General features: G+C 41.8%; 1 protein-coding gene and 2 pseudogenes across 1 annotated transcript; 2 read left to right on the top strand and 1 right to left on the bottom strand.

Moving 5' to 3' along the window:
• Positions 1-14,276: 14,276 nt before the first annotated feature.
• On the top strand, positions 14,277-14,583 carry LOC132541482 (small ubiquitin-related modifier 2-A-like; annotated as a pseudogene).
• Positions 14,584-44,411: 29,828 nt separating this feature from the next.
• On the top strand, positions 44,412-47,614 carry LOC132541481 (PRAME family member 7-like). Its single transcript, XM_060202386.1, has 3 exons — positions 44,412-44,704; positions 45,401-45,973; positions 47,017-47,614. Exons 1-3 carry the CDS (start codon positions 44,412-44,414, stop codon positions 47,612-47,614), a joined length of 1,464 nt encoding a protein of 487 aa, XP_060058369.1.
• A 12,101-nt stretch (positions 47,615-59,715) lies between these two features.
• LOC132541480 (ATP-dependent RNA helicase DDX39A-like) lies at positions 59,716-60,079 on the bottom strand (annotated as a pseudogene).
• Positions 60,080-72,089: the final 12,010 nt, after the last annotated feature.

Here is a 72,089-nt window from a genome sequence, read left to right as displayed (position 1 = left end):
TAATATCATAATACTTTCAACATCAGATGTCTGAATTCCACTCTCATCCAGCAGAAATTATAATAATTTTTACAAGGTCACAGGTAGCGTTTGACTACATACATAAATCTATCTATCTATGATCTATCACTCTTTGTTTCTATCATCTATATTTTATTTTCCCAATTTAATTCACTCCTATAGCCCTTTCTTCACGTATTTCCAAGTCACAATTACAACTATTAATACTTCTAAGCATCCTTTCCTTTTCTCTTCCCTCTCCGATAAGTGAAATAGTGCTTGATGTCCACTGATATTTTCTTGATTTTATTTTCTCTTTCAGTAATGGTAGAAAAATGAAGAGGTCCTGAATCCTCACAGCACTACTATTCACCATAGCATATACACAGGCTTCCCATGCAGTATCAAAATGGGCAGGTCACTTTAGGTCCACTCCAGGACCTCTGTCTATTCTCATTTGGTCCATCCAAAGATAGCCAGATTTCTATCAAATTGACTGGAGTAATAAAGATATCTTCAGTAAAGGAAAAACTGAGAGTATCATTACAATCAAACTAAAGATACAGGAACTTCTAAGGAATCTCATCTAAAAGCAAATGCACGCTTATAGTCCAGCATAAAGCAATGGGACTGACATATCTCAAATTTTCAATTTCACTAAACATTCCTGATCTAAACTCACCCAAGAAAAGGCTTAGATTAGAAATGTGGATCAAGATCACACACCAAGCATGTGCTGTCTGCAGCAGACCTACTTGGTCCAACAAGACCAGAATAGGCTCCAAGGGAAGAGAAAATGAGAGGGAAGAGAAAATGGAAGGACAATTAAAAGCGTTAATATTTGTAATTGTAATATGGAAATAAGTGAAGGAAAGGCTGTAAAAGTGAATATAAATGGGAAAATAAATTATAGATAATAGATAGATAGAATGATAGCGTGATAGATGATAGAAAGATTGATTTTTGTATGTAGTCAAACCCTATCTGGGACCTTGTGAAAACCAACCCAGTTTCTGTTGGAAGAGAGTGGAATTCAGAGATCTGGTGTTGAAAATAGTGTGATATTGTACTCCTATTATCTTATAATTTTGTAAAGCACTATTATATAAATATTTTTAAAGGTAGGAAAGTCATCTCTGTATGAGGTTAGGTCAAAGTCCTGAAGAGTTGTGCAATTGGAAAGTAAGGAGAATGGAGACACCGCTGTGGAGAGCAGTCTGGAGAACTCTCAGGAGGCTAAGAGTAGCCCTACCCTATGAGCCTGCAATTCATCTCCTGGGTATATATCCTTATAAGATATAGTTAACTTATTTATTACTGAGGAAGATAGTGATAAAGAAATAAAGTAAGAGAGAGAGAGAGAGAGGGAGATCTGCTCCATGTGTTGTCAGGGATTGAACTCAGGAAACTATGCTTGGAGAGTCCAGTGCATTATACACTATGCCATCTCCTGGACAACCTAAGGATATTTCCTAATGAGCTAAATACACCCATCCAAAAAGCTATGTATATGTGTATGTGTTTATAGCAGCACGATTTGTAATAGCCAAACCCGGATGCAAGCAACAATAGACGAGTGGCTGAGTAAATTGTGGTCAATATACACAATGGGTTAGTATTAGGGGTAGTAATGGGTGTGTGTGTGGGGGGTGGGATGGGACACAGTCTTTTGGTGGTGGGAATGGTGTTTATGTATACTCCTATTAATTTGTATTCATATAAATCACTATTTAATTAATATGAGAGGGGGAAAATTGATTGTATCAATTTTATGTCAAATTTTATGTATCAAATTGTATGTCTCAAACTTTTTTAAAGCACAGACTGAATCTTTTTAATACATAGGCTGAGTCTTTGATATGTTGACTCTCTCTCAAAAATCCTAGTCCAGATAGAACAGAAGAAAATGGTAGCACAGCTATATACAAGATGTTGGGTATTATACAGCAAACCCTAACAAAGTGACTTTTCAACGTTAACCCAATTACCAAATATGATGATAACAATAAGTATCCATTGTCTTGGACCGTAAGACAGTAGGAACCTCATATTTCCACTATAGAGCCTATAATTACCCCAGTCATGGAACCTTAGGGTGGGGAACACTTTCCTGCATGGTTCTCTCAATTCATATCAAATAACATTGCATCTGCCAATCACAGCTTAATCAATGCAATAAGTGCCACCTCAACATGGTTAAGCTCATACTGTGTCCAGAGAATTCAGGTGTGGAATGACAACCCTTCAGCTTCATTACTCAGGTAAGACCTTTCCTTTCATAGTATTCTCTAATTCCAGTACAGGTGGTTCACTTCCTAACAAAGTAGCAAAACCTAGACATACACCAGGCCCTGTTAGATAGAATGTTCACATGTATCCATAAACTAGGGAAAAATATATACCTCAAAGCAAAAGTATACAATAGTCTGTAGTGAGTACCATCAACACTTCATCTGCACTATTCCAGTCTTTAGGTCCATAATTGTTCAACAATTTGTTATGGGATCTAAGCAGATATACTATTTCCTCAAGGGAACTCTTCCTTCCACGCATTTGGTGGAGTAGGGTGTAGCCTAAATAGGATATAAAAGTGTAGGTCCCTAAATAGGAAAGCAGAGACTTCCAGCCCTTCAATCTGCCTGTGGGTTCCACAGAGACGTGAGTTCTGAGCCCACAGCCAACTTCATCACAGCTGGTAAGTTACCTTCCTGTGCTAAGGACCCATCTTTTCAGCTGTGGTCAAGCAACTAAAATACACAAGGGTTACATTTGTGGGTTTATTTTTCGTATGTTTTATTTTTGAGAGAGATGCAGAGCAAGAGACACACAGAGAGAAACACCAGAGCTCTGCTCATCTCTGCCTTATGGTGGTGTATGGGACTGAACCTGGGTCTTTTGAACCTCTGGTATAAGAGTCTGTTTGTGTAAACATTACCCTATCCCCCTGCCTGGTTACTTTTGTTTTTCCATATTTTTCTTTCTTTCTCTTTTATAAATAATAATAATAAGCCTGTATTTGTGAATGAGGCAGAGATCAGAACATAACCTGCATACTAGCGGTTGTTCCCTGGACAAAAACTCCCTTTTTAGTTATTTTTACATGAAAACATTTCAGGGTTTGGTATTGACTCTACATAGACTCATTTTTAATCCAAAATGTGATGGTTTGTGATGTGTTCATTCATTTTCAACCTTTTTAAATGAGAAATAATTCTAGACATTTTCTTCCCTGATGTCTCCAGTATTTATTTACCTGTTATCATTTTTTCCTTCATGTTTAATTGCATGTACATGATTTACAATACAGGTGCTGTCAGATGGTTTCAGTTTCTCATTTTATCAACAGAGATGTCTGTAAAGCACTCTCACCCCCAAGTCAGGCCTATCATCTGGAACCAGGACTGAGAACTCAGGAGTGGATCCATGCCTCTCCAAGTCTTCCTTCCCCTGAGACCAATTGGTGCAATTCCCAAAACCAGCCCTAATTTTACTTCATGTTCCACTTTTTATCTTTTTGGTTCTTTGCTTAGAGTAACATTATTTGTTTTCTTTTTTCTTATAAGAGCTTTTGCTGGGTCTAAGTTCCTGCACAGACACCCCTAGCACTTGGTCACAATTTTTGTGGAATTGGAGTATTGCACCAAAGTAAAAGACTCTGGGATGGGTGGGTGGGGAGAATACAGATCCATGAAGGATGATAAATGACATAGTGGGGGTTGTATTGTTAAATGGGGAACTGGGGAATGTTATGCATGTACAAACTATTGTATTTACTGTTGAATGTAAAACATTAATTCCCCAATAAAGAAATAATTAAAAAGACATATAACATTATATGACACAGTGAGGTCAAATAGAATATGAGAAATTCCCACATGGTATTTTAAAAGTAAACCAAACTTTCAACATTTGATGATAATAAAAATGAATTATTGCTGTCTGAAAATCTTTTTGAGATTACAAGAAACGCTTCACAGTCTCTTAAGATCCATATCAAACTCAGTCCTGAAGCCCTGGAACTTTGCTCTACTGTTGATCCCTTACAATGTTAAACTGCCTCTGCTGACCTCAATTAAAGAACAGAACAAGTGCCACCATGCCCCATTATAGGGCCACTGACTTATGCCTTTGGGTTATAGCCAGAGACGCCAAGCCTGAGATTTCAACCTTTCAACTGCAACAGTTTGGTGAGACTTTCCCTAACACAAGGAACTACCTAGTTCCATGTCATATGGTGCACTCTCTAACCACACTGCAGACTCTAGATATAGGCTAGCACCTAGGGGGCACATGTATACACGTGTCCATAAGGTAGGGACACATACATACCTCAGAGGAAAAGTGCTTAGTAGTCCTCTGTGATTAGACTGAGTTCTAAATAGCTTGGCATTGTAGCAGAAAGGCCTATGAGTGCTCCACAGACTGTGTACTCCAGAATTCACTGCTTAGGCCTAGACACACCCATACAGCCTACTTCACTCCCCTCAGTCACTCTATCTCCTCAACTAGCTCAACAAAGAAAGTAACATATATGTCTTAATATCTTTGACAGCATCAACATTATTGTCACTCCTGGATAATCACTGTCTACAATTATCCAAGAGATACACAGTCAAATTATATGTATCAACTAAGGTACGCTTGTTTTCTCTATGCCAGTTTTTATTAGAATCATCAAACAAGTTAATGCAGTAAAAATCAAGGTTACCTTCAAGCCCATTGTAATCCTAGGTCTATTTCCTCCCTAACTTAAGTCCAGACTCCATAAACTTAATACAAGCTTGGATACAGTAAATTACACTCAACACATTAATTGCTGGGAGAAAGCCTGAGCTTTTCAGATGCAGAGGGGACTACAAAGCTTGGTCAGAGCAAGACACTGGCTCACTCAATGATGACATCTTTTTACTACACCATCCCCAGGGGCCCTAATCTGGGAATCCTTAGACAATGGACTTAGACCTCTAAGAGACACCTTGGTCCACCATCATTGGTCATTTAATACAGGAAGGAATTTTTAGCCTTCCATGGGCTTCTTCAAGACCTTGTCCTCAATATGAACTAGCAATGCTAGGGACTGCCACACTAACTGAATGGAAGCTGGGTTATCCTATCTGCCACTCATGGAAATCTTGACCTGAAATAAGTGCAGCCTAGAATGTTCCCAGCTGTGACCATGAATTGTGAGTTTAGGCTGAGAGAGACTCAGAGGTTATACAAGCCCCTGTGCTATAAATGGATATATATATGGGCCCTGGTCTGGTGGACATGGTAGATGGTTCATTGTGTTTATATATATATATTTTTACATTTGGGAGCTAATGTCTGCCCTGGTCTAACTTTCTACTCCTGTTCTCAACTCTGACACCATCATATCAATCAACATTTTTATTCTGCTTCCATGTTAGCCATCAAGCTCACGCAAAAAGTGTTAATGTCATGTACCCATAGGGGCAGACCTAAATGAGACCTTCTAGCTTCTTTCTACTCCCAAATCCCTATTCTCATCTGTTCTTTCCTACTATTTGTTTCCTGTTTATCCAATATTTTGTTTTGCTTTGGTGCCTTTCACCACCAAGTTGCAGATGCTAGTGTGACTCCATCTTGAACTCCCTTGACAGATGACTTTATCAATGTGTCTATAACCTCTCCTCTCCAGAGCCCTCCTTCCTCCAAGGCAAAGAGAAATAGGCTGGGGCTAGGGATCGACCTGCCAATGCCCATGTGCAGGAGAGCAGCGATGACAGAAGCCAGACCTTCCACTCTCTGGACTCCATAAGGCATTTTGATCCATAGTCCCAGAGAGGGAGACATGTTAGTGGTAGATGACCAGAGAGCTCTGAAATCCAATACCATCATATCCTGGAGATAGAATAAAATAAAAAAGGAAGTAAAAATCTGAATGAATAATAGGTTTATCTGTGACTTAGAATGGAAGATAAAGCAGGGCGATAGAGAAAAATTGGAATATGTATATAAATATAGCTAGTTGTAGAAATAATTGTCAACCTTTATCTGAGACCTTCAGAGATATACTGCATTTTTCAAAGGAGGGAATGCTTACAGGGAACGCTGGTGGTAGGAATGGTGTGGAATTATATACCTGTTATACACACCATGTCATTATGCAAACAGACTCTCATCCCTGAGGCTTAGAAGTCCCAGGTTCATTCCTTCAACCACTATAAGATAGACATGAGCAGTGATCTGGATAAAATAAAATAAATAATTTGTATTGTCCAATATTTTATTTATTGGATAGAGACAGCCAGAAGTTGAGAGGAAGAGGTGATAGAGGTGGAGAGAGAAAGAAAAATACCTGCAACACAACCTCACCAGTTGTGAAGCTTTCCTCCTACAGGTAGGGACCAGAGGTTTGAATCAAGGTCTTTTCACATTGTCACATGTGCACTCAACTAGGTGCTCCAATACCTGGCCATATATTCATGGGATTTTGCTGAGCAGGCTCATAGGGGCTGAGTGTATATTTACTATCAACTATGGACCAGGATCACGTCCCTGGTTCCACATGCACGGGAGAACTTCCATAATTAGTGAGGAGTGCTTTGTTCTTCCTCTTCCTCTTCTTCTTCTCTCTGTATATTTCTCTTGTCTCTCTTATCTCTCCCCCTTTTCTCTATGTGTTATTGTCTCTCCTTCCACTCTCAATTTCTAAGGCCCTTTCAAATAAAAACAAATTCAATAAAATATATATTAAAAAAGAAGTTCAGAGACTCATGGGAGTACTACTTTGGAAATTAAAAGTATGATATTTTAACACGGGACAAAGTGGATGAAGTTGAAGGTGATATGCTCAGTGAAGTAAGTATGGGGGTGACAGACAACTAACACACAGTTTTTGTTTTTTTTCGTATATGGAATGGAGTATTGAATTACATGAATGACTCCTCATCCCTGCAAAAACAGGCAACAAACGTATGTGCCATTCTGAACACTGTGGTGGTTAACTTGGGCACAGGTAGGCACAGACATGTGCTGTTGGGTGGGGTGTTTATATGTCTGATCTTTAAACATTATTCTATTATGCTCACTGCTATCATATTCATTTGACAGGAGTTGGTCATTTATAGTACAGTTGAAAGCGCATGTATAAATGTTTTCATTCCATGAAGACAGGTGTCTGCAAAGCAGTCTAACCCCCGTCTCAGACCCTTTCCAGCACCATGTAGCAGCACACAGAGGACCCCCCTCTTATCCCTCACTGCCATTCTTCCTCTCTTTTCCCTTCAATAAATTGACAAATTTGACTAAATTTTTGGCTGCTTTTTTTTTCATTCTAGTCGGCTGCCTTTTTAAAATTTATTTTATTTATTTATTCCCTTTTGTTGCCCTTGTTGTTTTATTATTGTTGTTGTCGTTGTTGCATAGGACAGAGAGAAATGGAGAGAGGAGGGGAAGACAGAGAGGAAGAAAGAAAGATATACACCTGCACACCTGCTTCACCGCCTGTGAAGCGATTCCCCTGCAGGTGGGGAGCCAGAGTTAGAACCAGGATCCTTATGCCGGTCCTTGTGCTTTGCTTTGCACCACCTGCGCTTAACCCGCTGCACTACAGCCCGACTCCCAGTCAGCTGCCTTTTAAGGGGATGGTAGTGGGGAACCTGTCAGTAAACTGATATATGAACCAACAATCATTGAGGCAGGAGACATGTGGGTATAGCTCCCCAAATTTACAGCATCTGAATTAAGCCTCATGCTGGTGAGGGCTCTGGGCACAATGGTGTGTCAGGGCAGGTTCTTGAGATGTAGAAACATCTACTCAGGTGGGGATGCTTGTCATGGAGGCAGCTTTGTTTGTATTCTCATCACTGGAACTAAATCAGAAAACTGTGCATCCTCAGCTCAATCATTGCATCACCTAAATGTGGCCTGAAAACTAAAAGGGTTTTATTTCATGATTTAGGTCTCTAGTGTGTGGTATTTTGGGGATATCAGCTCCCTGCCAGCTCAGCATTTCACAGATGATAAGCTGACTTAACATAGACAACTGTCACTATTACTGCTCCAGAGTATATACTTATAGGTCTTTTGGAAGGAAATCTCTCTACTTCAAAAAGCCATTTTAATGTTTTCATTAGTGATATAGTAGTAGTTTTTATAATTACAAGTATATGTGGAGGGCTGGAGAGATAGGGACATAGTTATGCAAAACCATTTTGATGCCTGAGAAAGCACATGTCCCAAGTTCAATACCAGCAGCACCAAAAGCCAAAGCTGCATATTACTGTGATAACATAAAATAAGAATAGAATAGGTGAAATAATATTTGGGGGCATATTCCATAACACCCCCACTGTCAATATTCTGTGGCCCCATCCTTAGAAATAACTGTCATAATTCTTAGAAAACTAGCTCCGTTCCTGTGACTTGTGGGAGAGGGAGTCTGTGTACTTCAATACTCGACTGCTTACATGGGAAAAACTACCGAGTACTAGTCTGTCACCTCCTTATTCACTTCACTGAACACAATTACCCTCAGCTTCATTGGTCCTAAAGGAACCAGTATCGCCCTTTCAAATGGAAGGGTATTACTAACTTGAGTCCCCAATTTCTTCATCAAATCTTGTGTAGTTGGGTATGGAAAACAGTGCAAAATGCACTCTGCTTATGCCTTAGAATAAGGACTCAGACACGGAGAGTCATGAGCAAAGCAAAAGTCTTACATATATATGTAAGCCAGCAATCACACCAAAAGCAATCTTCAGAGCTTTTTTGTATGTGACTGGATATGGGAACAACCTGTACTCTTCCCCTCTTTTGAGAGAGAATTGGGTCTCAATCTAACCATGATCAGGAAAAGGTGATGGGAGCAGATATTAGGAGGGAGTCTGGGATCTGCTGTAATGGAAAAGGGAGTGCAAGGAAGGGGATTTTGGCCAGGACAATGTGGCTATCATGGAAAGGAAGAGTGAGGAGGGTCCTGGGAAGTCTAAACTAACTGTGAAGGAAAAAAAAAAGGCATAGTTGTCATCATAGACAGGTAAATCTCAGGGCATTGTAGTCAGACTGGATTGGTAGACAACAATGAAATGGCTACAACCAACTGGGCCATTTCATACAATGAGCATTTCAGCTACCTCCACAGCTGGAGGGTGAGGATGGCAGCTGTGAACATAGGGGTCCAACTGTCCCCTTGAATCTAAGAAAAAGTAATGCTCATGCTTCTCTTCAGATGATATGCAAAACCAGTGTCAACATTTATAGAATATGTGCATGAATTCTGTGAGTAAACTTCCTTGTTAAGATTTTGCAATTCCATATTTACATACTTTTCAACACGAATATTTGATTTCGTCTTGCATAGACACCAGATTTTTTCAGAAATACTGAAAAAAAAGTCTTTTTTAAGTTCCCACATTTTATTGCTCTGTGCATTTTATTTTTATGTGCAACTCAGGCATCCAAGTTCGACATCCTCGAGGAAACACTCACGAAAGACATGTCTCTGATATCTGATTAGTGTAAAAAATGGCGACTAATCCCCAGCACTGCAAAAACAGTATCATCTGTTTTCCATCTACACCATGCATTGGCCTCGCATGAGCTTAACGTTCAACTTGACGACACAAGAATCTGGTATGAAGCCCAGCCAGTCTATCTCAGCATTACTCTCGATCGCACTCGGTCATTTCATGAACATCTCATAAAAACTGCAGCAAAGGTGGGCACAAGTAACAACATCATTGCAAGACTGGCCAGCTCCTCATGGGGCGCGAGTGCTTCCACACTACGATCATCATCTCTGGCATTATGCTATTCCACTGCAGAATACTGTGCCCAGTATGGTTCCGTAGCCCCCATGTCCACTTGGTCGATTCCAAATTATATTCCTCCATGAGGATAATTTCTGGTATCATCCATTCCACCCCGGTTCCATGGCTGCAAGTTCTTAGCAACATCGCCCCGCCAGATATTCGTCGGGATGTGGCATCATCTAAGTTCATTTCATACGTCTACGCTCGACCAGACCTGCCAATATACGCAGATATCTTCGCCCACCCTGTCCAGCGCTTGATGTCTCATCATCCAATCTGGTCTCCTATGCCTACACTGAACTTCTCTGTTCCAGACTCTTGAAAACAGAGTTGGCAGTCAGCTGAGGTCAAGAACAAACACCTCATCACAGACCCCTGCAAGCGTCAACCTGGCTTTGACCTAGCACGTTATGATTGGGCCCTCCTCAATCACTATTGAACAGGCCATGGCCGGTGCGCCGCTATGTTCCATTGCTGGGGAGCCAGAGACGACCCGAACTGCCCCTGCGGCTACAGACAGACTATGAGCCACATAGTCAACGACTGCCACCTCTCCAGATTCAAAGAAGGTCTCGAAACTTTACATCAGGCTCAACCTGATGCTGTTAACTGGCTACGGAAGAAGGGCAAACGCTAGTAGTAGTAGTAGTGGTAGTAGTATTGCTCTGAACTGCCAGTAGATGGCAGTTAAAAACTGCAGACTGGGAGTTTTCCTCAATGACTGAAGATGGTCCCTCCTTCCTGCCTCCTCTCTTTATCCCAAGGCTGTTAAATGAGGAGAATCATGAGTTAATGATAGCATGTGGACAAGCTGATATCCCTGGCTCCTTTGCCTAACTACCCTGAATACTGGTGCAATTGCAGGGTCAACATGCAGACTTCTCACAGATTTGTCATAGATTTTTAACTGTCATAGATTTTTAACTGTCTAACTCTATTGTTCCCTATTTTTCTCTATGGTCCTGCTTTCTCTTCCATTGTAAGTCACACGTGAACCTATTACTACCTCTGAATTTATTTTTAAAGACAAACCTTTAGCCAGACTCACAAAACAAAAAGGGAGAAGACCCAAATAAATGGGATCATAAATGAAAGAGAAGAGTAAACTTCCTTGTTAATATCTCTCAATTCCAATATTTATAAACTTTTCAACATGAATATTTGCTTTCTTCTTGCATAGATACCGATTTCTCTTCTTGAGAAATACCGAAAAAGTCTTTTTTATATCCCCCATATTGTATTGCTCTGAACTACCAATAGGTGGCAGTAAAATACTGCAGACTAGGCGTTTTCCTCATTGTCTGAGGATGGTCCATCCTTCCTGCCTCCTCTCTCTACTTCTTCTTCTAGCATTTGCCCTTCTTCCATAGCCAGTCAACAGCATCAGGTTGAGCCTGATGTAAAGTTTCGAGACCAACTTTGAATCTGGAGAGGTGGCAGCCGTTGACTATGTGGGTCATAGTCTGTCTGGAGCCACAGGGGCAGTTCGGGTCGTCTCTGGCTCCCCAGCGATGGAACATAGCGGCACACTGGCCATGGCCTGTTCAATAGCGATTGAGGAGGGCCCAATCATAACGTGCTAGGTCAAAGCCAGGTTGACGCTTGCAGGGGTCTGTGATGAGGTGTTTGTTCTTTACCTCAGCTGACTGCCAACTCTATTTCCAAGAGTCTGGAACAGATAAGTTCAGTGTAGGCAAAGGAGACCAGATTGGGTGACGAGATGTCAAGCGTTGGACAGGGTGGGCGAAGATATCCGCGTATATTGGCAGCTCCGGTCGAGCGTAGACGTGTGAAATGAACTTAGATGATTCCACATCCTGACGAATATCTGGCAGGGCGATGTTGCTAAGAACTGGCAGCCATGGAACCGGGGTGGAACGGATGGTTCCAGAAATTATCCTCATGGAGGAATATAATTTGGAATCGACCAAGTGGACATGGGGGCTACGGAACCATACTGGGCACAGTATTCTGCAGTGGAATAGCATAATGCCAGAGATGATGATCGTAGTGTGGAAGCGCTCACGCCCCATGAGGAGCTGGCCAGTCTTGCAATGATGTGATTCCTCGCGCCCACCTTTGCAGCAGTTTTTATGAGATGTTTGTGAAATGACAGGGTGCGATCGAGAGTAACGCCAAGATAGACTGGTTGGGCGCATGCCGGATTCTCGTATCGCCAAACATCACATTAAGCTCACGCGAGGCTGAGGCATGGTGTAGATGGAAAACAGTTGATACCGTTTTTGCAGTACTAGGGATTAGTCACCATTTTTTACAGTAATCAAATATCAGAGACATGTCTTTCGTGAGTGTTTCCTCGAGGTTGTCGAACTTGGATGCCTGAGTTGCACAGCACATGTCATCGGAGTAGATGAACTTCCTTGAAGAAGTTTCTGGGAGGTCATTGATGTAAATATTAAATAGTGTAGGGGCCAGAACAGAGCCCTGGGGGAGGCCACTTGTGACAAGTCTCCATCTGCTAGCAAGATGGTTATGCAAAAGAACTCTCATGCCTGAGGCTCCAAGGCCCTGCTTTTAATCCACAGCATCACCATGAGTCAGAACTGAGCAGTGCTCTGATCTTTCTTTCTAAAGAGAAAATTGTAAAATAAATTTAAATACTAAAAAAAGAAAACACTTTATAAAATGTTCAAGTAAAATTAAATGAAACTTCATATGGTGGTGTTTCCATTTGTTTTTTTTAATCCATACCATCTCTGACTGAGAAAGTGTGGGAAATAACTGGAGACCATGCCAAGATTCTCAATTTGCTGCCACACTTGCGTCCTGTGTGTTTAGGTGGTAGTGACATTGGAAAGTGGCTTATGGCTTACCTTGAGAAACATGTCCTCTTCTTTGACTATTCCCACAGGTTTGCTGCCTGAGGAGATAAAAAGGAGCAACTTTAAACCATCCAGTCTCCTATGACAGGGCAATTAGAGCCTGCTGAGGGATGACTTGGCCATCTCTTCCTTAAGGGACCTGCCTGTAGAACTCTTCCCTAATCTGTTTGAAAGCACACACACTCAGACACTGGGAGACCCTGAAGGCTCTAGTGCAGACGCGGCCCTTTGAAAAACCTCTCTGAAGTCCTGGTTGAAGACCGGTTTCCTGAGAATCCAAGTTTCAAAGCTGTGATGGATGGAATTGATGTCCTGCTCAAACAGGAAGTTCCCCCCAGGTAAGGAGGATCCATAGTCAGGGACAGTCTGTGTGTCCTGGAGGACAGCTGGGTCAGGGAGAGTGGAGACCCATGGGGAGTCCCCGAGGCTTCTAATGTCATAGTGACAGCTCATTGCTCATTGGGGATTTCTTCTCAAGAGTACATCTCTGACAATTGGTAAAGCACACAATTTGCTTTCCATGATTATCTAAGTTCTAGCCCCTAAGATACCTTAAAAAGTATTAGAGCTCAAAGCGCAAGGACTGTGTAAAGATCCAGGTTGGAGCCGCCAGCTCCCCACCTGCAGGGGAGTTGCTTCACAGGTGGGCAGTGAAGCAGGTCTGCAGCTGTCTATCTTTCTCTCCCCCTCTCTGTCTTTCTCTACTCTCTCCATTTCTCTCTGACCTATCCAACAATGATGACATCAATAACAACAATAATAACTACACCAATGCCAACAAAAGGGAATAAATAGATAATTAAAAAATATCAGAGGTTTTTTTTTTGTTTTATGTATTCATTTATTCATTCATCCATTCCTTCCTTCCTTCATTCATTCATCCATTCCTTCCTTCCTTCCTTCCTTCCTTCCTTCCTTCCTTCCTTCATTCATTCATTCATTTGCATAGCAGAGCCTTACTCTGGCTGACTGTGGTGTAGGGCACTGAACCCGGACCTTTAATTCTTAAGAATCAGAGTTTTGGGGAGTTGGGCAGTAGCACAGCGGGTTAAGCGCACGTGGTGCAAAACTCAAGGACTGCCTTAAGGATCCTGATTTGAGCCCCTGGCTCCCCACCTACAGAAGAGTCAGTTCACAGGCTGCAAAGCAGGTCTGTAGGTGTCTATCTTTCTCTTCCCCTCTCTGTCTTCCTCTCCTCTCTCAATTTTCTCTCTGCCCTATCCAACAAGTACTACATCAACAACAACAATAACTACAGCAATAAAACAAGGGTGACAAAAAGGAATAAGTAAATAAATATAAAAAATCAGATTCTTGTTGTATCCCCATTATGCTCTCTCTCCATACCTCCTCCCTCCCTTCCCCCTCCCCTCTCCATGTCTTACTGTTTGAGAATCCCCAAACTGGGTAGCAGGAAAGAGTCCACCAGGAGTGATGGTCTGGAATTCACTGTGCCTGATGATACAATTAGTGGGAGACAGATAGGATACAGAGAGATAGAGAAATAAATGTATTCTGGCACATCCTCTCCCTCCTCCACCACTGCTGACTCCCTCTTCTGCCACTTCTGGTGCTGCTTGTGTGCTGGTTTGGTGTGGACCTGGTTCCTCTTTTGTGAAGAGTCAAGTGAGGAGACCCTGGAGTTCACCATACCTGACGAAAACCCAAGGAAGGAGTCAAGACTGAGAACAAGGACCACATTAATCTGAAGGTGGTGAGTCAGGATGGTTCGGTGGTAATGTTTAAGATTAAGAGGCAGACACCACTTAGTAAGCTAATGAAAGCCTCTTGTGAATGACAGTGATTGTCAATGAGGCAGATCAGATTCCAATTTGACGGGCAGCCAATCAATGAAACAGATACACTTGCACAGTTGGAAATGGAGGGTGTAGATATAATGTATGTGTTCCAGCCCCAGGCAGGAGGTGTCTGCTAAAAAGGGACCCTGCTACTTTACTCCAGAGCTCTGTTCCTTCAGACCAAGAAGACATTCTCAATTAGAAAACCACAATTTGGTTCCACCACATCCTGAAAAAGGAGAGCAGGAAGGGATCAGAGGAGGGTCCTTTGGATGCTCCTACATGGTGCTAGAAAGCGCCTGAGGTGGTGGTGAGACTGCTTTGTAGTCAGTCACCTGTCTTCATGTAATGAAAACATTTACACATGTGCCCACAGCTAAACTGTAAATCATCAATGCCTGTCAAATGAAGATGATAGCAGTGAACATAATAGAATAATGTTTAAAGATGAGACATATACTACACTTCGCCCAACACCAAATGTCTGTGCCTACCTGTGCTCAAATTAAATGCCAAAGTAATCAGAAAGCTACAGCAGTTAGTTGCCTTCCTCCTTCCTTCCTTTGTTTCTTTTGATATGGGCTGATAATTCATGGGTGTAAATACTCTATGCCATATGTTGCAGTGGGCCACCACAGCAGATGAGCAGCAAGAGAGTCAGGGGTCTGGGAAGGTGACCTCCCCAGTGGGTCAGGAATCAGTGCAAGGGAGAACAGAAAACACCACACTTATATGGGGGGTAAATCTGGACTCATTTTAATAGTGAAACTGCATTACTTTTATACTTTTTCAGGTTACATAAACATCCAGCTCATAAGGAAGTAGCAATAAACTTCATAGTCTTGTGACTTTGGCTGGGTACATGTCACTACCCCTTTTTACTGTAAAGAATGGTATAATACTTAGTATATCCCTGTTCTCAGGGGAGGTCATACTTAGAATTGTTTTTGACTTTTGCTGAGGGCTCTTTCTATCATTAATCTACTATGCAGAGCATACAGATCTTTGCCTAGTCCTGGGCCACTGCTCATCTAGATCTGGTACAGTTTAACTATTAATCTTTCTTTGTTTCGATATGTCAACTTGTACCTGGGAGGCCTCAATCTCTGCATTCTTTCTTTGAGGGGCAGGTCATAACATGACTTTTTTTGTCTGTCTATGCTGACCCACCTTCCCCACTTTCATAATGTAACTTTCAAATATGCCCCTGTGTAAGGGACAGGGGGTGCTTCTGACTCTCCATTCCCACCAGGCACTGCCAAAGCACTATTAATCAATTGTGACGGTATAATTATTTGTAACAATAATGGGGGGGAGAATGCATTGTCCCATTCTCGTCCTTCGTGCCCAGCTTCCTTGAAGTCTGAATGCAGGTCCAGAGGAGATGACCATGTCAGGATCCCTGGCATTCTTGATGGGGCGCCACAATATATGAAAAAAAAAAAAAAAAAAACAACTATCCAGTAGTTCTTGTTCACCTCCTAACATTCTTTTAAAAAAAATTATTATATTTTTTCAAAAAAACTTTTTTTTACAGAATTACATGTCAACATGGGTTTGAATCCACACCATTCCCACTACCAGAGTTCTGAATCTAAGGTCTCCCCATGGCAATCCACCAAAATTCCCCTAAGGTTATAGACATGGGCCAACCATCATCTCTACAACAGTCTGTCCACATTTATACATATTTGCTGCCTTTTATTCTAAATCAATCCTCTCTTCCACTCCAAGCCACTCATGGCATCATAATTACATCATACATTCCTCTTCTTTTCCTTCTCTCTTTCTCTCTCTCTCTCTCTCTCTCTCTCTCTCTGGGTGCTAATGAATTTGGAGTTCAAAGACCCCTTCATCATATCTTCCTGCTGGGAGTATGGATGAAAGTTGTTTTTGTGGAGCAGAAGGTATACGCTCAGACTTCTGTAATTGCTTCTCTGCTGAACATGGGTGTTGACAGGTCAATCCATGCCCCCAGCTTGTTTCTATCTTTCCCTAGTGGACCAGAGCTCTGGAAATATGAGGGTCTAGGACACAGTGGTGAAGTTGTATTCCAAGAGAAGTTGAGATGGAGTCATGGTAGCATCTGTAACTTGTATCTGGAAGGTTGCATGACCTAAGTTGAGGCAAAATGGTTAAGGACAAAAATTAAAAAAAGTAGGATTAGAATGGATGGCATTAAGGACTTTAGGGTAGAATAATACTAGAAAATCCATTTTAGGCATGTTCCTTGGTCACACAACTATGGTAGTTTTACTTGAGTTTTTTGTAGCTAGCTTGTAATTGCCCATGAAGAGAGCCTCCTTCCTCCACTTAATAAATTGTGCTACTTTATCAAATATTAGCTATGTGGGAGTTTAGTTCTGGGCTTTCACTTCTGTTCCACTGGTCTGTGTGCCTATTTTTGTTCCAGTACCAGGCTATTTTGATGACGGTGGCCTTATAATGTACTTTGAGATCTGGGAGTGTGATGCCTCCATTTCTGTTACTTTTCCTCAAGATGATTTTGGCAATTCTAGGTGTTTTCTTTTTCCAGATAAATGCTTGTAGTTTTAGTTCTATTCTCTTATAGAAACTTGGTGGAACTTTGATGGGTATCACATTAAATTTGTAGATGGTTCTGGAGAGAATATTAATTTTGATTATATTAATTCCTCCAATCCATGAGCATTGGATATCTTTCCATTTCTTGGTATCATTTTCTATTTCTTTGAATAGCAACTCATAGTTTTCAGTATAAAAGTTTTTCACTTCTTTGATCAGGTTTATTTCTAGATATTTTATTGATATTGCTGCAACATTGAATGGGAGTGGATTCTGGAAATCCTCTGCTTTGGACTTAGTATTTGTATATAGAAATGCCACTGATTTGTGTACACTGATTTTGTAGCCTGACACCTTGATATATTGCCTAATAACTTCCAATAGCTTTCTGTTGGATTCTTTAGGCTTTTCTATGTATACTATCATATCATCTGCACATAGTGAGAGCTTGACTTCTTCCTTTCCAATCTGTATACTTTAACTTTTTTCTCTTGCCTGATTGCTATGGAGAGAACTGCCAATACTATGTTGAAGTGTAATAGTGATAATGGACAACCCTGTCTCGTCCCCAGCCTGAGTTGGAATGCGTTCAGCTTCTGTCCATTGAGTATTATGTTGGCTGTAGGTTTGCTGAATATGGGATTCACTATCTGGAGGAATTTCCTATCTATTCCCATTTTTGTAGTGTTTTGAGCATGAATGGGTGTTGGGTTTTGTCAAAGGCTTTCTCTGCATCTATTGATATTGACATGTGGTTTTGGGTTTTACTTTTGTTGATGTGGTGAATGACACTGATTGACTTACATATATTGAACCAGCCTTGCATTCCTGGGATAAATCTCACTTGGTTGTGATGAACAATATTTTGGTTATACTGCTGTATCTGGTTGGATAGGATCTTGTTTAACATTTTGTCATCTATGTTCATTAGAGATATTGGTCTGTAGTTTCCCTTTTTTGTTGTGTCCCTATCTGCTTTTGATATAAGGGTGATGTTGGCTTCACAGAAGTTAGAAGAGTGTTTCCCATTTCTTCATCTTTTGGAAGAGCTTTAGAAGTATCAGTATTAACTGTTTAGAAGCATAGGTATTAACTGGGTGGTTGGTGAGAGTAAATATTCAGCTTCACACAGTCCTTTGGAGGATGGGGTGGTGTTGATGTGCACTCCTTTTAAACTTTACTCTCATAAATCACTATTTAGTTAATATGAAAGGGGAAAACCTGATTGAATATCTCAAACTTTTTTTTTTTTTTTTATTTAAATTTTTAATTTAAGAAAGGATTAGTGAACAAAAGCATAAGGTAGGAGGGGTACAACTCCACACAATTCCCACCACCCAATCCCCATAACCCACCCTCTCCCATGATAGCCTTCCCATTCTCTAGCCCTCTGGGAGCATGGACCCAGGGTCGTTGAGGGTTGCAGAAGGTAGAGGGTCTGGCTTCTGTAATTGCTTCCCCGCTGAACATGGGCGTTGACTGGTCGGTCCATACTCCCAGTCTGCCTCTCTCTTTCCCTAGTAAGGTGTGTCTCTGGGGAAGCTGAGCTCCAGGACACATTGGTGGGGTCTTCAATCCAGGGAAGCCTAGTGGCATCTGGAATCCAGGGAAGCCTGGTGGCATCTGGAACCTGGTGATTGAAAAGAGAGTTAACATACAAAGCCAAACAATTTGTTGAGCAAACATGGATCCCAAGATTGGAATAGTGGAGAGGAAGTGTTGGGGAGGTACTCACTGCAAACTCTAGTGTAATCCTGCTTTCAGGTATATATTTTGCAGTAGTTTATGGATACGTGTGCGCATACGCTCTCTCTCACAGAAACTGGTGTATGTCTAGGTTATGGGACTTTGTTAGAAAGTGAACTACCTGAGATGAAATTAGAGTGTACTATAAAAGGAAAGGTCTCACCCGAGTAATGAAGCTGAAGGGTTGTCATTCCACACGTGAAGTCTCTGGATACACTCTGAGGTGAAGCATGTTGAGATGGCAATCGTTGCTTTGGTTAGGTTGTGATCGGCGGATGCAATATTATTTGGTATGGATTGGGAGAAGCATACGGGAAAGTGAGCCCTATCCATGGGTGCCAGGACTGGGGGAAGTAGGGGCTCTATAGTGAAGATGTGAGGTTCCTGCTGTCTTAGGGTTCAAAAAGACAATCAATAGTTAATATTATCATCACATTATTTGTTAATTGGGTTAACTTTGAAAAGTCCCTTTGTTATGGTTTGCTGTACAGTACCCAGTATCTTGTATATAGCTGTGCTATTGGAAGCCTCCAATCTACTTGGTCTAGGCTTTTGAGAGAGTCCGCATATCAAATACGTAGCCTATCTATTAAAAAGATTCAGTTTGTCTCCTGAGAACCTTTGAGACATACAATTGATTTCCCCCTCTCATATTAATTAACTACTGATTTATATGTCTACATTTTGCTAGGAGTGTACATAAACACCATTCCCATCACCAAAGGACCGTGACCCATCCCTCCCGCCCATTCCCACCCCCCACTGGCCCAGAAAGCTACATGTCTACCCCTCACCACTGGGTTTTTTCTTTGGTGCCCTACTTACAATTTGATCAGGTCCTGCTTTTAGTTTCCCTTTCAGATCTTCTAAGTCAGCTTCTGTTGATGAGTGGGATCATCCCATACTCATCTTTAACTTTCTGACTCAGTTCACTTAACATCATTCCTTCTAGCTCTGTCCAAGATGGGTCAGAGAAGGTGGGTTCATTGTTCTTGATAGCTGCATAGTATTCCATTGTGTATATATACCACAGCTTTCTCAGCCATTCATCTGTTGTTGGGCACCTGGGTTGCTTCCAGGTTTTAGCTATTATGAATTGTGCTGCTATGAACATAGGAGTACACACCTCTTTTTGGTTGGGTGTTATGGAGTCCTTGGGGTATAACCCCAGGAGAGGAATTATTGGGTCATATGGAAGGTCCATGTCTAGCCTTCTGAGGGTTTTCCAGACTGCTCTCCACAGAGGCTGTACCAATTTACATTCCCACCAGCAATGTAAAAGGGTTCCTCTGTCCCCACATCCTCTCCAGCATTTGTTGCTGCTGTCCTTTTTGATGTATGCCATTCTTACAGGAGTGAGGTGGTATCTTAGTGTTGTCTTAATTTGCATTTCTCTGACAATCAGTGACCTAGAGCAGTTTTTCATATGTTTGTTAGCCTTTTGGATCTCCTCTGTGGTGAGTGTTTTGTTCATTTCCTCTGCCCATTTTTGGATGGGGTCATTTGCTTTTTTGCGGCTAAGTTTGCTGAGCTCTTTATATATTTTGGTGATTAGTTTCTTGTCTGATGTCTGGCATGTGAAGATCTTCTCCCATTCTGTGAGGGGTCTCTCTGTTTGTTTAATTGTTTCTTTGGATGTGCAGAAGCTTTTCAATTTGATGTAGTCCCATTGGTTTGTTTCTACTTTGGTCTTCCTTGCAATTGGGTTTGATTCATCAAAGATATCCTTGAGGTGTAGATGGGAAAGTGTTTTACCAATGTTTTCCTCTAAGTATTTGATTGTTTCTGGTCTGACATCTAGGTCTTTGATCCATTTGGAGTTGATTTTTGTTTCTGGTGAGATAAAGTGGTTCAATTTCATTCTTCTGCATGTTTCAACCCAGTTTTCCCAGCACCATTTATTGAAGAGAGCCTCCTTCTTCCATTTAATCCTTTGGGCCCCCTTATCAAAGATTAGATGTCCATAGGTGTTGGGATTTACTTCTGGGCTTTCAATTCTGTTCCACTGGTCTGTGTGCCTATTTTTGTTCCAGTACCATGCTGTTTTGATGATGATGGCTTTATAATATAGTTTAAGGTCTGGGAGTGTGATGCCTCCATTTCTGTTTCTTTTCCTCAAGATGGTTTTGGCAATTCTAGGTGTTTTCAGGTTCCAGATAAATGATTGTAGTGTTTGTTCTATTCTCTTAAAGAAGCTTGGTGGAACTTTGATGGGTATTGCATTAAATTTGTATATGGCTCTGGGGAGAATGTTCATTTTGATGATATTTATTCTTCCAATCCATGAGCATGGGATATCTTTCCATTTCTTGGTATCAGTTTCTATCTCCTTGAGTAGCGACTCATAGTTTTCAGCATACAAGTCTTTCACTTCTTTGGTCAACTTTATTCCTAGGTATTTGATTGATTTTGCTGAAACAGTGAATGGGAGTGATTTCTGGATGTCTTCTTCTTCAGATTTAGTGTTTGCATAAAGAAATGCCACTGATTTTTGTACATTGATTTTGTAGCCTGATACCTTGCTATATTGCCTAACAACTTCCAGTAATTTTCTACTGGATTCTTTAGGTCTTTCTATGTATACTATCATATCATCTGCAAATAGTGAGAGCTTGACTTCTTCCCTTCCAATCTATATCCCTTTGATTTCTTTCTCTTGCCTGATTGCTATGGCAAGAACTTCCAATACTATGTTGAAGAGTAACGGTGACAGTGGGCAGCCCTGTCTAGTCCCTGATCTGAGGGGGAATGCTTTCATCTTCTCTCCATTGAGTATGATGTTGGCTGTAGGTTTGCTATATATAGACTCCACTATCTTGAGGAATTTCCCATCTATTCCCATTTTTTGTAGAGTTTTGAGCATGAATGGGTGTTGGATTTTGTCAAAGGCTTTCTCTGCATCTATTGAGATAATCATGTGGTTTTTGGCTTTGCTTTTATTGATGTGATGAATGACATTGATTGATTTACGGATGTTGAACCAGCCTTGCATTCCTGGGATGAATCCCACTTGGTCATGATGAACAATCTTTTTGATGTGTTGCTGTATCCGGTTGGCCAAGATCTTGTTTAATATTTTGGCATCTATGTTCATCAGAGATATTGGTCTGTAGTTTTCCTTTTTTGTTCTGTCCCTATCAGCTTTTGGTATCAGGGTGATGTTGGCTTCATAAAAGGTGGAAGGGAGTATTCCTGTTTCTTCAATCTTATGGAATAGCTTAAGAAGTATGGGTATTAACTGTTTCCTGAAAGTTTTGTAGAATTCGTTTGTGAAGCCATCTGGTCCAGGACTTTTGTTGTTGGGGAGATTCTTAATAACGGTTTCAATTTCTTTGTCTGTGATTGGTGCATTTAGATTTTGTAGTTCTTCTTGGTTCAGTTTTGGATGTGCATAGGTTTCTAGGAATTGTTCCATTTCTTCCAGATTCTCTAGCTTGGTGGCATATAGTTCTTTATAGAAGTTTCGCAGAATTCTCTGGATTTCTGTGGTGTCAGTTGTGATATCTCCTGTATCGTTGACAATTCTATTAATTTGAGTCTTCTCTCTTTTTTGTTTGGTGAGTCTGGCTAGGGGTTTGTCAATTTTGTTTAATCTTTCAAAGAACCAACATTTGGCTTCATTGATCTTTTGTATGGTTCTTTTATTTTCGATGTTGTTTATTTCTGCTCTAACTTTAGTGATTTCTGTCCTTCTGGTTGCTTTAGGGTTCCTTTGTTCCTCTTCCTCTAAGTCCTTGAGGTGTGTAGTAAGTTCGTTCATTTGGGCTTCTTCTTGGTGTTTAATATGTGATTGTATAGCTATAAGTTTCCCTCTCAGTACTGCTTTAGCTGTGTCCCAAATATTTTGATAGGTTGTGTCTTCATTTTCATTAGTTTCCAGGAACATTTGAATTTCCTGTTTGAGTGAGTGTCTGACCCAGTGGTTCTTAAGGAGCATGTTGTTTAGTTTCCAAATTCTATGTCTTTTAATAATTTTCTGTTTGTTGTTAAAAGTTAGTTTTACTCCACTGTGGTCTGAGAAGATACTTGGGATGATTTCAATGCTCTTGAATTTATTGATGCTGTCTTTGTGACCTAACATGTGGTCTATCCTTGAGTATGTGTTGTGTGGATTTGAAAAGAAGGTGTATTCCAGTTTTTTGGGGTGGAGGAGTCTGAAAATGTCCAAGAGGTCTAGTCTGTCAATCTCTTCATTCAATTCTCTTATATCTTTATTGGTTCTCTTCTTTGTTGATCTGTCTAAGTGTGAGAGTGGGGTATTGAAGTCTCCCACTATTATTGTATTACTATTGATGTATTTTTGAAATTCTTTCAATAGGTGTTTAATGTATTTAGATGGTCCCTCGTTGGGTGCATAGATGTTAATAATTGTTAAGTCTTCTTGGCTGATTGATCCTCTTATCATTATGTAATGTCCTTGCCTATCTTTTATTACTTTATTTAATTTAAAATCTATCGTGTCTGAGATGAGAATGGCTGTTCCTGCCCTTTTTTGTGGACCGTTAGCCTGTATGATAGTTTTCCATCCTTTCACGTTAAGTCTGTGTTTATCTTGTTGTGACAGATGGGATTCTTGCAAGCAGCATATGGTTGGGTTATGTTTTCTGATCCATCCCCCCACCCTGTGCCTTTTGATGGGTGAGTTTAAGCCATTGACATTTATTGATATTATGGATTTAATGTATTGTAGTGCCATTGTTCTAAAAAACAATTTGTTTGCTCTGATATATTACAAGTATTATAGTGATGTTCTTGTTTATAAGAGGTCTTTTAATACCTCTTTCAGGGCCGGCTTGGTGATAGTTGCCTCCTTTAACTGTTGTTTGTCTAAGAAGGTTTTGATCCCTCCATCTAGCTTGAATGAAAGTCTAGCAGGATATATAATCCTTGGTTGAAACCCTTTTTCATTCAGGGCTCGATAGATATCTTGCCACTCCCTTCTGGCTTTTAGAGTTTGAGTTGAAAAATCTGCAGAAAGTCTTATGGGTTTTCCCCTGTATGTGACTTTTTGTTTCTCTCTTGCAGCCTTTAGGATCCTTTCTTTATCCTTACTTCTTCTCATTGTGACTATGATGTGTCTTGGTGTTTTCAGGTCTGGGTTGATTCTGTTTGGTACTCTCTGGGCCTCTTGCACCTTGATATCCTTTCTGTTATTCAGGTCTGGGAAATTTTCTTGTATTATTTCCTCTAGGATGTTTGCTTCCCCTTCCTCTCTTTCTTCCTCTGGCAGGCCAATTATACGAATGTTACTTCTTTTGAGATCATCCCATATGTCTCTGTTGTTGTTTTCAGTGTCTCTCAATCTCTTTTTAAGCTCTTTCACCTCTTTCTTAGTTTTCTCTAACTCATCCTCTGTCTGACTAATTCTGTTTTCTGCTTCTGTTAGTCTGCTTTCCCTTGCCTCAGCTTCTTTCTTCATTACAGCTATTTCAGCTTTCAGTTCTCTAATTGTCTCAAGATAATCAGTATTTTCCTTGGGGGTCTCAACTGTTGTTTCCCTAATACTGTCATTTCTTTCCTCCAATGTTGTTTTCATTTCTGTGATTAATAAGTTTATTATTGCTTGCATACTTTTCTTATCTATGGTTACTTCTGACTGATTTGTGGTTTCTTCTGGGCTCTTGTCTTCATTCATTGGGGTAGCAGTTTTATTTGTTTTTAATCTACCCATTTTTTTTTAATTTATGTGTTTCTCTCTCTTTTTTTTTTTTAATGTTCTGTTGTTCCTCAGTTGTTGTGTTTTGAGCACAAGTAACACTGTACTAAATACCTTTATGACAATTGCACTCACCAACCTCCGGAATAACCGTAGCAACTGAAGTAAGTATTGAAGGAGTTTAATCGTTACCAGTTAGCCAAACAATTTCTCCAGTCCGTGAAAAAATAGTAACCAAATCCCAGTGAAGAAAGAGAAAAGGAAGAGAGGATAGCAAGAATAGACAGTTATGCAAATTTACTATCCAGTGTATATTCTAAGGGTAACAAGAGTGTAAAGGGAACTAGAGCAGAGATACACACATAGAGAGTCCACTCTGGGTCAGATTTCTTCCCCAAAGTAATTCACAAATTCAGAAAGGCAAAGAAGAAAGAAGTGTATGACAAGATTAAAAAAAAAAAAAAAAGAGAGAGAGATTGAGAGAGATAAGAGAGAGAAAAGGGAGAAGATAGGAAGAAGAGTTGTAATTAAAGAGCAGTGCGAGGAACTTCCCAAATGTGTATCAGTGAATTAACAAAAAAAAAAAAAAAAAAAAAAACCCTGTTTGGTGGTATGGGGTATCCTGCTAGTAGCTGGTCCCAGGCACTGCTTATGGGGGGAGGGGGGGGCGGCGGGAAGGATGTATGCTTGAAAATTAAAAGGAAGAAAAAAGAATTTTTTCCCCCTACTCTAATTCTTAACCCAAATTAAGTTATAGAAACATCCTTGGTATGACCGTTATGGCCCCTTATTGGATGGCCTGCTAAAGGCAGAAAATCCTATTGTTTACACGAGATGTGTCCGGAGCTCAAAGGCTGGCCGCTTCTGCTTCTCCGGGCGCCATTTTCCGGGAAACCCCGCCCTCCAGACTTTTTTAAAGGATTTCTCAAAAATGAAAACTAGCTCCAAGTCCTTTGATCCAATGAGAGCTATACTCAAGAAGTCTTTGGATCCACCCTCAGGGTCGCGGTGGACCCTGGCAACTCCCAAGAGGCAGCCCCCGAGCTAAAGTGCTCTCTCCGGGTCCTCTGCCCGCCGCGCTCTGCAACCGGCGGAGGAGCCGCCTTCCCGGGCGGGCGGAGGACAATGCCCGGCGCACTCGCCTTGCCTGGCGCCGCCTGGGAATTCTGGCGCCCCGCTAGTCCGTGTCACCTTTGCTCTAATTGTTAACCCAAATTAAACTGTAATAACTTCTTTGGTGCCCCCCCCCTTATTGACTGGCCTGCTAAAGGCAGAAAATCCTACCTTTGCCGACGATGCTATCAGAGCACTCGCTGTTAGCGACTTCTCAGGCCGTCGCCATATTACCTCCCTCCTGTATCTCAAACTTTTTAATGAACAGACCTTAGGCTGAGTATATGTTCCTTCAGTCTAAGCTATTAAGACTTTAAATGTGTAATAAGACTAAATTTTAACAGTGGTCTCAAATTCTTAATACATTTTAGTAATGATTGTTCTTTGAAATGTTGACTCTCACAAAAGCTTAGACCAGGGAAAACAGAAGCAACTACTGGCGTTACTCTATAAGACATAGCTAAATATAAATAACATCAAAGGACATAAGTATGGTGATGTTGTGTATGATACAGCAAATCCTAACAATGGGATTTTCAAAGTTAACCAAATTTCCAAATAATTTGATTATAGCAATAACTATCTATCGCCTTCTTAAACCCTAAGACAGAAGAAACTTCCCACTTCCTTTGTAAAGCCCGTAGTTACCCCAGTCCTGGAGAGTGGCGATCACTTCCTGCATGCTTCTCTCAATTCATACTGCATCTGCTGATGCCATCCTCATCACTACAATAAGTACCATCGTGCATGCTTCACTTTGGACTGCATCCAGAGATGTCAGGCATGGAATGAATATTAACCCTTCAACCTCATTACTTGGGTGAGACCTTTCCTTTATCATAGGACACCTTAATTCCATTCAAGGTGGTTGACTTACTAACAAAGCCTCAAAACCTAGCTATAGACCAGGTCCCATGAGATAGGGCATCATGCACATGTACTCATAAATTATGGCAAAATGTATACCTGAAAGAAAAAAGTGCACAATAGTCTTCAGTGAGTCAACAAATGAAGTAAGTAGGTAAAAGGCCTAAAATGACACCTTAAAGTACCTAATGAAATACTTTCTACTTAGATCTAGATACGCTACTCACCTCCTTCCCTTGTACTTCCCTCAGGCACTCCAAAACAAACCTTATCAAATTAAGGACTACAAAAGCCAAGTAAGGGAAAGAGACTAGCATACTTTAATGATGACTCTTTAGTCACTAACAGGCCACCCCTCATCTGGGGCCCTAGCTGGGGATTCCCGGGATTATCATACAGATATGATGAGACTAGACCTCAAATAGATCCTCCCTCCATTATCACTGGTCATGTTCATCAGGAACAACACAATGAGCCCCTCTATAGGACCCCATAGGAAATTGTCCTCAATGTGGATCAACAATGGTAGAAAATATTCCATCTTCCAAACAGAGGCTGGATAACATACTCTATCTACCACCTGAGGAAGATGTGTCCTGAAATTGGTGCAACCTGGAACGTCCCTACTCATGACCACAGAATGAGAGCTTTGACCTACAGGGATGCAGAAGTTACAAAGGCTCCTAAGCTGAATATGGACTCCCTCTTTGGGAGTATGGACCAAAATTATCTATGGGGTATAGAAAAACAAAGTTTTGGTTCTGTATTAGTCTCTGCTGCACATGAGTATTGACAGGCTTGTCCATACCCCCAGCCTTTTTCTATCTTTCTCTAGTGGCGAGTCTAGGGAGAAGTAAAGTTCTGGGATACACTGGTGAGATCATCTGCCCAGGGAGTTCAGGATGGAGTCATACTAGCATCTGCAACTTGGTGGTGAAAAGGTACTAAAGCAAAAAAAAAAAAAAAAGTGTTTAATCAATAGTAAGAATAGATAATATCAGAATAGGGATTTTAGGGTAAAAATAATCTGTGACATCTGCTTTATATCTGATCCTGGGGCACATGACTTTGTCATTTTTTGCTTGAGCCTGATGGCTAACATGGAGGCAGAATAAAAAATATTGTCTGGGAAGATGGTGTCACACCTGAGAATAGTACTAAGGAGCTGGACCAGGGCAGAGAGTAGCTCCCAAATGTAAAGAAAATATATAAATACAATGAACTATCTATCATGTCCATCTGACCATGGCCTGTATATATTCACATTTATAGCACAGGAACCTGTATAACCTCTGAGTCCTGGTTAGACTGAGCTCACAATCCAAGGTCATGACTGGGAACATTCTAGGCTGCTCTCATTTCAGGGCCAGTTTTCCTTGAATGGAAGATAGGCTGACCTAACCTACCTTCAGAGAGTGTGGCAGTCCCTAACATGCTAGTTCATAGTGAGGCCAAGGTCCTGAAGAAACCCACAGAAGACTTATGATTCTTTCCTGATGAAAATCACCACTGATGGTGGACCAAAGTGTGTCTTATAGGTCTAGGTCCATTGTATCTATGGGGGAATCCAAGGATCCCCAGATTAGGATCCCAGGGGATGGGATGGCCTAAATTGACAAAGGTCATCATGCTTGCTCTTACCCAGCTTTGTAGTCCCTTCTACACCTGACAAGGTCAGGCTTTCTTCCAGCAGTTAAAGCCATGAGTGCCATTTGTTGTATCCAAACCTTTATTGAGTTTATGGAGCCTGGCTTCACGTTAGGGAGGAAATAGACCTAGGATTTCAATGAGGCCTATCTAACCTTGAGTTTTACTGCATTTACTTCTGTGATGATTCTAATTCTTCTTCTTCTAGTGTTTGCCCTTCTTCCGTAGCCAGTCAACAGCGTCAGGTTGAGCCTGATGTAAAGATTCGAGACCTCCTTTTAATCTGGAGAGGTGGCATTCGTTGACTAATCACCAGTTGACCAATAAGAACGCGTTTGGCAAAGGACAGCCCCTCAGAATTAAGTTGGAGGACTCGAAGAGCAGGACCAATAACTTGAAACCTGTCAGGAGCTGCTTGTTGCTGGCTTTGAAAGTGACTGGGATCCATGTGGATTCAGTCGGCTAGGGAGGATCTTCAGTTTCCCCAATGAATGGGTACTCACGATTCTAATAAAGGCTGACATACAGACAACAATTATCCTTTATTTGATATATACTTTTTTGATAGTATATCTCTTGGTTTATCGTAGACATTTTTTTAATATTAGGGGTGACAATAATGTTGATGCTGTCAAAGATAGTAAGACATATATATTACTTTCTTTTGTGTAGTGAGTTGAGTAGATAGAGTGATTGAGGGGAGTGAAATAGAGTGTATGAATGTGCCTAGGCCTAAGCAGTGAATCCTTGAGTAGACAATCTATGGATCCTTCTTAGGCCTTTCTGTTACAATGCCAACCTTATTAGGTCTAAATCTAATCACAGAGGTCGACTAAGCACTTTTCCTCAGAGGTATATATGTTTCCCTATCTTAAGGACACATGTATACATGCACCCAGTCCTCTAAATGCTAGCCTACATCTGGGGTCTGCAGTGTCCTCCTGGACCACGTAGATCACTATTAAATCACTAATAAAATAAAATTCAGGGTTGGTATGGGATGACTCACTCATAAATTTAAGAAAATAGGACACAAAGAAAAGGACCCAATAAGGCTAACACCTTATTGTTCCCTAAGGCCAGGGTTCAAGACCCAAGTACCCTCCTGCATATGGGAAGCTTCATGAGAGTGTCACTTTCTCTGTCTCTGTTCCCGCACCCCCTCTAGTTTGTGAACTATGAGACAATAAACAAAGAAACAAATGAATAAGTAGAGAAATAACACCCTAGAGCAGTGGATTCCTGTGCAGGTACTGAGGCACAGCAAGAGCGCTGATGATAAAACACACAAATTAACTAACAATAACCAAAGAAACAAAAAGATGGAATTGGGAAACATGAAGTAAAACCAGGACCAGTTTTGTGTATTGCACCCAAGAAGGGGCTCAGGGGCAGGAAGACTGGGAGAGGCATGAGCTGACTCCTGGGTTCTCATTCCTGGACCTTGATGATAGGCCTGTTAGTGGGAGTGAGAGTGCTTTACACACATCTCTCCTTTTTTTTTTTTTAAACCAAAGAACTGCTAAACTCTGGTCTATGGTGGTACAAGGGATTGAACCTAGACTTTTGGAGCCTCAGATAGGGTCCCTTTGCATAACCATTATGCTATCTACCCACCCACCCCCAAATATCTCTCTTATGAAATGAGAAGTTGTGTTCCTACATTCAAAAAATATACTGTAAATCATTTACTTTTAAAAAATCAATAAATACACAATTTAAATGTCAAAGAATCACATTCCAAGAAGTCATTGTCATTTAAAGATGTGCTTTTAAAAATGTTGAAAAACGAATAAACAAGTACATAAAATATCACATTTTGGATGAAGACACAATTCATGGAGACACAATGACCAAGTCTGAAATTTGTTCTATTGAAAATAAAGAAATAAGAACACTTTGATCCAGGGAGCATCTCATGGTAGGTTGGCAGTTCTCTGGTCTCTGTTATAATGATAATGAGAAACTTCTTTTATAAAACAAAAAAAGAAAGAGAGCCTGAAAAGGTCAAAGTAAAACTTCCCTCCTCATCCTTAGTGAATTTTACCATAGTTGAATAACCACAGGTAACATGATGAGTCCTTAGCAGAGAAGGGTAACTTACCAGCTGTGATAAAGTTGCCCTGTGCTCAGAACTCAGGTCTCTGGAGAGCCCACAGACAGACTGAGGAGCTAGAACATTCTCTTTCCTTGTTCAGGGACCTACAATTTTATATCCTTTGTAGGCTATGCCCTAAACTTCCTAATCCTTGCAGGAAACAGTTCACTTGAGCAAACAAGATATTTCCTCAGATCCCAAAATGCTCTCAGGTTAATACTGATTAAGACCCTCCCCAGCTGAAATGGTTAGCTATCACACCTCCTTCTCCTTCTCCTTCTCCTTCTCCTTCTCCTTCTCCTTCTCCTTCTCCTTCTCCTTCTCCTTCTCCTTCTCCTTCTCCTTCTCCTTCTCCTTCTCCTTCTCCTTCTCCTTCTCCTTCTCCTTCTCCTTCTTCTTCTTCTAATGTCTGCCAGGGGCAGCAGGTTGTATTTTTTTAGTATTTAGTTATTTATTTATTATCTTGATGCCCTTGTTTTTATTCTTATAGTTATTATTATTGTTAAATTGTCATTGCTAGATAGAACAGAGAGAAATGGATAGAGGAGGAGAGGACAGAGGGGGGAGAGAAAGATAGACATCTGCAGACCTGTTTCACAACAGGTGAAGCAACTCCACTAAAGGTGGGGAGCCAGGAACTGTAACCTGGATCCTTAAGCCAGTCCTTGAGCTTTGTGCCACCTGCACTTAACCCACTGCTCTACCTCCTGGATCCCCAGTTAACACACCTCCTATAGGCTAGAGACAAATTGTGATTGACTCCAGAGGTGATTCATATTAAGAGATTGATAGAGTTGAAGCCATACAAGCATTCAGTGCTGGGTGTGACATCGGGGAGAGTTCAATATGCTCCCACGGAACCCCAAGGACACAGAACCTGAAGTATTAATGTTGGACTCTAGGTTCAAAATATATGATTACTGTTACTGCAGAATGTTGTTGGGAGTACTTGCAATAATAATGATCTTATTAGTATTATTTTAATACCCCAATCTCTTGCTTCTCAAAGCAATAGTGTTATCACTAAAGATACACCAAATTAGATGTCTTTCCATGTCTAACTGTCATTAACTTTTATATAAATCATACCTGGTCATATGTGCTTTCACACAGCAAGGTCACTGACAGAGACGTGTGGACTGAGAAAGAGACAGACTGGAGCTATGTAGCGATCTTCTAAAGTCTATGGCCAGCAGAGAAGCAATGATAGAATCCAGAACTCCTTCATTCTACACTCCAGAAAGAATTTTCTCCACTGCTGCCAGAGAGGGGCTCTGAACCTCAACTCCACTGTGCCTGGAAACAATCATCATCAGGACTCTGAATTTATATCATCCCTAAAATGGAAGAGAATAAGGAAAACACCTGAGGAAAAAGACCGGTGAGGAAGACTGCTTCACTAATCTGAGAGGGAAGAAGGAAAGGGAAGGACACTCCGAACCAGTAAAAGGCATAAGTGTGACTTGGAAGGGAAGTGTAAAAAGGGCATTACAAGTGAGTAAGAGTAGGTAAATAAATGATGAGAGATAGATAGATAAATATATGATGGTACCTAGATAGATACACAGATACATAGAAGATTGTTAAATCTAGATATATAGTCAAAGCATGCCTGTGACCTTGGCAGATTTATTGCATTTTCTGTTACTAGATATGAGGGCAACAGAAATCTTATAGTGAGACTGGTATGGAATGATATCTCTGTTATTTTGTAATTTTATATATCACTAATAAATAATTTTTAAAAGAATTAAATAATTTATTATGGTATAATGTGAGGTCAATAGCCTGAGGAGCTGCGGGTTTGGAGGTTAGTAAGTCAGGAATTCCTTTCTTTTATAGTTTTCTTATCAGATACTGATAAACTCCTGTTTATGGTGGTGCAAGGGCAGTGGGGATTGAACCTGGGATTTTGAAGCCTGAGGTTATGTAGTCTCTTTGCATAGCCATTATGCTATCTACCCCCACCCTTTTTCTTTGTTTCAATTGTACATAGTAACAAAATAAAATAGAAGAGTGGTGCATGCTCTTGAGTCTATATTAGCTTTGGGGGGAATGTTGTTTCTTCAGAGAGAATATTTTGTTGATAGAAGCTGCTCAGGTTCATTAGCATTGCAGTAGACAGTGATACCCTGTAGTACCCTCATACTCCCTTTTTCTCTATAACTCTCACTTGTGAAGGTTTTACAGGGTCTATTCTACAGCTGCAAGTGCTAGCTAGACCATTCTACATAGAAATCTCTCTCTCTCTTTTTATTGAGGGGTTAGTTCCTTACAGTGCAGTCACTGGTCCATGAGTATCATTTAATTATGCACCAGGACCCCACAGTATTCTTCCATCTCTCTGTCCCCTTCCTTACCTGAGTCCACTGCTCTGAAAGAATACACCATGCCCAGTCCATGTTTCATTTTGTGTTTTCCCTCCCTGTCCCTACTATTTTGTCACATTTATAATTCAGATCACCTATTATTTATTTGTTCTTCTCTTTTTGGCTTATCTCACTTAACATGTTGTTTTCTAATTACACCCAAGATGATACAAAGGGTACTACTTCACTTTAAAGACCTGAGTAATACTACACCACAGTCTTTTTAGCCACTCAAGTGTAACTGGGTTTCTGAGTTCCTTCCAGGTGTTGGCTATTACCAATGCCGCTGCTATGAACATAGGGAGGCATAGATATATATATTTTTAAATTTTTTCCTGATATTTATTTATTCTCTTTTTGTTACCCTTGTTGTTTTTATTGTTGTAGTTATTATTGTTGTTGTTATTGATGACATCATTGTTGAATAGGACAGAGAGAAATGGAAAGAGGAGGGGAAGACAGAGAGAGAGAGAAAGATATAGACACCTACAGATCTGCTTCACTGCTTGTGAAGCAACTCCCCTGCAGGTGGGGAGCTGGGTTGTCGAACCAGGATCCATACACTGGTCCTTGAGCTTTGTGTCATTTAACCTGCATTTAACACACTGCGCTACCACCCCTTCCAATAGGTATCTTCTGAAAGGTGCTTTTATTGGGGAAATCCTCAGAAGAGAAGTTACTGAGTCATAGGAGAGGCCTATTTTCTGTGTTCTGAGAAGTCTCCAGACTTTGTTTCCCACAAAGTTTGCACCACTGTACACTCCCGCCAGAAGTGTAAAAGTATCCCCCTTTCCCCATGCCCCCTTCAACTTTTGTAGTCACTGTTCTCACACGTGTAAAATTGGTTTTCACTGCTGTCTTTATTGGCATTATTCTGATGACCTGTGTGAGTCAGACATTTCTAAGAATCCATAAGGATTGCCCAAGATATTGTGCCATGTGGGTTTGAAGCATAAGGGAAGGGAAGACTGAAAAAAAAAAAGAACGAAAGGAAGGAAGGTAGTTAGAACTTGATGCTTGAGGGTTGAGCGGTTGGTCAGAATGGAGATCAATTCACTCTACAAGGCAGAGGGGAACTGGGTGGGGCTCTGTTCTGATCCTTTCCCGGAGGTACAGAGTGGTTCTTCACAGGATGGTGAGATCAGCTCAGAAAATGATGGCCTCAGGCAAGAGACTCTTTTGCATAATCACTCTACCCTCCCTGCCTAAAACTTTCATATGAAGACTGATCTGCATCTGCTTAATTCTGGAGCAAGGTAGATTGGAATCCAGTTGAGTTAGTGTGTTTCTGATCAGGAAGACTCTGTTCCAGGACACAGGAGTCATCATCCAGGACAGCTCCAGTCTGGGAGAAAGAGCCTCAGAGTGAGAGGAACAGCCAGCTCCCCTTGCACACACCACTCTCTATCTGTGTTTCTGGGGCCAAGGGTTTGTTCTTTGTAGCCTGGGAGTCTGATCATCTCAGGACAGCACTGAAGTTCACTCTTATCTCCTGGATCTTCCCAGAAAACCTGTGTAAGGAAAAGCAACATTTAGGTATTATAAGCCTTGACCCCATGACTAAGTCTGAGGATAAAGTTTGATTCAATTAGGTTGCAAAGCCTTTTCTTGTGTTAGTTCTCTCCTAGGTGATCCACAGACCACATACACCTGATGTCCTGATCCCTGAGCTTTATAGAACACATTTGTTCCCAATATCAGTATCCAATTATCTTCCAACATTAAGGCAAATTGATAGCTCCCCCCCCCCCTTTTTTTTCAGACTATAGAGTGACACAGAGAAAGGTGAAGGAGGGAGAGAGAGACATGTATCAAAATTGCTTGAGTGATTTAGGGACCATATTTGAACATGGGAAAGCAGAGTCCTATACAATAGCATTACTCTGTTGCCCCTCTTCTATCTTTTAAGATTGTGTGTTTTGTGTGTGAGAGAGAAATATATAAACAATGCTCATTCACACTAAACAAGAATTCTGCCCCATGTCCTTGTAATGAATGTGCTTTACACACTGTGCCACGTCCCCAGTTGAGAATTGCCTGCGGAAAACTCCCTGCAGTTCACTGAAGGGCTGCACATTCTTTCCTAAAACAATAGACGTCTGCATACACTTCACTGGAAAAGAAGACAAAATTCACAAAGAACATGCTTGTTAGTGCCCAAAGGTTTGCTGGATGCACACCCAACTCATCTACTATGCTGGTCAGCCTTTTCATTAAATGCTCGTTGCTGGGTTCTCCCAGAACCCATCTTCAGTTTTCAGTGAAGAATTAGATGGAACACACACATCTGGTAACTCCTTAAAAGTCTGTGAATATTCTTTCGAACTAAGACACAGGAAGCTAGATGTGAGTTTGGCTCTTACATCCCCAGGGCATAGAAAATGGCAAATGAAGAGTGGTAAGGGATGTATTAATAGACGTGTTTCCAATACACATGGGGGACTCTCCAAATCTGGACATCGACTCATGGAAGCCCTAAAGTTTCTCTTTAAATGGCTAAATTAACAGAGGAGACATTGAGAAGAATAAATTCGGGTTTTGTTTGTTTGCTTTAAGATACATTATTGGTGGGGGGAAGATAGCATAGTGGTTATGCAAAGAGATTCTCATGCTTGAGCCTTCAAATTCCCAGATTCAATCCCTACACCACTACCTACCAAAGCTGAGCAGTGGTCTGATAAATTAATTAACTAACTAATTAATTAATTAAGTTAAAAGTTTAATACAATATGTTGTAGAGAATGTCTCTACTCTCCATTCAAGCAATACCTTCGAATGGACAATAATCAAAGCTCTATGCAATAAACAGGAAAAATGCAATTTTTTTTTCATTTAGCTGCCTGATTGTGGTAAAAATGTTTGAACACATATGTTACAATGTGCAAGGTCCAAGTTTCAAGTGCTCTGGTCCCCACCTGTAGGGGGAAAGCCTTGCCAGTGTTTTTTTGTTTGTTTGTTTTCTTTCTTTCTCTATATGTATATGTATATGTATATGTATATGTATATGTATATGTATATGTATATGTATATGTATATGTATATGTATATGTATATGTATATGTATATGTATATGTATATGTATATGTATATGTACTAGAGTATTGAAAGGGAGAAAGAAGACAGAAGGGAGAGAGAGAGACACCTGTGTCTTTACTTCACTGCTGTAACCTTCCCCCTTCAGGGGGTACTGAGGCCCAGAGCCTGGCATTGCTCACTGTGCTCTGTGCTCTCAGGAGTGTAGGAGCCATCATCCTGTCCCTCCACACAGCTTTGCTTTGAGGAGGTGCTGCGTTAAATCCTGATGCTCTCCATGTCCTCAGTGAGGAAGATTCTCTTTATTCCCTCCACTGCAGCACAGCTTCTCTCCCACCAACAGCCGACAGACACATCCAGAATCCAGCTTGCTCCTGCTCTAGGCAAAGTCTCTTGTTGCAGCCAATTCAACTCACACCACACTGGGCCTGGACAAAGGGCACCAAGCACCTGCTGGGCCTCAGGGCTGGGGCTGCTGGGCTGGGGACTTAGGGCAGGACTTCACTTTCCTGTAAAGGGAGGAACCTGGTGCTCACTCTGTAGTTGGTATCTTGTGGGATCCAGTGAGATGATGCCCTGCAGGCCTTCATTCTGTAGTTGGGATCTGGTGGGATCCAGAGAGATGAATCTCTGGAGGCCTTAACCCTGGGAAGGGCCTACACTGAGAGCTCAGGCCATTTCCTGTTTTCTCCCTGCTGGCAGAAGTCTGCATGTGGACCCTGCAATTGCACCCTCTATTCAGGGTAGTTAGCAAAAGAGCCTGGGATACCACACAATGAATCATGATTCTCCAGACTGCACAGCCTTGAGTAGAGAGACCATATTGAGCTGACCATCTCATTGCCTCCCTGAATGCAGCACGCCAAGCCCGCTGGCAACAACTCACGGAAAGTCTGAACTTCACCCACTCAAGTAGGAAGGCCTGGAAGCTTCTTCACAGTCTGGGTGCTGGTAGCCAACCCTCTCCCATCTCCCATCCTCCTGTATCTCCAAACTCAGTGGCCATTCATCTAATTCAAGTTGGACGTGCTAAGATCGACCCAGTCTGGAAAAGAGAAATTTCCCATGAGTGGTCATCCCACTTCCGTTTATCTTGTCCATCTCCAAAACTCTCTCCCTTTACACTGTCTGAACTGGAAGACGCTTTGAAGAGGGTTAAACCAGGAACAGCTGCTGGCTATGATAACATCACCCCGGAACTCATTCTTAACCTGGGTCCCATGGCAAAGAAGTGGCTCGCTTCATTCCTGACCCACGTCTTTGAATCTCAGTCTATGCCCAAAGTTTGGCGTCGTGCGAAGATTATAGCGGTTTTGAAACCAAAGAAAGACCCAACACTGGCCGCCAGCTATAGACCAATTTCTCTCCTCTCCGTGTGTTACAGACTCCTTGAGAGGCTGCTTCTGTCACATATTTCTCCTATTACAGAGAAATTCCTATCACCCACCCAAGCTGGTTTCTGCCCAGGAAGATCTACCTGCGAAAAAGCCCTGGCCCTCTCAACTTACATTGAAAATGGAATTCCAGAAGAATTTAAAGAAGGGTGCTGTCTTTGTTGATCTCACAGCAGCCTATGACATGTCTGGCACCGTGGTCTCCTAGTCAAGATCTCAAGATGCCTGCCTCCATGGGTGGCCAACACTATATCGTTTCTTCTCCAAAACAGAAGATTTTGGGTGCATCTGGGTGACAAGTCTAGCAGATGGAGACTTGTCTCAAGTGGCCTCCCCCAGGGCTCTGTTCTGGCTCCTACGCTATTTAATATTTACATCAATGACCTCCCAGAAACTTCTTCAAGGAAGTTCATCTACGCCGATGACATCTGCTGTGCAACTCAGGCATCCAAGTTCGATGTCCTTGAGGAAACACTCACAAAAGACATGTCTCTGATATCTTATTAATCCCTAGCACTACAAAAACGGTATCATCTGTTTTCCATCTACACCATGCCTCCGCCTCGCGTGAGCTTAATGTGAAGCTTGGCGATACGAGAATCCGGCATGAAGCCCAGCCAGTCTATCTTGGTGTTACTCTTGATCGTACCCTGTCATTTCACGAACATCTCATAAAAACTGCAGCAAAGGTGGGTGCGAGGAATAACAGCATTGCAAGACTGGCCAGCTCCTCATGGGGCGCGAGCGCTTCCACATTACGATCATCATCTCTGGCATTATGCTATTCCACTGCAGAATACTGTGCACCAGTATGGTTCCATAGCCCCCAAGTCCACTTGGTCGATTCCAAATTATATTCCTCCATGATGATAATTTCTGGAACCATCCATTCTACCCCGGTTCCATGGCTGCCAGTTCTTAGCAACATTGCCCCGCCAGATATTCGTCAGGATGTGGCATCATCTAAGTTCATTTCCCACGTCTATGCTCTACCGGACCTGCCAATATACGCGGATATCTTCGCCCACCCTGTCCAACGCTTGACGTCTCGTCACCCAATCTGGTCCCCTATGCCTACACTAAACTTCTCTGTTCCAGTCTCTTGGAAACAGAGTTGGTAGTCAGCTGAGGTCAAGAACAAACACCTCATCACAGACCCCTGCAAGCGTCAACCCAGCTTAGACCTAGCACGTTATGATTGGGCCCTCCTCAATTGCTATCGAACAGGCCATGGCCGGTGCGCCGCTATGTTCCACTGCTGTGGAGCCAGAGACGACCCAAACTGCCCCTGCGGCTACAGACAGACTATGAGCCACATAGTCAACGACTGCCACCTCTCCAGATTCAAAGTTGGTCTCGAAACTTTACATCAGGCTCAACCTGATGCTGTTGACTGGCTACGGAAGAAGGGCAAACGCTAGAAGAAGAAGATCGTCTTGCTATCTCCTTAGCCCTCTCTTGAGCATTTGAACATAAATCTTTGTAGTCTTAAATCTACCCTGCTTGTTGCCCGGGAGGTAGCACAGTGGATAAAGAGTTGAACTCTCAAGCATGAGGTCCTGAGTTTGATCCCTGGCAGCACATGTACCAGAGTGATGTCTGGTTCTTTCTTTCTCTACTAGTATCTTTATCATTATTAAATAAATAAAATCTTAAAAAAAAACTACCCTGTTCATAGAAATGGAAAACAATAAGACCTACATCTCTAGGTAGCATCTCTTTACAGAAATTAGAAACACCTATGAGCCAGGTGTCTTAGGTAATAAAGGAGCTCACAGTGTGATCAGAATGTTCTCTCTTGAAAATATCCTATGGTCTATTTTGAAACCCCTCCTTACAGTGAACATATAATCCAGTGAGTGTTACCCAGACATAGAGTAAGCCACGAATATGTGTGGATCTTTGTTCAGTTCTTGTAAAAATGGAAACCAGAGCCTTGCTATTCCAGATACATGGCAGAAGTAGTAAGACTACAATGTACAAAGCATGGTGGATGTGGGGTGACTCACTCACAGGCAAAGGGAAGGGGCCAGGTGGTGACTGCATTGGGTTGAACACACACAGGTTAGTGCTCAAGAACTGGAGCTCAAGCCCCAGTCCCCACCTGCAGGAGGGAAGCTTCATCAGAGTGTGTCTCTCTCCTTGTTTGCCTTCCCATTTCCTTGTGTTTCTTTGTATTCTGTCAAATAGAGGGGGCAATAATGGCTGCTTAGAGCAGCTGATTCACATGCAGGTACTGAGTGAGCCCCAGCAACAAGCCTGGTGGCGAAACAAACAAATAAACAAATAAAAATAGAAAGGGGAATCTTGAAGTGAAACTTGGACTGGTTTAGTGTATTGTACCCAAGCAAAGGACTCTGGGTAAGGAGACAGGGAAAGGGCTGTGCATACATGCCAGCACTTTCCGTCCTGAGTCCAGATGAAGGACCTGGGGGGGTGTTATAGGTGTTAACCTATATGAACAAAATGAGGAAATGCATCCATGTGCCAACAAAGTTAACCTCCCAGTAATAATTTGAAAAAAGAGTAAAGAACTAAAACAAAGTGAGTATTTGTGATATCAAGAAATAAAATGTCCACATTCAGTATTCATCACTGAAAAATGTGCTTTGGCATGGAAGTAGATAGAATCGAACTGTGACACATTCACAAGTGAAAATTTTAGTAGAGAGGTCAATGGGAACATGAGATAACTGTAGGTTCATTACTTTTCATTGCAGTGCTAATGCATTTGACTAGCTTCTATCAATAATATATTCTTTTTATTTTATTTTTTATCTTTATTTATCCCCTTTTGTTGTCCTTGTTATTTTATTGTAGTAGTTATTATTATTGTTATTGGTGTCATTGTTGTTGGATAGGACAGAGGGAAATGGAGAGAGGAGGCAGAGACAGAGAGGGAGAGAGAAAGACTGACACCTACAGACCTGCTTCACTCCACTGCAAGTGGGCAGCCGGCCGATTGAACCCAGATCCTTATGGCAGTCCTTGTGCTTTGTACCACCTGCGCTTAACCCACTGTGCTACCACTTGATTCCCTGAATAACATATTCTTTCTGAAGAAAGACATTCCTAACACACCAATACAGATTCAAGAGCATGCATCATTTTCAGTTTTATTTTGTTGCCACATACATTTAAATTAAATAAAGAAAATCCTGACTCCAATCTTCATAGTTTGCTACCTGCAACTCTTCACTGACATGACTTCATACCAAGATGATTTACCTAATTATTTTTTAGTTATTATTTGGTGATTTATAAAATTATAAGTTAATAAGTGTAGAATCACTTTTTATTTTTATTTTGTATTAATTTAATAAATGGAAATATTGATGACAAGACCATAGGATAAGAGGGGTAAAATTCCACACAATTCCCACCACCAGAACTCAGTATCCAAACCCCTCCCTTGACAGCTTTCCCATTCTTTTTTTTTTTTTTTTTTTTTAACTGAGTACTGCTCAGCTCTGGTTTATGGGGTGATGTGGTGGATTGAACAAGGGACTTAGGAGCCTCAGACAGGAGAGTCTCTTTGCATAACCATTATGCTGTCTACCCTCTGCGAGCTTTCCCATTCTTTATCCCTCTGGGAATATGAACCCAGAATCATTATGGGGTACAGAAAATGGGAGGTCTGGCCTCTGTAATTGCTTTCCCACTAAACATGACCATTGACATGTTGATCCATACTCCCAGCCTGTCCCTCTCTTTCTCTAGTGGGGCAGGGATCTGGGGAAACAGGGATCCAGGACACATTGGTGGGGTAGTCTGCCCAGGGAAGTCAGGTTGGCATCATGGTAGCACCTGGAACTTGGTGGCTGAAAAAAGAGTTAAGATATAAAGCAGAACAAAATGTTGACTAATCATAAACCTAAAGGCTGGAATATTGCAGATGAATATTGGGGGTTTCTGTTTTGGAAAAAGTTCGTAGGTCTATTTTAAGGTGTATAATTTTATAACATACTCACCACCAGAGTTTTGTTACCCTCACACCCACCAGCAGAAATGGCAATAGATCTTGTAGGTCACAGACATGCTTTAACTATATATCCACATCTATCTATCTATATACCTATCTACCTTTCATTTATTTACTTAACCACTTTTATTCACTGTTATGACCCTCCCTTCACTTCCTTTCCAAATCACACTTATGATTTTTACTACTTCTGAGTGTACCTCCCTTTCGTTCTTCCCTCTCAGATAAGCGAGGCAGTGCCTGTCTTTCTTGTGTGTTTTCCTGATTTCTTCCATTTCAAAGATGTTATATTTTATTTATTTATTCATTTTTATTAGATAGAGACAGAGATAAATTGAGGGGAAAGGGAGGTAGAGATAGAGAGAGACACCTGCAGTCCCACTTGACCACTAGCAAAGCTTTCCCCCTGCAGGTGGGGACCAGGGGCTTGAACCCGGGTCCTTGCGCACTGTAGTGTGTGCACTTAACCAAGTGTGCCACCGGCTGGCTCAGAGATGTTATATAGTGTCCCAATGACAAAAATATAGTGTTCTGATGACAAAATTTCAGGGTGCAGTGGAATTGAGGTTCAGAGCTCCACTTTGGCAGTAGTGGAGAAAATTCTTCTGGGGGTGTAGAGTGGAGGAGTTCTGGCTTCTGCAATTGCTTCTCTGTTGGCCATGTCTTTGGCAGATTGATCCATAGCCCCAGTCTCTCTCTGTGTCAGCCCACAAGTGTATGTCAGTGACCTTGTTCTATGAAAGTACACATCACCTGCTATGATTTTCAAAAACATAATGCAACTAGATATAGATCTGTTTTGGTGTCTTTCGAGATGACACTGTTGATTAAAAAAGCAATGATTTGGGTGGGGGTAGATGGCATAATGGTTATGCAAAGGGACTTTCATGCCTGAGGCTCCATGTCATAAATTCAATCATACCAACATAAGGCAGAACTGATCAGTGCTCTGGTAAAATAAATAAATAAATAAATTTTGGTTATTAAAATAATAATACTATTGTAATTATTAGTAATAGCCGCATTTTTGCAGTTCTTGCAATCACTATGATATCATCCTGGAGGTCAACATTATACTTTCTGGTTCTATGTTTTGGGGTTCTGTGGGAACATACTAAAATTTCTCCAATGTCACACCCAGCACTGAATGCTTGTATGGCTTCAACTCTGTCAATCTCTTGAAATGCATCACTTTCAGAGTCAGCCACAATTAGTCTCTAGCTCATAGGTATGAGAGCTAACCATTTCAACCAGGGAAGGTCTTAATCAGGGTTAAGCTGAGAAAGATGCTGGGATCTGAGAAGATAGCCCATTCCCTCAAGGGAATTATCCAAGAATTTGGAAGTGTAGGGTGTAGCCTACAAAGGATATAAATAGGTAGGTTCTTAAGCTGGGAAGCTTAATCTCTACAGTCTTCGTGTTGGTTCTCCAGAGACCTGAGTTCTGAGCATATGACCAAGTTCATCACCGCTGGTAAGTTACCCTCTTCTGCTATGGGCCCATCATGTCACCTGTGGCGACTCAACTATGGTAAAATACACAAGGGATGAAGGGGTTACTTATATATTTCCATAGTTTTAAGTATTTTATTTTATTTTAATTTTTGAGATAGATTTAGAGAGAAAGACACAGAGAGCAATCCCAGAGCACTGCAAAGCTCTGGATTTTGGTGGTGCAGGGGATTGAACCAGGACTTAAGAGCCTCAGGCCTGAGAGTCTCCTTGCATAACCATTATGCTCTCTACCCCTGCCCCTTTCTATTTTCACATGAACAGATATCAGAGTTCTCTGTTGCCTCTTCATAGTCGTAATCTGAAATGTGATGGTTTATATGCTCTATTATCCATTTATCCACATATTTACTTATTTTTAAATACTTATTTTTTCCAAAGCATTGCTCAGCTCTGGCTTATGTTTGTGCTAGGGGGATTGAACTTTGGACCTGTGAAGCCTCAGGCATGGGGATCTGTTTGCATAATCAATATGCTATCTTCCCTTCCCTCAAAGTTTTTAAATGACAAATAATTTTGGGAATTTTATGCCATTATATTTAAAGTGTTTACTTGTTATCTTTCTGTTCTTGATTTTTTTTTTAATTGGGAGGTAAATGATTTATAATACAGTTGTTGACTTGTTGACAGATGGGTACAATTTTGAGAGAGAAATCAGGCCTATCATCTAGGAATAGGAACTCCGGATCTGGCCCATGCCTATCCCAGTCTCTGTCCCCTGAGTCCCGTCTTTGGAGCAATACAGAAAACCAGTCCAAATTTTGCTTTGTTTCCCCTTTCCATCTTTTCATTTGTGTTTAGTTTGTTTTGCCACCAGGGCTATTGCTGGGGCTCAGTTACTGGAAATAAATCCACTACTGTTGGCAGTCATTTTAAATATATTTTTTTCTTTATTTGATAGTCAAAAAGAAACAAGAGACAGTGAGGGGAGAGAGAGAGAGAAAGCTGTGCTCTCATGAAGCTTTCCTCCTGTAGGTAGGGACTTGGATCTTGAACCCTGGGTACTACAATGTGTTAGTACCTCAGGGTAAGTCACACCCAGTACTGTCGTTTTTTTGTTCTAATTTCTTAAATTTGTGAGTGAGTCATTCCATATTCACCCTTATCTTTAGATTATAGTTACATACTTAGAGCTCAAGTCTGTGTTACTGGAGCTGTTGTTTTTGTTGCAAGAATTAAACTAAGCGGGCTGAGGGCAGATAGCATAATGGTAATGCAAACAGACTCTCATGCCTGAGGCTCCAAAGTCTATCCCCTGCACCACCATAAGCCAGAATTGAACAGTGCTCTAGTTTTTATTTTTTATTTTTTTAAAGAATTGAACTTAGGGCGTCATGCATGCAAGGATTACTATCTTTGGGCTACATTTACTGGTTCATATTTTCATATAAGTAAGAACTTATATGATAGATATAAATAGATGATAGGCTCATCTGGGAGGTGGTGCAGTGGATAAAGCATCAGACTCTCAAGCATGAGGTCCGAAGTTCAATCCCCGGCAGCACATGTACCAGAGTGATATCTGGCTCTTTTTCTCTCCTCCTATGTTTCTTATTAATAAATAAATAAAATCTTAAAAAATGGGTGATAGGGTATACTTTTTAGTTGGAACTTTTTAAATTGATTTATAAAATGGAAACACTGACAAGACCGAAAGATAAGGGTACAATTCCCACAACCTGAACTCCATAGCCCATCCCCTACCATGATAGCTTTCCTGTCCTTTAGCCCTGTGGAAATATGAACCCAGGGTCATTATGTGGTGTAGAAGGAGGAAGGTCTGGCTTATTAGCTAAGAAATCTAGCCCCTGGTATCTCTAATGTATGTAAAGAGATGCTCCATAGAGTTGTATGTTCACTGCTTTTTGAATGGAGTTCTCAGTTTTATATCAGCATTATAGTTGCATGACTATTATAATCTCACATCAAAATATCTAACTTAAAAAGAATGAAACCCTTTAGGTTGGTGACTCTTTGGTTCCTTGAACTGATCTCTGACTGTGAACTCTCATAACTAACTGTGGAAACCAAATATGAACTACGACAATCCATCCAGTCTCATACAACTGACCATTCAGAGCCTGCTGAAGGATGACAACTTGGCTATCTCTTCCCTGAAGGACATACCTGATGCACTCTTACCCAGTCTGTTTCTGAAAGCACATATTCAAGGATGCTACAAGACCCTGAAGGCCATAGTGCTGTCCTGGCCCTTTGAAAGACTCCCTCTGGGATCCCTGGTTCATGACAGGGCTCCTGAGAATCCAAGTTTCAAAGCTGTGATGGATGGAATTGATGTCCTGATCAAGCAGAAAGTTTCCCCCAGGTAAGGAGGATCCATAGTCTGAGAGGGTCTATATTTCCTATAATATAGCTGGGTCAGGGAGAGTAGAGGACCATTGGGACCAAGGCTTCTAATGCCAATGTAATAGCTCATAGCCCACTGGGGAGCTCTCCTCAAGAGTTGATTTTTGGCCAGTGCTATAGTTCCAGTGTTGAGCACACAGGTCTCTCTACATATATCTCTCTCTCTCCTTATTTGTTTTTGTTTCTTATCTGTTGGTATGACTTGACTGAGCTGTCATATATTGGTGTAAGGAATTGAACCAGCACTTTGAAGCTTCAGGCAGTAAAGTCTTTTTGTAGAACCATTATACTATGTGCCCTATCTTTGTGAAACTCTCTAAATAGTTTCAACAAATATTCCACCATCAGAGAAAGTCCTGTAGTTTCCATGCCCTAGTTATAGAACTATTGGAAAAGAGAGAACACAAGCAAAAAGAAGTCTTCTAACTTGGCTTCATTGCAGTTACAATGAAAGTATATGATAGAGTTTTTATTTCCTTGATTTAGAGAATAATAAACTTATAATGGGAAAAATAGATCTAAAATGTCATTAGAGCAATGGCTTGCTGAAATAATATCAGACTTAGGCTGTCTGATCCTTTCAAATGTTAGCAATAGGTCAAATACTGTGTTCATTTTTTACAATTTCATCAGTGTCCTATTTTGCCCAAAGCAGGTGCAGATTACAAGTGCTGGATTTACAGTTCACTGGGCAAAAGTTCTGGAACACATGGACTGGATCCCACCTCCAAGCATACTCACAAAAGAGAGAACTGATGTCTGAGGGAACTTCAAAGAAAGAGAAGGCCACACCCTACTTGGAGGTGTGTGTAGACCTCTACCTTGGTGAAGAACAAGTTGATAGGTTTTCCACCTACTTGCTGAACTGGACCAAAAAAAGAAAGGGAGTGCACCTTTCCTATAAGACAGTAAGGATACATTACCTGACCAGAAAGTATTTCAGGTTTCTGTATGCCGTGTCATGCTGTGACATCATGGAGCTGGGAATCCATTGTACCTTGCCATTCTCCACCCTGCACATGCTTGCTAACCTGCTGGGCATGCTGAGTAACCTCAAGAGAATGGTGGTCTGCATCAAGATTCCTACTGCAACCACCCCAGAAAAGGCAGAATGGAGGTTGCTGTCTATCAACAATTTCACATCTGAATGCTCCCAGCTACTTCATCTTCAAGAGCTGTACCTGGAATCTCCCTCCTTCCTCAAGGATCATCTGCACTGTCTGTTCAGGTAGGACTGTGTCCCCGACAGAGTAACTGTGCAGGAGACACTGGGTCTCCAGATTCTTACTTCACAATTCTATTATTTACCATTGTTTATTGTTATTATTGGCCAGATTGCCTCTCAAAATAATAGTATATGAAAGTGTTAGAGATTAAACCTGAGACAACTGAAAGTCAGGAATGAAGGACATTTTATATAACTACTACACTCTTCCACTCCTACCCATCTCTCTCATCCTAAATATTCCATCAGACCTTAACCATGAGAAGGCTCAGGACAAACTTTCACAGTTATGGAAGGAATATCTTCCTCAGATGCTTGGTGGGATATCCAGTCTAGTGAGAGTGGTTGGTTCTCAGTTTCCAGTCTGAAGAGGTCTCTTAGATGACTAGACAACTATAGTGAAGGGTTTGTGAAGAAGAGATCCCACACTATGCCTCCAATTCCTGAACTGTAAGCTGTGAGCAGGCAGCATTGTGAATATACAGACAGTGCAAGCAGAGGGCACTAAAAGTCTGTATCTGAGGAATGAGGAAATTAGCAGAATATATGCTGAGCATGGAGACGTGTCACAGAGGCACTGGAGACTGGCAGGTCACATCCCATACATTCTGTGGGACCTTTTCCAGGTTAGTTCTGTGACATTACTCACAGTAGTCTCACACAACCTTGTTATGGTGAATCTCCCATTCAAAGAAAGTGTGAGGGAAGCCTGAGAGAGTACTTTCATTTGGATCCAATTCTGCTGTCAAAGTATCAACATTTTTGTAAAAAGTGGCCAGTTCTTTCTTAGTATGCTCTAGTAAATTCGATAATTGATACATAAAAACGGTGTGAATTTCTCTACCTAGAAATAAAGAAATAGAGTTGAGGAATTGCAATAATGCAAAGCCAGGCTCATTAATACAGGGAAAAGTGTTCATTAAGAAGCATTATACTAATTGTGGTCAAGAGTATCCTTGAGCCTTAGCACATTATGACCTCCCACAATATTGATACTCTCCTGCCAAACCCATGGTCCATCCTAAACTTTCTTTCTCTCTTCCCAGGTGTTTTAATACCTCCTTGGAGGTCTTCTCACTCACTAACTGCAGATTTAGAAAAAAAGTATTGACTCACGTGTTCCAAAGCCCATGTATCAGTCAACTGAAGGACCTGTGTCTGAAGGGAGTCCCCTTAACCTCTGTCAGTAAGTGCCTGCGATCTCTGCTGGAGGTAAATGCATCCACCCTCCAGCATCTGGACCTGGGTCTGTGTGGCCTCCAGGACCCCCAGCTTGAGGTCCTGCTCCCTGCCCTGAGCAGCTGTTCCCAGCTCAGATCCTTCAGCCTGCATGGGAACTGCCTGTCCATGGCCACCCTGGAGAAGCTGCTGAGCTGTACCTCGGGCCTCAGCAGGTTAAAACTAGAGCTCTATCCAGCCCCTCTGGAGAGTTTCAGCCCACAGGGAGTTTTGCAGCCTGCAACATTTAGGTTGCATTGTACTCAGATCATAAAGATTCTCAAGGACCTTAGACACTCCAGGTCCATTGTGGTGAGCACTGGTCAATGTTCTTCATGTGCTGAGAAGATGTTCAGAAATGGGGAGCCCATCATTCTACCCTGCAAGTCTTGTGTCAGGAAATTTAAGAAGCTGTCAATAGAGTGACAAGAACTGACATCTCATCAATTTTGTTTCTCACTGTGCACTCAACCCTGCTTCTGACACCCAGGTCCATGTGACGTCAGGAAACAAACAGACCCAGCATCAGTGCTAGACTGTAGTAAATGGATTTCACTTTGGAATTTGAAAGGGTCTTTAGGGAATTTTTCTTTTTTTATTTTTATTTCTTTATTGGGGAATTAATGTTTTACATTCAACAGTAAACAATAGTTTGTACATGCATAACATTCCCCAGTTTCCCATATAATAATACAACCCCCACTAGGTCCTCTATCATCCTTCATGGACCTGTATTCTCCCCACCCACCCAACCCAGAGTCTTTTACATTGGAGTGATATGCCAATTCCATTTCAAGTTCTACTTGTGTTTTCTTTTCTGATTTTGTTTTTAAACTTCTGCCTGAGAGTGAGATCAGCCCATATTTATCCTTCTGTTTCTGACTTATTTCACTTAACATGAATTTTTCAAGGTCCATCCAAGATCGGCTGAAAACGGTGAAGTTACTATTTTTAATAGCTTGTAGTATTCCATTGTGTATATATACCACAACTTGCTCAGCCACTCATCTGTTGTTGGACACCTGGGTTGCTTCCAGGTTTTGGCGATCTCAAGTTGTGCTGCCAAGAACATATGTGTACACAGATCTTTTTGGATGGATGTGTTGGGTTCCTTAGGATGTATCCCCAGGAGAGGAATTGCAGGGTCATAGGGTAGGTCCATTTCTAGAGGAATTTTTCTAGTCTAAAGAGAATTATGAATTTTGTAAGTAACTCAATCAGAATTTGGAGCTGTAGTTTGTGTTGCAGTCCTTGTGGGAGATTTTCCTTTGTGAATGTTTCCTTTTTGAAATGTTGAAAAATAAAATGGATCTTAATGCAATGGTTCTCCTGTCTTACCAGACCCTATGATATCTCCAATAACTGTTGCAAATAAAAGTCTGTGAGTACTCTGTGATAAAACACCATCTAATGACATGATAGAGCACAGCTGGGTCCTAATTCACCTACTGGCTTCTTGAAATATTTATATTCATTTGTTTATTTATCGATAGCAACGACACATTGTGAAAATCAGCTGATATTTTAAGTAATTGCTTTTTTAAAAAAATTTTTATATTTATTTTATGTATTTATTCCCTTTTGTTGCCATTGTTGTAGTTATTATTGTTGTTGTTGGATAGGACAGAGAGAAATGGAGAGAGCAGGGGAAGACAGAGAGGCGGAGAGAAAGATAGATACCTGCAGACCTGCTTCACCGCCTGTGAAGCGACTCCCCTGCAGGTGGGAAGCCCGAGTTCGAACCAGGATCCTTATGCCGGTCCTTGTGCTTTGCGCCACCTGCGCTTAACCTGCTGCGCTACAGCCCGACTCCCAAGTAATTGCTTTTTTAAAAAAATATATTTATTCCCTTTTGTTGCCCTTGTTTTATTGTTGTAGTTATTGATGCCGGTATTGGATAAGACAAAATAATGGAGATAGGAGGGGAAGACAGAGACGGGATACAAAGACACTTCACCTCCTGTGAAGTGACTCCACTGCAAGTGGAGTGTCGGGGGCTCAAACTGGGATCCTTACCCCTTTCCTTGCACTTTGCATCACCTGCGTTTAAACCGCTACAATACCACCCAATTCCCAAATAATTATTTCTTTTTTTTAATTTTTTCACTATTTTTTAAAATCTTTATTTATTTGATAGAGATAGGCAGAAATTGAGAAGAAGGGAGAGACAGGTAGAGAAGACAGAGAAACACATGCAGCACTGCTTCACCACTTGTGACACTTTCCCCCTGCAGGTGGGGACCCGGAGCTTGAACCTGTGTCCTTGCACACTGTAACATGTGCACTCAAGTAGGTATCCCACCAACCGGCCCCACAAATAATTATTTTTATGTGGTTTTAAACTGTGTCTTGATTAACAAAATATCAAAGGAAATTTTAATTTATAGGGATTAATTGGGATAAATAATTTGAGTAAATCTTTTATGGGATAGGAAGGCTGGACAGCCAAATGGTTATACAAACATAATCTCATGCCTGAGGCACTGAGGCCCCTGGGAATATCAGCTCATTTTTTTTCACTCTGCCTTCAGCAGCTACTATGGTTCAAAGCTGGAATCTTTGCCAGAGGCATACTGTCTCTTCATAGCAACTATGTTATCTCCACTATCTAGCATATTTTATTTATTTCACTTAATTTTTTCATCTTAGTTGATAGAACAGAAAAATGTTAAGGGGAGATGACAGAGAGAGAGAGAGAGAGAGAGATAGCTTTAGCTCCACACCATTGCTTCTGAAGGTTTCCTCTGCAGCTTTGTATTGGGACTACAACCTGGTCCTTGCTCGTGGTATAATGTGTGGTCAATGATGTGTAAGCCACAGCCCTCTCCCTGCATAGAGGTTTGTTTCAGGGTGCCTGAATTCCATACTGAGGCTTTAGGTGCCCCTTAGTGAGGAAGCATCCCTTTCTTTAGTCACTCTGTGGAAACAAATATTCTTCTCTTCCAGAAACAACTGACAGATACTTCTAGAGTCAAAGATTTTCTTGCTAACTGGAAACTCTCCTGTTACAATTAATGGAGCCCACGCCATTATTTACTCCAGAGGCCTGGACAAAAGACACCAAGCAAAGACTGCCTGCTTTGCTTCAGGGCTGAGGCTGCTAGGCTAGAGGACTAGGACTGGGCTTCACTTTCCTCGGAAGTCAGGAGACTGAGGCCCACTCACTTGTCGGCATCTGGTGGGGTCCAGTGAGTTGATGTCCCTGGAGGTCTCTGGCCTGTGGTGACCTACACTAAGGGCACAGTGTAGGCCAGGCTTTCCATGAAGGCAGAATCCTCCAGTGAATGGCACCCTGGAATTGTTCCCTGTCTTCTAGTTAATGAGTGAGGAGTTGGGAGTTGAATCCCACCGTGCATGGGAAGCAGCTTGAACATGTGCTGAAGGGTCTCATGATTGTCTGAGATTGAAGAGCCTTGGAGGAGGAGGGGAGGCCTGAGACGTGGATCCTCTTCAGTGATTTCAGGTGAAAACTCTCATCCTCAATCTCATTCCACCACCTGCTGGTAGCTCACCCCTGACAGACACAGGATTGACAAGACCAACTTTTAATTATTTTTGAAATATCTGTTGCGTATGCAGGCAGTAATATGCTGGCTTAATTTTTTATAACTATTGAAATGTCAAATGTATTAATATTAAAGAGATATAATAATATATATATATATTACAGATTTTATTTATTTATGAGAGAGGAGGAGAGAGAAAGAACCAAATATCACCTGGTACAAGTGCTGTGGCATTCAACTCAGGAACTCATGCTTGAGAGTGCAAAGCTTTATCTTGCGCCACCTCCCAGACCACGCAGAGCTATATATTTTTTAATGTTGGTATTGAATTAGCTTTCCATAAAAAGTGAAACACTGAAATTGCTGTTTCACTGATTCTAGGAACATACAAGCCTACATTCAAACATGCTGTTTTGGGGGAGTCGGGCAGTAGCGCAGCAGGTTAAGCACATGTAGCAAAAAGCCAAAGATCCAGCCTAAGGATCCCAGTTAGAGCCCCGGCCCCCTACCTGCAGGGAAGTCGCTTCACATGGGGTGAAGCAGGTCTGCAGGTGTCTGTCTTTCTCTCTCCCTCTCTGTCTCCCCTCCTTTCTTGATTTCTCTGTGTCCTAGCAAATGACAACAACAATAGTAATAACCACAACAACGATAAAAAAAGAAGAGCAACAATAGGGGAAAAAATGGTCTCTAGTGGCAATGGATTCGTGGTGCAGGCACTGAGCCTCAGCAATAACTCTGGAGGCAGGGTGGGGGTATAGCATAATGGTTATAAAATGAGACTTTCATGCCTGAGGCTCTCAAGTCCCAGGTTCAATCTCCCAAACCACCATAAACCAGAGCTGAGTAGTACTCTGGTAAAAAAAAAAATGTTAGGTTTTTGTAATAGCCAAGAAGTGTATGACTGAGTAAAGAATTTATGGACTTACAGGGGAGATAACACAATCACTTTGAAAGCATTCTCATGCCTGAGGCTCTGAAGTCCCAAGGTCAATCCCCCAACCACCATAAGCAGATCTGGGCATTGCTTTCCTTCAAAAATAGAAGATAGAGGAGAAGGAGATGCTTATGTTTTTGCCTGTGCCTGACATTCAGTATTCAGGTGACGTTAGCAGTTGTCTTGGGCATGGTGTCATGGTTGGAAAAAAGACCAGAAAGTTGGATCAGGGAAGAGAGTAGCTCCCAGATATGGGAAAAGCATATAAATATTGTTAACTGTAAACCCCATTGATCTGATCTGGAGCCCATATTCAGCACAGGAACCTATGTAATCACTGTAGCACTGTAGGTCTGAGCTCACATTCCATGCTCACGGCTAGGAACATACCAGGCTATGCCAATTTCAAGACCCATCATCCTCCGGTGATAAGCAGAGTATGCTCTCCAAGCTCCCTTCAGAGAATGGAACATTCCCTACGATTGTTGATTCACACTGAGGGCCATTTCTGATAGGGGCTCACAGAGGACTCCTTTATGTTGTTCCTGGAGATGCCTAGTGACAGTGGCGAGAGGGATCTGTTAGAGGTCTAGGCCCATCATGTTTGTGTGGGAATCCCAGGACTCCCTGACCATTCATCAATTTTTAAACAGGTTCCTCATCCTCCCTTTTTCAAAGGCAGCAGAAAAATAAATAAATAAGAAAAATTGCTTTACTAATATCATTGTGGGATGGAGAGATAGGACCCAAGCATCACAGTGGCACATGTCACACCAGGGTGGAACTCAGAGCCTCATGGTGGAGAGTCAGGCATTATAACCATTACACTACGTAACCCTTCACTAAGTATTTCTTACCCCTTTCTAGGAAACTTTTTAGTTGTTTCCTAAATCTGTGTATGGTAACATTTCAATAAACATGCTTTGAGGAGTGGTAGTAGATAGCATAATGGATATGCATAGAGACTTTCATGCCTATGGTTCTGAAGCCCAGTTTCAGTCCCCTGCACCATAAACCAGAGCTGAGGGAGTTGGGCAGTAGCACAGTGGGTTAAGCTCAGGTGGCACAATGTGCAACAACTGGCCTAAGGATCCAGGTCAGAGCTCCCAGCCCCCTGACCTGCAGGAGAGTCACTTCACAGGCTGTGAATGCAGGTATCTGTCTTTCCTCCTCTCTGTCTTCTCCTCTCTCCATTTCTCTATGTCCTATCCAATGACGATGACAGCAATATTAACTATAATGTTAAAAAGAAACAACAACAGCAACAAAAAGGATAAATAAGTAAAAAAAATAAATAAACAACAACAAAAAAAGAGCTGAGCTGTGCTCTGATACAATGAAAGCAAAAGCTGTTTTTTACCTTCTGAATGGAATAGACAATTTTGAAGTTAACCAAGTCCAGTAAGTGCCAATGGTGTGTAGTTTCTTAGTTACTTAGGTTATTTATGTGATCTGGATATTCCTCTCTATTTTGGAATTAATATCCATGTAAGCTGTGTCAGGGAATCCTATGCTGGGAGGAAATTAGTGGGGAAGTCATTCTTTCCAGACACTCAGTAGGGGAAGAGCCCACACTGCAGACCTGGGCTTCATTTCCAGCCTGCAGGGGCAAGAGGCTGTGTAGAGTGAGGGAGCACAGCCTCAGGGGATGGGCAGTTGCTGAGAGAAATAAAGTGAGTGCACCAGGGGTGAGAGGCTGCTGACTAAGCCAAGCCAAAGGACTCCTGCTTGAGGGTGTCTAGGAGAGTCAGATACCAAGAGTGGACAGTGAGGCCTTTGATTAAGGTACTATGTGTGTGTGTGTACTCTGCTGAACTGATGCACTTGACTTCTCCTTTTGAAAGTCAACAGTAAGAATAGCTGGCATCGTTTCATGAGCTGGAGCCTCAGGTCCTTGTATCAGTTTAGCAATAACTCTGGCTGAGCTGGACTGGGGATTTGCTGCTCACGTGCAGATTTCTACCTCTTGGCCACTTCCTGGCTGCTGAAACAGTTTCTCTGTGTTTTGAAGCGAACACATTTCAGGTTTAACTATGCCTCCAGAAATGGTTATGTTTTGGTCTTATATACTTGTGTATGCTCTCTGGTCATCATTGTTTAAATACTATACTTGATGTGAAATCTATATATCTATATATCTAAGTCTATATTGTGAGTACTTATGTAAATTCAATATAAATAAAAAAAAACTTAAAGTACAGGGTGGGATAGATCACATAATGATTATACATAAACTCTCTCATACCTGAGGCTACGAAGTGCCAGCTACAATACTTGGCACCATCATAAACCTGAGCAGTACTCTGGTAAAAATTTTAAGAAAGTAATAGTACTAAATTAAAAATTAAAAAAGAGAGAGATAATCAGGAGACACCTTGTATTGTAATTGAGTCGTTTTGGGGGCTGAGTGGAGAAGTATAAAGAGCTCTGAATCCCAATTCTAGCAGTACTTCAGCATGTATCAGCAGGACTCTGATTATTAGTTTGCTTTTCTAACCTCTCCAGCTCTTCATTTAATTCTTTAGTCTCCTTACTAGTGTTCTGCCTGTCTGATGTACCTGCTCTAGAGAGTGGGGAGTTAGCCCCCTACTCTGAGGATATTGCTCTGGACACACTTCCTCAGGTGTCTCAGGGACGCTGTCGCTTGATGTGCTGCCCTTTCCCTGGGCCTAGATGTTGAGCACTGTAAGCTACTCATAGTTGACTGAGTCCCTGGACATTATGTAGCTTGTCCTTCTGTTTCATAGTTTTAATTAGTTTGAAATCCATAATCCACCGTATCAAATATGAGCAAGGTGTCCCTATTCCCCCTCAACAGGGGCTCAAAAGATGGATTTCCATCCTTCCCTTTGAGCCTATTCTGGTCTTTTTGGACCACATAGGTCTGATGCAGACAGCATGTGATTGGTGCATTGTTGTTAAAATTTTCGGAGGCTCTTGCTGGGCGGGTAGCTTCATGGCGGGTAACAGAGACGTGGAGACAATGGCTGGGCAGGGAAGCTGTATTTCTTTATTCAGGAACCACGATTCATAAACTAAGACAATCTAATCACCAAACAGAACTCTGCTGTCTCTTTGCGGCGGCGCAAGCACTCTTTCTTTTACTCTGGAACTCAGGAACTCTCAGACTCAGGAACCCTCGGAAACTCTGACACACTGGAACTCTCTCTTACTCTGTAACCCTGAAACTCTCGAACTCAGGAACTCTCCAACTCTGGCACTCTCGAACTCAAGAACCCTCTCCCGGGGTTCCTTTGGGGTGGGGCCAAGCGGGCCCTCGAAATTAGCAGGCCTGATCCAATTCTCTTGTTGGGGGGAGGGCTAGAACAAACCAATGTAAAGCATACGACAATTCCCCCTTTTCTTTTTAGCTAAATGACTATAGTATCAAGGGTGTGGGGTGAACAGAAACATATATAACAAAAACCAGCATGTTGCCAAGGGAAGGCGTGAGGGGGCCATATCTGAAAAAAAAAACATTTCTTGCCTCTGGGGGGGCTACTTGCCTCGACGTGCAATTGCATGGGGGCGGGGAATGGCCTAGAGTCCCACAGGCAGCTGGCTGCAACTTACTTACTATGAAACAAAACTTGTTATTAGCATATCTACTGCATGATCCAACGTTTCTAATAGAGAAGGAATTTGAGACTTTTACATATCAACAACGTCTTTTAACCTTTTGTTACACCCATTCAAGATGGAGACACACCCTAGGTGTGGGCCGGAGAGGAAACCTCAGGCATGAGAATAATTAGCATAGCCATTGTGCGATCTACCATTTCTAATAGAGAAGGTAGTGTTTTACATATCAACAAGTCTATTTAACCTTTTGTTTAGACCAACTTAGTTAAAATATATTGATTGTTAACTAATTTTTACCTTAGACTTTAAATGTAAGTTAATTTTATCTTTATGAGAATTATATTGAAAACCTTTTTTATTTAACTTTGACTAGTAAGAATTTAGCCTTAAAGCTACTGTTTACCAAACTTTAAACATACACATAAACATGGTCATTAATACACAAGGAGAGAAACCTTTGTTACGAAGACATGTCATTTTAAACACGAATTTAAGTCTGTACTGTCTTAGTTGTTGGGGGGCGGGGGGTTCACCATCCGGAGGTGGCTTCCCACGCAGCTCCACTTCTAGGAATTGCAGGTTGCGATCTCTGCACAAATCTCTGCGTACTCCAGCTTGTCTGTGTTCAGACCGGACCGGTGGCTGGAGATCTCGTGTGCATCGGGCTCTTGCGTGTTGGCATAGGGCTCCAGCATGTTGGCATTGGGCTCCTGGGGCTTTTGTGTGCTGGCGTAGGCCTCCTGCGGGCTGCGGGGCTGCGAGGCTGCGGGCGCGGTGCGCGGGGTTGTCTGGGCGCAGCCGGCTGGCTGGCTGTTTAACCAGGTGGAAACGGCAGCTCCGCGCCTCGACTCCCGCCCGCTGGCTCTTCCCGCTGGCTGTTCTGAGTTCGCCCGAGCGAGTGGAAACCACAGAGTGGTCCAGAGATAAATGTTCCAGAAACAGCAAAACAGTCTCGTGAAGAAAGAGCAGAGGCCTTTGGAGATCTCTTCACAAACAGAAGAGAAGGCCATAGTGCATAGGAAGCCAAATTGTCTTTACTTATCTGAGAGATGCGCAGGTCAGGTCCATGTGGGCGCCATTTGTTGTTAAAATTTTCGGAGGCTCTTGCTGGGCGGGTAGCTTCACAGCGGGTAACAGAGACGTGGAGACAACGGCTGGGCAGGGAAGCTGTATTTCTTTATTCAGGAACCACGATTCATAAACTAAGACAATCTAATCACCAAACAGAACTCTGCTGTCTCTTTGCGGTGGCGCAAGCACTCTTTCTTTTACTCTGGAACTCAGGAACTCTTGGACTCAGGAACTCTCGGACTCAGGAACCCTCTGAAACTCTGACACACTGGAACTCTCTCTTACTCTGTAACCCTGAAACTCTCGAACTCAGGAACTCTCCAACTCTGGCACTCTCGAACTCAAGAACCCTCTCCCGGGGTTCCTTTGGGGTGGGGCCAAGCGGGCCCTCGAAATTAGCAGGCCTGATCCAATTCTCTTAGTGGGGGGAGGGCTAGAACAAACCAATGTATAGCATACGACAGTGCATGATCTTGATCCACATTCCTACTCTGGGCCTTTTCATGGGTGAGTTTAGACCAGGAATATTTAGTGAATTTGAAATATGTCATTCCTTTTTTTTATGCTGGACTATATGTGTGTATTTGCTTTTAGAAGAGACTCTTGTAGCTCTAGCCTGGTTGTAATTGATTCTCTCCGTTTTTCCTTTTCTGAAGATATCTTTACTCCTGCAATGAATATGAGAGAAATCTAGGGGAGAGTCTTAGTCAGGATTAGCCTGAGAGGATTTTGGGATCTAAGGAGGTATCCTCTTTCCTCAAGGGAATTATTTCTTCCAGATATTTGGAGGAGAAGGGTTTAGCCTGAATAGGATATAAAAGTGTAGGTCCCTAAACAAGGAAGCAGAGCCTTCCAGCTCTTCAGTCTGCCCTTGGGTTCTCCAGAGACCTGAGTTCTGAGCACACAGTCAAGCAACTATGGTAAAATACACAAGGAATTAGCAGGGGTTACTTTTGTATATATATATATATATAATGTATTTTGTTTTTGAGAGAAATACAGAGCAAGAGACACACAGAGAAACACCAGAACACTGCTCAGCTTTGCCATATGTTGGTGTATGATCTAAAACTGGGACTTTAGAACCTCAGGCATGAGAGTCTGTTTGCATAACCATTATCCTATTTCCCCTTCCTGCTTACTTTTGTTTTTCCATAATTTTTTTCTTTATCTTTTATAAATAATAATAGTAATAATAAGCCTATATTTGTGAATGAGGTAGAGATCAGAACATGACCTGCCTACTAGTGGGTGCTCCCTGGATGAACTTCTCCCTTTCTAGGGAGAACAGAGTTCAGTATTTGATATTTTCTCTTCATAGATTCATTTTTATTCCAAAATGTGATGGTTTGTGCACTTGTTTATTCATTTTTCCAACTTTTTAAATGACAATTTTAAAAATGTTGTTCCTTGACATCTTCCTTTTTTATTTGGACGTACATGATTTACAATAAAGGTGCTGTCAGAGGGTTGCAACTTCTCATTTCATCAAGAAAGATGTCTGTAAATCACTCTCACCCCCAAGTCAGACCTATCATCTAGGACCAGGACTGAGAACTCAGGAGTGGATCCATGCCTCTCCCAGTCTTCCTTCCCCTGAGTCCTTTTGTTGCAATACCCAAAACCAGCCCTGATTTTACCGCATGTTCCCCTTTCTATCTTTTTAGTTCTCTGCTTGGAGTAACATGATTTGTTTTCCTTGCCATCAGATCTGTTGTTCGGGCTCTCTTCCTGCACAGAAACACACTGCACTTTGTCACCAAAGAGTGAGAACCAGTGGGGATCTAATGGTGGAAAAGAGGGTGTGACAAGGAGAGGGGTGGAACAAAAAGAGAGTGAGAACCAGTGGGTATTAAACCAGTGCCCTACAGGCAGGGCAGGCCTGAGGTAAAACAGTGATTATGTTAATAGTCCACAGCCTTAAGCAATGGAGCAGGGGGGGGATGGTGTACTGCCCAACATAGACCTAAACTAGACTTCCTAGATTCTTCCAACTTGAAGACCCAAAATCTCACCTGTTGTATTCTTAAGTTTTGATTCCTCAATATTAAACAATTTGCTCTGCTTTGTATCATAATGCTTTTCAGCCATCAATTTTCAGATACTACCATGATGCCAATGGCAACTCCTTGGGCAGATGACCTCAATAATGTGTCTTGGAACTCTCCCTCCTCAAAGCCCTACCTCACTGGGGGAAGACAGAAACAGGCTGGGAGCATGATTCAACCTGTGAATGACCATGGTCAGTGGAGAAGTATTTACAGAAGCCAGAAGTCACACCTTCTGCACCCCATAATGATCCTGGGGACATCCTCCCAGAGGGATAAAGAATAGAGACAATTCCAGTGGAGGGGCTGGGATATGGAACCCTAGTCGTAGGGAGCTACTCTCTTCCCTGATGCAGTTTTCCTCACTTTCCCAGCCATGACATCACCTCCCCAGACAATGACTTGTTTCCACATGTATATCACGTTTCAGGATCATAAAAACAAACAAAAAACTAGAATAGCTAAAGGCCCTTTGTAATATAACTACAATATGCCTAAAGGTACCTACAAAATGGAGGACCCCCCAACATTTCATCTGCACTATTCCAACCTTTAGGTCCATGATTGTTCAACAATTTGTTTGGATTTGTATGTTAACGCTCTTTCAGCCAACAGGTTGCAGGTTCTAGGATGATGCCGACCAAACTACCCTGGACAGAAGACACCTCCAATGTGTCCTGGAACCCAGTGCCCCACCATACTTGCAAAAGAGAGAGCCAGGCTGGGAGTTTGGATCTCCCAGTCAATGTCCATGTTCAGCAGGGAAGCTATTATAGAAGGCAGACCTTCCACATTCTGAATCCCACAATGACCTTGGGTCCATACTCCCAGAGGGATAAAGAGTAGGAGAGCTATCAGTACAGTGGATGGGATATGGAGATCTGATGGTCGGAACTGTGTGGAGTTGTACCCCTCTTATCTTTTGGTTTTGTCAATCTCTCTCTCTTTTTTTATAAATAAATGAAAGAAATTTAAAAAACTAAAACAATATACAAATTTCAATGGAGGGGATAGGCTATGTAACTCTAGTGGTTGGAATTGTTTGCAAGTATACCCATTCTTGTGGATCATTAGTAAATCACTAATAAAAACATTATGAAATTTAATTTTTAGCCTGTAAAAATAAGCTTTGGGTGGTCTTAAAGGTGGTGCTGTGGTTAAGGCACTAGACTTTCAAGCATGAGGTCCTGAGTTCAATCCCCATCAGCACATGTCTAGAGCGATGTTTGGTTCTTTCCCTCTCTCCTCTTATCTTTCTCATTAATAAATAAAGAAATTTTTTTCTGTAATAAAAATTTATTCTTTCACAAAAAAATATAGCATACACACAGCAAAAACAGAGGCGAGTGGGGTGGGGGGTGCTGGTCCTGGGCCTTTGGCACGGGGTTACCAGCTCTGCTCCATATAGGTGGAGATGTGGATCTCCTGGGCAGTTCAGCCACGTTCACCTCGAAGCATTCCTGCATGTCGTTGAGGATCTTGGCATCACCCTTGTTGGACACGAACGTGATGGCCAGGACTTGGTGCCGAAGCAGCCTGCACAGGACACACGGTGGAGGTAGGTGTCTGAGTCCTCAGGCATATCGTAGTTGAAGACGATGTTGACCTGCTCGATGTCCATGCTGCGGCCAAATAGGTTGGTGGCCACAAGGATCCGGATCTGGAAGTCCTTGTACTGCTGATAGTGCAACAGACGCTCCTCCTGGGCCATGCCCCATTGGATGGTGATGGCTGGGAAGGTTTTCTTCATTTTTATACCATTACTGAAAGAGCAAATAAAATCAAGAAAATATCAATGGACATCAAACACTATTTCATTTATCTGAGAGGAAAGAGAAAAGGAAAGATGCTTAGATGTATTAACTGTTGTAATTGTGACTTGGATATAAGTGAAGAAAGGGCTGTAGGAGTGAATATAAATGAGAAAATAAATTATAGATGATAGACAGATACATAGAGTGATAGATTATAGATAGATTTATGTATGTAGTCAAATGTTATCTGTGACCTTGTAAAAATTATTCCAGTTCCTGCTGGATGAGAGTGGAATTCAGACATCTGATGTTGAAAGTATTGTGATATTATACTCCTATTATCTTATAATTTTGTAAGCACTATTATATAAATATTGTTTAATGTTATGAAAGTCATCTCTGTATGAAGTCAGGTCAAAGTCCTGAAGAGTTGTGCAACTGGAAAATAAGAAGTTTGGAGTCGGGAGTCGGGCTGTAGCGCAGCAGGTAAAGCGCAGGTGGCGCAAAGCACAAGGACCGGCATAAGGATCCTGGTTCGAACCCCGGCTCCCCACCTGTAGGGGAGTCACTTCACAGGCGGTGAATCAGGTCTGCAGGTGTCTATCTTTCTCTCCTCCTCTCTGTCTTCCCCTCCTCTCTCCATTTCTCTCTGTCCTATCCAACAATGACAACAACAATAATAACTACAACAATAAAAAACAAGGGCAACAAAAGGGAATAAATAAATAAAATAAATATTAAAAAAAAAGAAGTTTGGAGTCACTGCTATGGAAAGAAGCCTATAGAACTCTCATAATGCTAACCGTGTACCTACCCTTTGATCCTGTAATCCCTCTCCTGGGTATATATCATTTAAAAAATATTTAATTAAAAAAGATTTATTCAATTATTCTTGAGTAAGATAGTGAGAAAGAGAGAAAGAACTGATATCACTCTGGTCCATGTGCTGCCAGGAACTGAACTCTGCAACATATGCTCAAAGACTCCAGTGCTTTATACACTGTGCTATCTCCTGTACCACCTAGGCATATATCCTAATGGCCTAAATGCACTCATCCAAAAAGCTAAGTGTGTATATGGGTATGTATTCATAGCAGCACGATTTGTAATCACCTGACCTGGATACAATCCAGGTGTTCAACAATAGATGAATGGTTGAGGAAGTTGTGGTCAGTATACACAATGGAATAGTACTCAGCTATTTTAACTGGTGAATTCACCTTCACTTCATCTTGGAAGGAGCTTGAAGGATCCATGGATGTGAGATAAGTCAGAAACAGAAGGATGGGGGGCGGTGTTACGAGAAGCAGCAGATGTGTTTCTCTTCTCTCCTCTTCTCTCCCAGATCAAATAGGAGTGCCAAAAGAGACCACCTGGGACCAAAAACAGAGAAGACAAGAACAACTTCAGGAACCCACCAAATCACCGGGGAGTGCAAACACGTGTGGCTCATGGACAGAGAGGAGACTAGGGAGAGATTAAGTGGCTGGTAACGGTCCAGCAGTTTATCAGTTGAGACACCACCTCCAGTCTATTTCACTGACAAGGGGACAGTTGAAGGGAGGCAAGGACTCCCCTGAGACTCACCAAGTGCACCTCTAAGTCTCCATTGCTACTGCCTTCAGAATATGGAGCAGCTGCAAAGAGGTCCTGTGCTGACACCAGGGGACAGAGGACTAACCAAGAAACTTAGGAGAAGACCTATAATTTAGTGGCATAGAGGTGGGGCTATGAAAGCCTCTTAGCATAACCACTGGTTTATCTCTGCCACACCCTGATTTAAATCTTCCTCAGGAGTCAGTGATTAAGCTAAGGAGCCTACTTATAGTTTCAAAGCCCTCAGGCTCCCATTGCCAACAGCACAGCCAAAGCAGAAAAGAGGCTTTAAGCTCCAAATCAGGGATTAAAATACTATTGGAACAACTGTTAACTTCCACAACTGTGAACCTTTTAATAACCTTACTTAGACACAAGTCAATCCAGGCAATAGTGATCAGTAATTTGAAAATTACTGGGAGAGGGAACACATAACATAATATATAATGGTGAAACCAACAGCAAGAAATATTGGAGAAATGAATCTGGAGGAGAGTGCTGCTAAAAGCCCCCCAAAGGGTGAAGCACAAAATATTGAGTTCAACATCCAAACACTAGCTAAGGAAATAACCACAGCAGTGAGTAAAGAGTTTGAAAGAATTTTCATCAGATATGCAGAAACAACAAATCAGACTCTGGAAGAAAACACTAACTATCTCAAGGTTATTAGAGAGCTGAAAGCTGAAATATCTGACCTGAGATTAGAACAGGGTAATGAAAAAGATGAACTCCAGAAAACAGTAAAGGGGAGAGAGAACAATAAATGAGGCTGAAGACAGAATTAGCAAGGTCAAGGATGAATTAGAGACAACTAAAAAAGAAGTAAGAGATCTCAAAACGAGATTAAGAGGTATGGAAAACAACAACAGAGACCTATGGGATGACTTCAAAATAAACAGTATACACATTATTGGCTTAGCAGAGGAAGAAAGAGAGGGAGAGGAACAAAGCATTCTTCAGGCCATAATAGCTGAAAACTTGTCTATTCTAGACAACATCAAAGACATAAAGATTCAAGAAGCCCAGAGGGTCCCAAACAGAATTAACCCAGACTTAAAGACACCAAGACATATCCTATCTAGAATGGAAAGGAATAAGGAAAGGAAAGGATGCTGAAGGCTGCAAGAGAAATACAGAGTCACCTACAGAGGAAAACCCATAAGATTAGCAGCACTCTTTTCCACACAAATATTACAGGTCTGAAGAGACTAGTCCCCAAACCAAGAGACCCCTCCCAGAATGGGAGAAGATCTTTACATGCCATACATCAGACAAGATGCTAATAACCAGAATACATAAAGAACAGGCAAATTTCGGGAGTCGGGCTGTAGCGCAGCAGGTTAAGCGCAGGTGGCGCAAAGCACAAGGACCGTCATGAGGATCCCGGTTCGAACCGTGTCTTCCCACCTGCAGGGGAGTCGCTTCACAGGCGGTGAAGCAGGTCTGCAGGTGTCTATCTTTCTCTCCTCCTCTCTGTCTTCCCCTCCTCTCTCCATTTCTATCTTTCCTATCCAACAACGACAACAACAATAATAACTACAACAATAAAACAACAAGGGCAACAAAAGGGAATAAATAAATAAAATAAATATTTTTAAAAAATTTAAAAAAAGAACAGGCAAATTTCAAAAACAGCAAAACAAATAACCCTATCCAAAAATGGGGGGAGGTCATGGACAGAATATTCACCACAGAAGAGATCCAAAAGGACAAGAAACACATGAAAAAATGCTCCATGTCTCTGATTTTTAGAGAAATGCAAATAAGGACAACAATGAGAGAATATATGGCTGAGAGAACGCCATATATCAGAAAAGGTAACAGGAGCAAATGGTGGAGAGGTTATGGGGTCAGAGGAGCCCTCCTGTGCTCCTTTTGGGAATGCTCATTGGTCTAACCTCTGTGGAGAACAGTCCAGAGAACTCTTGGAAGGCTAAAAATAGACCGACCCTATGATACTACAATTCCTCTCTTGGGGATATATCCTAAGAAAGCTAACACACCCATCCCAAAAGGTCTGTGTATACATATGTTATAGGCAGCACAACTTCTAATTGCCGAAACCTGGAAGCAACCCAGGTGTTCAACAACAGATGAGTGGCTGAGCAAGTTGTGATACAATAGAATACTACTCAGCTATAAAAAATAGTGCCTTCACCATCATCAGCCGATCTAGGATGAACCTTGAGAAATTAATATTAAGTGAAATAAGTCAGAAACAGAAGGATGAATACGGGATGATCTCATCCTCAGGCAGTAGTTGAAAAACAAGATCAAAAAAGAAAACACAATTAGAAGCAGAACAGGAATTGGTGTATTGCACCAAATAAAAGACTCAGGGGTGGGTGGGGAGAATATAGATCCAAGAAGCATGACATAGGACCTAGTGGGAGTATGTTGTTATATGGAAAACTGGAAAAATTTATGCATGTACAAACTATTGTATTTACTGTCTAATGTAAAACATTAATCACCCAATAATGAAATTAAAAAAAACTACTCTAGGGTATCTTTTACTGCCAATATTTGAGATATTTATGCTATTACTTCATCTTTATTCTTTGAAAATTTTATTTATTGGTTTTCAAGTGAGAGGGATCAGAAAACTACACAGTTTGAACTGATGATGTTGATGCCTGTTATTAATTGCCATGGATAATGCTCAAAACCAGAGCAAAAATTTCTGATAAGGCCTCTGTCAGTATCTCCAACAACAAAAAGTAAAAATAATAAGTAAAGGGGTGGGTGGGTTGGTGGGTGGGGAGAATACAGGTCCATGAAAGATGATGAATGACATAGTGGGGGTTGTATTGTTAAATTGGAACCTGGGGAATGTTATGCATGTAAAAACTATTGTATTTATTGTTGAATGTAAAACATTAATTCCCCAATAAAGAAATAAATTATTTAAAAAAAAAAAGAATGTTCCCAGCCGGGAGTCGGGCTGTAGTGCAGCGGGCTAAGTGCAGGTGGCACAAAGCACAAGGATCCCGGTTGGAACCCCGGCTCCCCACCTGCAGGGGAGTCGCGTCACAGGCGGTGAAGCAGATCTGCAGGTGTCTATCTTTCTCTCCTCCTCTCTGTCTTCCCCTCCTCTCTCCATTTCGCTCTGTCCTAACCAACAACGACAACAACAATAAAAAAATAAATAAAAAATAATAAGCAAGAATTTTTGGAAGATTTTAGCTATGAGAGAGTTGTTTTTTGAGATCCAGAAAGAGATAGCAGCCTGAGCACCACAGGTACATGAAGCCCTGGGGATTAAACTGCAGCCTGTCTCCTATGAGTCCTTTGCTCTCCCTGGGCAGCTCTCTCCCAGGTGTGAGGAATTGCTAATTAAGCTTGTCAGCACTCATCCTGGTATTTAACCCACTATCTTATCTTCCTCTGCTTTCCACAGAGGTCAGTCTCTTTTTTTAATTTTTTAAAATATTTGTTTATATTTATTTATTCCCTTTGTTGCCCTTGTTGTTTCATTTTTAAAGTTATTATTGTTGTTGTCGTTGTTGAATAGGACAGAGAGAAATAGAGAGAGGTGGGGAAGACAGAGAGGGGGAGAGAAAGATAGACACCTGCAGACCTGCTTCACCTCCTGTGAGGCAAGTCCCCTGCAGGTGGGGAGCCAGGGGCTCGAACCAGGATCATTATTCCGGTCCTTGTGCTTTGCGCCACCTGTGCTTTACCCGCTGTGCTACAGCCCAACTCCTAGAGGTCAGTTTTCTATGCTAAAATTGCAGCAATTGCTACCCAATGTGTTGTTTCATGTTTGGAAAACTGAAGGGGGCGCTACTCTCTGCCCTGATCCAGCTTTCTAGCCTTTTTTCCAAATCTGACACCATCTCCCAAGACAATACCCACCTGTGTGTTAGCTGTGGCGCTCAGGCAAAAATGAAGCAGAGTCATGGGCCCTTTGGTATAGACCTAAAATAGACTTCCTAGCTTCCTCACGTAGGAAGACACCAGACCACATATGTTATATTCTCACTTTTAGGTTCCTGATTATTAAACAATTTGTTTGGCTATGTATCTTTTTTAATTTTTTTATTATCTTTAATTAGTTATTGGATTGACAGCCAGAAATCAAGAGAAAAGGGGCAACAGAGAAGGACAGAGACAAAGAAAAACCTGCATCCCTGTTTTACCTCTCACAAAGCTTTCCCCCTGCAGCTGGGAACCAAACTAGGGGCATGAACCTGTGACCTTTGGCATTGTAACATCTGTGCTAAACCAAGTGCACCACAACCTGACCCCCTCTGCTTCATTTCTTTATGCTTTTTCAGACAATAATTTGCAAATACTATCGTGATGTCAACCTGACTTCCCTGAGCAGATGTCCATGTGTGTGGGGCCTCATTTCTGGGCTATCAATTCTATTCCACTGGTCAGTGTGTCTGTTCATGTTCCAGTACCAAGCAGTTTTGATGACAATGGCCCTGTAATACAGTTTGAGATTTGGCAGTGTGATGCCACCAGTTCTGTTCTTTTTTCTCAAGATTGTTTTGGCAATTCTAGGTCTTTTCTGGTTCCAGATAAACATTTGTAGAATTTGTTTTATTCTCCTAAAAATCTGCTTGGGATCTTGATGTGAATAGCATTAAATTTGTAGATGGCTCTGGGTAATTTATTCATTTTGATTATGTTAATTCTTCCAACCCATGAACATGGAATATCTCTCCACTACTTTGTGTCTTTTTCAATTTCATTGAGAAGTGACTCATAATTTTCAGTATACAAGTCTTTCACTTCTTTGGCTAGGTTTACTCCTAGATATTTTATTGTTTTTGTTGCTATAGTAAAAGGAACTGATTTCTGGATTTCAATTTCTTCTAACTTAGTGTTTGCATAGAGGAATGCCACTGACTTTTGAATGCTAATTTTATAGCCTGACACATTACTGTATTGCCTGATGATTTCCAAAAGCTTCTTGCTGGATTACTTAGGTTTTTCCATGTATACTAACATGTCATCAGCAAGTAAGGAGAGTTTGACTTCTTCTCTTTCAATCTATATGCCTTTAATTCCTTGTTCCTGCCTGATTGCTATGGCAAGAACTTCCAACACTTTGTTGAATAGTAATTGTTCTTCTTCTAGCATTTGCCCTTCTTCCGTAGCCAGTCAACAGTGTCAGGTTGAGCCTGATGTAAAGTTTCGAGACCTACTTTGAATCTGGAGAGATGGCAGTCGTTGACTATGTGGGTCATAGTCTGTCTGTAGCCGCAGGGGCAGTTCGGGTCATCTCTGGCTCCCCAGCGATGGAACATAGCGGCGCACCGGCCATGGCCTGTTCGATAGCGATTGAGGAGGGCCCAATCATAATGTGCTAGGTCAAAACCGGGTTGACGCTTGCAGGGGTCTGAGATGAGGTGTTTGTTCTTTACCTCAGCTGACTGCCAACTCTGTTTCCAAGAGTCTGGAACAGAGAAGTTCAGTGTAGGCATAGGGGACCAGATTGGATGACGAGATGTCAAGTGTTGGACTGGGTGGGTGAAGATATTAGTGTATACTGGCAGGTCCAGTCGAGTGTAGATGTGGGAAATGAACTTAGATGATGCCGCATCCTGACAAATATCTGGTGGGACGATGTTGCTAAGAACTGGCAGCCATGGAACCGGGGTGGAAGGGATGGTTCCAGAAATTATCCTCATGGAAGAATATAATTTGGAATCGACCAAGTGGACATGGGGGCTACGGAACCATACTGGGGCACAGTATTCTGCAGTGGAATAGCATAATGCCAGAGATGATGATGATAGTGGGCAGCCGTGTCTAGTACCTGATCTGAGTGGAAATGCTTACAGTTTTTCACCACTGAGTATGATGTTGGCTGCCGCCGACCACCCAACTGGGGGCTCAGCAGGCCGATCCAGGGAGAATGAGACTTATAGGTGGGAGGTGGATTCGGCGCGACAGACAACACTGAGACACATGAGTTTCAATGCTGCTGCAATCTTTTACTGATATAGAGATTCTTTTTATAATAGCATAACAAAGAAACATAAATCAAAAGCTGGCCAAGTCAGTTGACCACAAAGTACGCAGGGTACATTTTTTATAAGTAACACAGACAGGAGGAACTGAAGGCATACAACTACCAGCAAAACGAAAGCACAGCCATACTGTTCTTTCATGGGTTATTAACCACATCCCTTTGGTTTCAGACAAAAGTCAATTTATCAGTAAGAACTAAATGCTTTCACTGCTCTCATTTATCCAAAAGGCTATTCTTTCTCCTTCCAAGCACTGGACCTTAATACCCAGAATAGGGGGGGGGGCACTAGTGGGAACACGGCGCCTTGCTCTGATCCTTAAGCCAAGCTCACTTTCCTGTAATCTACCTAAGACAATATGCAGGTGCATTTCAGGGTTGCTATGTAACATGTTTCCTGGGAAAGCTAAAGGACCATTGTCTGTATGATTGAATGTAATATTTCTGAGAATAGTGCTCAGTCCTTGCTCAACCTGGATAGCCAAGTCATTGGGGCTTGAAGTGCTGGGATTTACTGTTGTAAGGGGCTTTTCATCCAGTGGGGTCCCATCTGGAATGTCCAGACTAGACTTGGGGGGTTGCACTATAAGCGTCTCCGGAGTCTCCTGGACATTCCCTGGGTGGCCTGCATAAAGCATGATAAACAACAACAGTAAGCTTTCAGAAGCGAAACCAAGTCCACCTAGCCATCCAAGGCCTTTCCGCCAACCGGGAGACCCAGGGATCCGTCCGCACAAATATCCAGGCTTCTGTCCACCACCTATCTTGGGTACGGTCTTCCGTACAGGAGCTTGTAAGGCCCCTGTCCGGTTCCCTAACCAGGTCACCCGCACTGTTTTGTCACACCGCGGTCGTGGCCTGCCTATCTGGCCAGACAGGTGTGGCAGTTCCCGGTTTTTTGTTTTTAAGACGGAATTCCTCTAGGTCCCTCCGGGTGGTTTTGATGGCCAATAGGAGAGCTCTGAAAAGACAAGGAAACACCATGAAAACCACTATGATTATTATTAGGGCAACAGCTGCCACTATTGCATAATGCCACCAAGTGAAAGGATTGAGAGCAGAGACATTCTCATAGAGCTGCTGAGCTAGGGATTCGAATCCAAAATTATTTAAATGAGCAGTGCTGGTAGCAGTGATATAATCTTGCACCTCCTGAAAATCATAAGTTAAATCATTATCTTTCCAGATTCCTAGTAAATGTGCTTTTGTCTTATTCCAATTTTCTGTATCATTATATTTAGCTGGGGTGACACAAATGTACTTAAAGGAAACGTGACACTTTGTTGCCATTCTAGCTTTTATGTTAGCTACATCCTGCCCCAGGGCTATAACCACTTCCTCAAGAGCGTTGAGTTTTGCTTCTAACTTTTTATCTATAATATGCTGTTCAGCAAGTATTAAGGAAATGTTCCTATGCATGTCATTCACAAAATGGGCTGTCTGGATGTTTTTTACTAAAGCTGTTGTCGAAACGGCGAAAGAGGTAAGGATAGCTATTAAGGCTGAAATTCCTAGGATAAGTGCTGCCACAAATCTTTTTGGCCGCAATAATTCATTTAGTCTTTGTACAACCATGAGTCCTGTATCCTCAAACCATGCTTCCTGTTTAAGGTCTACAGGCATCATAACATAAGCAGGTCTTTTTACTAACAGCATAACATCAAACTCCTTTTTAAAATCATTTTCCATGCAATTTGTTAGAACACATTGTAGACATTTAATATGATATGAGTTGCTTGAAATGGGGCAGACTGAGAAGAAAGAGCGTTTCGCCATCAAAATGCCAAAGGGATACCCAACACATGCCCTAACTCCTATTGGCTCAGGGTGTGTAGCTTTTGGTTTGGTCCATAAAATCATATCTGCTGCAGCAGCCAATCTGAACAGATCCATTTGCATTAAGGAGGAACCGTCGGTGTTCTTAGTTATCCAAACAGGTTCCACAAAGCCTGCTCTAAAAAATCTATGAATAACTTTGTCTTTGGAGTTATAATTATTAAACTTTTCACTATTATTTTTAAAATAACCAACTTGATTATAATTAGGAGATGAGACCGAAAAGTCCCATACTGTAGTGTTAGTTCCTGTAACCACATAGGGGATTCCCTTTTTCTGGAATCCACACGAGAGCCAATTAGGGGTCTGATCATCATATATCCACTGAGAGTCTTGATTTTTATATTTATGCAGACAGTCAGTGATGGGTAGCGTCTCTGTGGTACTTGCAGTCTCATTTTCTGTATACCATCCCAAAGTTTTAATCTGTAATTCCCAAACCAACCTTTTTTCAGGTGTTGGTTTTTCCACAGACTCCGGGGCGTCAGTCACAAAGGTCCTCTATGCCACTGGTAAGCAACCAGAGATTGAGAAGCCTAAGAGGCTGAAGCATATAGGGGCGGAGTCTGCTCTGCCCTCGTAAGTTAATGTGGAAGACTTTATTGGGCCCACAGAGAATATTGGAGTTCCCCCTAGAATATCAGACACATTAGTCATAACCTTTATATGCTCTCTTTCCTGCCACGTAACGGGATGAATTAATGGAGGTTTTGGAACATATGCCCAATATGAATCACCTTGTGTTGGAACTGCTGAAAGTAAAAGCATGCAAGCAAGGAAAATGTTAGCCATAGAAGGGGGTTTCCCCTCCTCATGCACTGCCTGCGTGGCCACTTGGATCAACCGCTGTATCTGGCTCATGGTTGGGAGCGATCCCGCCATCGGCTGCGGCGTCAGTGTGCACCTCTGCAGTTTCCTCCGTAGCTGCTTCATCTTCTTTCGGTTTCGGTTGGGGCGTCGCGATGTGCCTGATGAGTCGATCTGGGATCCAGATGGGAGATTCTCCATCCTGTGGAAAGACACAAGCATACCCTCGCCCTGAAGTTATAAGAGGGTCTGGCCCTTTCCACAGTCCTGTAAGCTGATCTTTCCATTTTACCAAGGGTTTGGGATTATCCTGGGAAGGATTCCAATGTCTCTCCATTCTTGACTGGCCTGTGTCATTGAGATTCAAATGGTTAAGAGTAAACAAGGCATGAGACAAAACATGGTGGGGGGTTAAATAAGGGCTGGCTTCTCGTAATTTCTTTATCTGTGCTTTCACATCCTGATGAGTTCTTTCAATTATAGCCTGTCCCTGAGGATTATATGGTATCCCTGTCACATGTCAAATTTTCCAGGTATTGCAGAATTTGGCAAACGGTTTGGAAATGTAGGCCGGACCATTATCTGTTTTCACCCTCAGAGGCTGTCCAAGGACGGCCATGGCCGCAACCATGTGTTGAATAACATCCTTTACAGCTTCTCCAGTCCTAGCGGTGGCTAGCACAGCATATGAGAAGGTATCAACACATATGTGCACATAGCACAGCCTCCCAAATTCTGGAACATGAGTAACATCCATTTGCCATAAGTGATTTGGCTTTAGCCCTCTGGGATTTACTCCCATTTTATGTACTTGCCTAGCGGGCGGACAAGCCCCACAGGTCCGCACAATGTGCCTGGCTTGTTCTCTAGTAATTTTAAATTGATATCTTAAGGCATTAGCATTTTGATGATGTAAAGCATGACTGTCCTCAGCCTCTTGTATAGTGAGGCAAAGGTTGGCCCTTGTGAAGTGGTCAGCCATGGCATTGCCAAAAGCCAAGGCCCCTGGCAAATTTGTATGCCCTCTAATGTGCCCTATAAAAAACTTATGCTTTCTTTGCAGGATTAAATCCTGGATTACTTTTAACTGCTCTTTGATAGTTGACTTACCCGTGATGAGGGCAGTTTCAATAGTGGGAAAGAGGCTCACTATATATTTAGAATCGGTGTAAAGGTTAAATGTCTGGGGGAAGTGTCGGAAGGCTAGCGTGACAGCCGCCAGTTCCGTCTGCTGAGCAGATGTCTTTCCTGTGTGGGATATTATAGGGGGTTCCCCTTCAGTCCAGACAACCGCTACTCCATTACTAGAACCATCAGTAAAAATAGTTTGTGCTTCTGTAAGCGGTTCTATGGAACACTGCTGGGGAAAAATCAATGCTGTTTCTTTTACAAATTCTATTATAGGGTGCTTGGGCAGATTATACTTAATCTGTCCTGTATATCCCATCAAGGCCAAACCCCAATCATCACTTTCTTGTAACAATTGTTCAAATTGTAACCTAGAGTAAGGAATTACTATTTCTTGCATATCTCTTCCAAATATTTCTTTTGATCTTGTCCTTCCCTTGACTATCAATTGGGCTACCAGGCTCGGATATGAGATGAGACCTTTTGATGGAGAGTGGGGCAGATGGACCCATTCTAGCAGAGCATCTTGCCACAGGCATCCTGTGGGTGTATAAGCAGTTTTCATTATGAGCAATGCCCAAGGTATGGCGTAATTCACTTGATGCAGTCTAGCTTGTTCTAGCCTTTCCTCCACCAATTGTAGTGCAGCTGTG

The sequence above is a fragment of the Erinaceus europaeus genome, chromosome 11, assembly GCF_950295315.1.
Source record: "Erinaceus europaeus chromosome 11, mEriEur2.1, whole genome shotgun sequence".
Lineage (NCBI taxonomy): Eukaryota > Metazoa > Chordata > Mammalia > Eulipotyphla > Erinaceidae > Erinaceus > Erinaceus europaeus.
This window is presented reverse-complemented; position numbering and strand designations above follow the sequence as displayed.

Bases quoted from the DNA above. Each gene is read 5' to 3' on its own strand.
- LOC132541481 (XM_060202386.1), top strand. From the start codon at position 44,412: ATGAACTACGACAATCCATCCAGTCTCATACAACTGACCATTCAGAGC. The intron at 44,705-45,400 runs GTAAGGAGGATC...TGCCCAAAGCAG, and splicing joins AAGCAGAAAGTTTCCCCCAG to GTGCAGATTACAAGTGCTGG. The intron at 45,974-47,016 runs GTAGGACTGTGT...CTCTCTTCCCAG, and splicing joins CATCTGCACTGTCTGTTCAG to GTGTTTTAATACCTCCTTGG.